We start from the raw sequence: 71,519 nt of genomic DNA, 5'->3' as shown, positions 1-71,519 counted from the left end.
CATAGATGTAGCGACAGATTATGATGGGATAGCGCCGTGATTATGGGATATCCTTATTTTCTCTCGGTCTTCTTCGGTCCGACCGAGCGGACCGGGCTTTAACCGGACCGGACCGAACATTTTTCGGTCCATATTTCGCACACCGGACCGGCTATTTTTTTGAACGGGCCAGGACCGAGCGGGCCACGAGCGGGCCAAAAATCCCGCTCGTGTCGTCCACCCGTCAGTGAAGGAGGAGCAGTGTGAGACGCCGATGGTGTGCGCGCCGGAGAGCACTACCAGGTCGTCCTCGTTCATGTTCTTGGCCTTGAAGCTGTCGACGAGCTGCGTGAGGTTGAAGAAGGGCGGGGGGAGGAACTGGAGCGACTCACTCTCGAGCGACACGCTCCCGTCGAACCGCCCCGCCGGCATCTTGTAGTCGATCTTGTAGCCGCTGAGGAAGTAGGCGGAGTCGCGTGCGGCGAAGGCGATGACGTCGGCGCAGGAGACGACTCCAGGGCAGACCCTTTCAAGGACCGCCTTGGCCGCGTCGATCACCTCGAAGCCGCGCAGGCTGGGGAAGTTGGGCGGGCCGAGCTTCTCCGGCCGCGGGTTCGCCGGCGTCGGGTCCAGCAGCACCGACGCCTCACAGCCCTGCATGCGCGCGCACCCCAATGTTAACCAGGTGCTGGTCGCTTTACATGCATATAAAGAAAGACAGTTAGGCACCACGCACCTGGACGAAGCAGTCGTGGAAGGCCATGCGAATGATGCCGGCGCCGAGGCCAGGGTTCCGGGAGACGGCCTTGCCGACGACGGCCCTGACGATGATCTCCGCGGCGGGGCACTTCCGGTTGTAGTAGCCGACCCTCACCCTATGCCCCGGCGCCCCCTGCCCTGGCATGTCGACACCAGGAGCAGGACACACGAGATCCAGATTGCAACCCTACCCATCCTTGAGCTAGATCGGTCCGCTACAAGTAGCACCAAGTGTGTGTAGAATCCAGGAGACTGGAAGTGGAAGCTGCAGTTCATGTGGTTGAGGTGTGTGGAGACGCTGGCACGCTGCTCCTTCGCACGTCCATTTATACGCGCGGGACTGAAGGAGAATTGGCAGCGGCTGGTCCTGTCTGCGTTTCTTAATCGGGCAGAGCATGTTCCCTACTCCCTAGACGCCGCAGCGAACATGCGAGCACAACTCAGCATACATCCGATCGAGCTCCGGAGCGCTGACTTGAAGGAAACCCGGGCCGCCGGGTTGATAAATAATCTAGTCGTGAATGTTGATGTAGGCATGTGCAGATCCGTGAATCGTGAATGGTTTGCAGCTCAAATGCTTGCAAGGCAGCGTCGATAGATAGGTTTTTCTTTCCCGGCTGAGGTTAAATTAGCACACATTCAGTCTGAATTTGATGTCTCCAGTGTGTATTCTTCGCTGGCGACATGTTTTAGTTTCAAATTCAGTGTGTATTCTCCGCTGGCGCCAGTGAGCTCAAAAGTCCACACACAAGGATGATCGTCATGTCTGAATTTGATGTCTCCAGTGTGTATTCTTTGCTGTCGCCAGTGAGCTCAAAAGTCCACACACAAGGATGATCGTCGGGTATCGCGCGACCCTTCTGCCATGCCCTGTAATCGTGCAAACCGACGCCTCATAATTTTTTCATGGGAAAAGAAAGGAATTCAATCATGTGTAGTCAATTGAATCTTGTGTAGTGAGGAGTATGCATTTGTCTGATTATTTTTGCATGATGTCTATTTGTTGTAGGACGTTTTTTTACAAAAAGATGTGTAGTCAATGGACCACATAGCTTATATGTGGCTTCGCCACTGGATCCATGCATGGATGATGGATTGATCGTGGACCAGCTTGAATGATATTGCTTAAATTGTCGATGGGCTAGATCTGGGTGCTACATCTCACTGCATCGCGTACCAACCGTTAGTTCGATCACTACTTCACGAGTTACAGACGTGATGGAAGCGCTTTAAATAGGTGGCGGCCTATTCAAGGTTTGTTTTATAACACAGTACAAGCACAAACACTCATACGTACGTACATAAACTCATCTTTATAAATGCACGCACGGATCATATCTGTCTATGAGCACCTCCGAGAAACTGAACCGATACATCGTTTTGAGATTGACGAATCATCACACATGTCTTCGTAGTCGACAGGGCGTCTTCTATCACTGAACGCACATCCTCGAAAGGCCTGAAATAAATTTAGGAAATTCGACTATCAATAACGTCTAAGTCTAAGACTTGAATCCTAGTGGGTTGGTTCCACCACAAGGCTCGCACACGTCATGCGGCAGGCAGATCTTGGGCCACGACCATGTCGATGACGGTGGAGGAGAGGGACCCATGCGCTTGGTGATGTCGTGATTCCAGCGGGCCGGAGTTGCCAAAGAGAGGGAAGGGAGGCGGCGGCGCTGCTCGAGGAGGCTGGACACGGATGGGGTGGGGGAGCGGAGCTGTCCCCGGTGCAACGCTGCTTGAGGATGCGGGGCGTGAAGCGGGAGAGCAGCAGCGGAGCCGGCGCCGATGCGTTCCACAAGGGCGGCACTCCCTGCAGCCGCATGTTTGGGGTGGGCGCGACAGCTCGGGCTCAAGGACGGACGCGACGCCCCCTACCATGAATAATAATATAAATTGCTATACATTGACTGAGATGACACAAATTGGAGTGTTTTCTTTAGCGTGTAGTTTGTTTTTTAGCAGCTTAGAGATGGCAAAAAAATTAGCACCTTTGTGTCATCATTTCATCAATGAGGTGACCACCATGTATGTGTCAAACTTTGTTGTCCCCCTTTTTTAAAATATATTTTTAGATCAGCTGCATTTTGATGATCTGTCCTCCTTTTTTCAATATACATGAATTTTTTGATCAGTTGCATTTTCATGATCTATATAATGGACATGACAACTTTTGTATTTTTGTAGGTGGCAGTTCTTAATTTTGAAAATCATAGCAATTTTGTGTGGTCATGAATTTTGTTTCATCATATATGCATGTTGCCGCCATTTAGTTTGCTTAATGTTTGACATGCAAACTTAGATATGTGTTGCCATGAAAAATAATAAATTCCTATAAAAGACTACAAAAGTGATATTATAATAGTATGGAACAATAAAAAATTATAAATACGTTTGAGATGTATCAGTTGCCTTGCTGCCCCAAACCAAACTCAAAAACCTAAAAAAAACACCCATACCACTGCACGACAGGCCCGGGTCGGATTTCAAGCTCGCTGCCGTCCAGGACCACGCGCCGACTGCCACTTCTCTGGTGACCTAGCTAGGGTGAGTCGTTGTTTAAGATCGCCGTACTAGATTACTAACGCCGCCGTCGAGCACCGCCTGACGAATACCGCTACTGGAGCACACATATCCTTCACCAACCTACGGCAGCCCTCCAACTCCTCCACAAGCAGCCTGCCCCGATCAGGACAGAATTCTTGGGCATCTACACGATTGCCATGCAAGCTGCTGGAGGAAGAGATGAAAAGATCCTCGCCAACTACTTCCCATTGGTACTTAAGCCCAATGTGAGGTCTTGGTTGATGAATTTGCCGGAAAACTCTATCTCCTCATGGTCAGATCTCTTCAACGAGTTTTTTGGTGCCTTCACCGGGGCCATAAGGGCCCTGGACGGCCCATCGACTTACAAACGATCCCACAGAGGGAAGGAGAAAATCTGCACAGATATATTCAGAGATTCAGCCGTGTGCACCGCAGCATACCAGATGTACACCCCGCAGCTGTGATTGCCGCGTTCCACCACGAAAAAGAAATGCCGGAAGCACAACAGAAAGTGCAAAGGCAAGGCAGTTATGGCTGTGGAGGGCTCCGGTAACTCCGGTCCCGCCAAGAAAACTAAAACGGAGTGCTCCGGCAAATAAGTTGATGCATGCGCTGATTGCTAGGTAGCTGCGGCGGGCGAGAAGACTGGCAAGTCCGACGGGCCATACTGCAAGATCCACAACACAAAGGGCCATGACCTCCAGGAGTGCTGGCAAGTTGAGGAACTCGCCGAAAAACAGAAAGCTGATTACGAGAAGTGTTGGGGAACGTAGTAATTTCAAAAAAATTCCTACGCACACGCAAGATCATGGTGATGCATAGCAACGAGAGGGGAGAGTGTTGTCCACGTACCCTCGTAGACCGAAAGCGGAAGCGTTAGCACAACACGGTTGATGTAGTCGTACGTCTTCACGATCCGACCGATCAAGTACCGAACGCATGGCACCTCCGAGTTCAGCACACATTCAGCCCAATGACGTCCCTCGAACTCCGATCCAGCCGAGTGTTGAGGGAGAGTTTTGTCAGCACGACGGTGTGGTGACGATGATGATGTTCTACCGACACAGGGCTTCGCCTAAGCACCGCTACAGTATTATCGAGGTGGACTATGGTGGAAGGGGGCACCGCACACGGCTAAAAGATCAAACGATCAATTGTTGTGTCTCTAGGGTGCCCCCTGCCCCCGTATATAAAGGAGCAAGGGGGGAGGTGCGGTCGGCCAGGAGGGGGCGCGCCAGGAGTCCTACTCCCACCGGGAGTAGGACTCCCTCACTTTTCCTTGTTGGATTAGGAGTGGAGGGGGAAAGAGGAGGGAGAGAGGAAGGAAAGGGGGGCGCCGCCCCCTTCTCCTTGTCCTCTTCGGACTAGGGGGGAGGGGCGCGCAGCCTGCCCTGGCCGCCTCTCCTCTTTTCCACAAAGGCCCACTATGGCCCATTAAGCCCCCGGGGGGTTCCGGTAACCCCTCGGTACCCCGGTAAAATCCCGATTTCACCCGGAACACTTCCGATATCCAAATATAGGCTTCCAATATATCAATCTTCATTTCTCAACCATTTCGAGACTCCTCGTCATGTCCGTGATCACATCCGGGACTCCGAACAACCTTCGGTACATCAAAACTCATAAACTCATAATATAACTGTCATCGAAACTTTAAGCGTGCGGACCCTATGGGTTCGAGAACTATGTAGACATGACCGAGACATGTCTCCGGTCAATAACCAACAGCGGAACCTGGATGCTCATATTGGCTCCCACATATTCTACGAAGATCTTTATCGGTCAGACCGCATAACAACATACGTTGTTCCCTTTGTCATCGGTATGTTACTTGCCCGAGATTCGATCGTCGGTATCTCAATACCTAGTTCAATCTCGTTACCGGCAAGTCTCTTTACTCGTTCTGTAATACATCATCCCGCAACTAACTCATTAGATGCAATGCTTGCAAGGCTTAAGTGATGTGAATTACCGAGTGGGCTCAGAGATACCTCTCCGACAATCGGAGTGACAAATCCTAATCTCGAAATACGCCAACCCGACAAGTACCTTCGGACACACCTGTAGAGCACCTTTATAATCACCCAGTTACGTTGTGACGTTTGGTAGCACACAAAGTGTTCCTCCGGTAAACGGGAGTTGCATAATCTCATAGTCATAGGAACATGTATAAGTCATGAAGAAAGCAATAGCAACATACTAAACGATCGAGTGCTAAGCTAACGGAATGGGTCAAGTCAATCACATCATTCTCCTAATGATGTGATCCCGTTAATCAAATGACAACCCATGTCTATGGCTAGGAAACATAACCATCTTTGATCAACGAGCTAGTCAAGTAGAGGCATACTAGTGACACTCTGTTTGTCTATGTATTCACACAAGTATTATGTTTCCGGTTAATACAATTCTAGCAGGAATAATAAACATTTATCATGATATAAGGAAATAAATAATAACTTTATTATTGCCTCTAGGGCATATTTCCTTCAGTCTCCCACTTGCACTAGAGTCAATAATATAGATTACACAGTAATGATTCTAACACCCATGGAGTCTTGGTGCTGATCATGTTTTGCTCGTGGAAGAGGCTTAGTCAACGGGTCTGCAACATTCAGATCCGTATGTATCTTGCAAATTTCTATGTCTCCCACCTGGACTAGATCCCGAATGGAATTGAAGCGTCTCTTGATGTGCTTGGTTCTCTTGTGGAATCTGGATTCCTTCGCCAAGGCAATTGCTCCAGTATTGTCACAAAAGATTTTCATTGGACCCGATGCACTAGGTATGACACCTAGATCGGATATGAACTCCTTCATCCAGACTCCTTCATTTGCTGCTTCCGAAGTAGCTATGTACTCTGCTTCACACGTAGATCCCGCCACGACGCTTTGTTTATAACTGCACCAACTGACAGCTCCATCGTTCAATGTAAACACGTATCCGGTTTGCGATTTAGAATCGCCCGGATCAGTGTCAAAGCTTGCATCAACATAACCATTTACAATGAGCTCTTTGTCACCTCCATAAACGAGAAACATATCCTTAGTCCTTTTCAGGTATTTCAGGATGTTCTTGACCGCTGTCCAGTGATCCTCTCCTGGGTTACTTTGGTACCTCCCTGCTAGACTTATAGCAAGGCAGACATCAGGTCTGGTACACAGCATTGCATACATGATAGAGCCTATGGCTGAAGCATAGGGAACATCTTTCATCTTCTCTCTATCTTCTGCAGTGGTCGGGCATTGAGTCTTACTCAACTTCACACCTTGTAACACAGGCAAGAACCCTTTCTTTGCTTGATCCATTTTGAACTTCTTCAAAACTTTGTCAAGGTATGTGCTTTGTGAAAGTCCAATTAAGCGTTTTTGATCTATCTCTATAGATCTTGATGCCCAATATATAAGCAGCTTCACCGAGGTCCTTCATTGAAAAACTCTTATTCAAGTATCCCTTTATGCTATCCAGAAATTCTATATCATTTCCAATCATCAATATGTCATCCACATATAATATTAGAAATGCTACAGAGCTCCCACTCACTTTCTTGTAAATACAGGCTTCTCCAAAAGTCTGTATAAAACCAAATGCTTTGATCACACTATCAAAGCGTTTATTCCAACTCCGAGAGGCTTGCACCAGTCCATAAATGGATCGCTGGAGCTTGCACACTTTGTTAGCTCCCTTTGGATCGACAAAACCTTCTGGTTGCATCATATACAACCCTTCTTCCAGAAATCCATTCAGAAATGCAGTTTTGACATCCATTTGCCAAATTTCATAATCATAAAATGCGGCAATTGCTAACATGATTCGGACAGACTTAAGCATCGCTACGGGTGAGAAAGTCTCATCGTAGTCAATCCCTTGAACTTGTCGAAAACCTTTCGCAACAAGTCGAGCTTTATAGACAGTAACATTACCGTCAGCGTCAGTCTTCTTCTTGAAGATCCATTTATTCTCAATGGCTTGCCGATCATCGGGCAAGTCAACCAAAGTCCATACTTTGTTCTCATACATGGATCTCATCTCAGATTTCATGGCCTCAAGCCATTTTGCGGAATCTGGGCTCACCATCGCTTCTTCATAGTTCGTAGGTTCGTCATGGTCTAGTAACATAACCTCCAGAACAGGATTACCGTACCACTCTGGTGCGGATCTTACTCTGGTTGACCTACGAGGTTCAGTAAGAACTTGATCTGAAGTTCCATGATCATCATCATTAACTTCCTCACTATTGGTGTAGGCGTCACAGGAAGCGGTTTCTGTGATGAACTAATTTCCAATAAGGGAGCACATACAGTTACCTCATCAAGTTCTACTTTCCTCCCACTCACTTCTTTTGAGAGAAACTCCTTCTCTAAAAAGGATCCATTCTTAGCAACGAATGTCTTGCCTTTCGGATCTGTGATAGAAGGTGTACCCAACAGTCTCCTTTGGGTATCCTATGAAGACACATTTCTCCGATTTGGGTTCGAGCTTATCAGGTTGAAGTTTTTTCACATAAGCATTGCAGCCCCAAACTTTAAGAAACGACAACTTTGGTTTCTTGCCAAACCACAGTTCATAAGGCGTCGTCTCAACGGATTTCGATGGTGCCTATTTAACGTGAATGCAACCATCTCTAAAGCATAACCCCAAAACGATAGCGGTAAATCAGTAAGAGACATCCTAGATCGCACTATATCTAGTAAAGTACGATTACAATGTTCAGACACACCATTACGTTGTGGTGGCGTGAGTTGCGAAACTATTCCGCATTGTTTCAAATGTAGACCAAACTTGTAACTCAAATATTCTCCTCCACGATCTGATCGTAGAAACTTTATTTTCTTGTTACGATGATTTTCAACTTCACTCTGAAATTCTTTGAACTTTTCAAATGTTTCAGACTTATGTTTCATTAAGTAGATATACCCATATCTGCTCAAATCATCTGTGAAGGTGAGAAAATAACGATATCCGCTACGAGCCTCAATATTCATCGGACCACATACATCTGTATGTATGATTTCCAACAAATCTGTTGCTCTCTCCATAGTTCCGGAGAACGGCGTTTTAGCCATCTTGCTCATGAGGCACGGTTCGCAAGTACCAAGTGATTCATAATCAAGTGGTTCCAAAAGTCCATCAGTATGGAGTTTCTTCATGCGCTTTATACCGATATGACCTAAACGGCAGTGCCACAAATAAGTTGCACTATCATTATCAACTCTGCATCTTTTGGCTTCAACATTATGAATATGTGTATCACTACTATCGAGATTCATCAAAAATAGACCAGTCTTTAAGGGTGCATGACCATAAAAGATATTACTCATATAAATAGAACAACCATTATTCTCTGATTTAAATGAATAACCGTCTCGCATCAAACACGATCCAGATATAATGTTCATGCTCAACGCTCGCACCAAATAACAATTATTTAGGTCTAATACTAATCCCGAAGGTAGATGTAGAGGTAGCGTGCCGACGGCGATCACATCGACTTTGGAACCGTTTCCCACGCGCATCGTCACCTCGTCCTTGGTCAGTGTTCGCTTAATCCGTAGTCCCTGTTTCGAGTTGCAAATATTAGCAACAGAACCAGTATCAAATACCCAGGTTGTTACCCTGTGAATTGGCGTTGGCCACAAATTCCATACTGCCATCAGCCTTACGCTTGTTACCTCCTTGGTTCGCCGGGTTATGCTGGGGGCCCTTGCCATTGCCATTCCGTTTTCCCTTCCCTGTCCTTTCATCATCCGACGCGGGATCCTTGGTACTATGAGAGTCGGCGTACTTGACCAGAGCCGCCATCAGCGTACCCATATCATTGCAATCGCGCTTGAGCCGCCCGAGCTTCATCTTCAGGGGCGCAAAACGACAATTCTGCTCCAACATTAAGACTGCAGAGCCGGCATCCATCTTATCAGATGAATGTATTATCTCTTTGACCCGGCGAACCCAATGGGTTGTAGACTCACCCTCCTGCTGCTTGCAGTTGGTCAGATCCACAATTGACATAGATTGCCTACATGTATCTTTGAAGTTTTGGATGAACCGGGCTTTTAGCTCCGCCCACGACCCGATAGAGTTAGGCGGCAGTCCTTTCAACCAAGTGCGGGCAGTCCCATCTAACATCATGGTGAAGTACTTGGCCATTGCCGCTTCACTGACTTCCAGCAACTCCATAGCCATCTCGTAACTCTCGATCCATGCTCCGGGTTGTAAATCAGCCGTGTAATTAGGTACCTTCCTAGGCCCTTTGAAGTCCTTGGGCAGACGTTCATTACGGAGAGCCGGCACCAGACAAGGAACACCTCCAGTCCTCGTAGGTATACCCGCGTCGATAGAAGCCGTCGGATAAGCGGGAGTGGCTGGTAAGTCGTCAACTGAGCCGCCCGCTCCGCCTCTTGTCATGCTCTGTCATGGTCTACCATGTTAACGGCTTCATTATGCGCCGGACCGTGGCCAGCTGGTAAGTTGCGGCGCCGGACGTTGCTTGAGCCGGTTGCTGATTCCATGTGCCTGCTATAACTTGGGCTCTGGTTTGGATGAGGGGTTGAATGAATCCTGTCCCGGCTATATGAGTATGCCTCTTGCTGCGCCAGAGCCGTCTGAAGAAGTTCTCTGACCTGGCGGGTTTCGACCGCCGTTGGAGAGTCGCCCTCGATTGGGAGAGCCACCAGTCGCGCCGCCGCGGTGACCATGTTTTCCAACGGGTTGGCATAATGACCCGGTGGTATCGGCACGTACTGAGGCGGGGTGGTGTTCACCCGGGGAGGACCCATCACTTGGGGCTGAATTGGCATTCCAGCCCCGGGCGCCGTGATCTCTGGCGGGTTATTGGGCCCTGCACCAGGCGTGTTGAAGAGGTTTCGAGGATCGTAAACCGGAGGGAGTCGAGATTGAGCCTTTTGATGCCTCCTTCTCATGATCTCATTGGACGCGTTCTAATCCATCGTGAGCCGAAAAGACTGCGCCTGAATCAGCTGAGTCTGGGCGTCGAGAGCCGCCCTCTCTGCAGCCATCCTGATCCCTTCCGCCGCCAGATCCTCCTTGGCTTTTGCTAGATCCAGCTTTAACTGTGCCACCTCCGCGTCATGCTGAGCCTGATCCGCTGGGGCGGCCGTAGCGGTTAACAGGGCCGCCATCTTGTCTGTGAGATCCATCAGCACCTGAGCCGGCGAGTGCACAGGGCCTCCTGCCCCAGTGGCGGAGTTTTGAACAGGTTGTGCGCCGGCCATGAAGATTCCAACCCGGCTCGGCGGCTCAAAGGGGTCCGGAATACTGTCGCCATCGGAACAACCCCTGAGCCTGCCATCTTGAAGTTGGTATAACGAGTCGGTCTCCTCTGTGGATGACTCGCCGTCAGAGCGAGCGGCCGTCTCATCGCCAGATCCAGATCCTTCAGAGAGTCCTCCATGGACGCATCCCACGAAAGCACGCTTCAAGGCAGGTAGAGTCCGGGCGGGTCGTGCACGCTGAGCCGTCTCGATGAGATCGGCGCAGAGGTCCGGCTCAGGGCCCGGCTCACCAATCTTGCCAATGAAGACATGGATTCCGCCGAAGGGGACCCGGTACTCGTATTCGATTGAGCCGGTGTCGGGGCCCCAGTTTGCATCGTCGATGTAGAGCTTGCCGCGACGACTCTTGGTCATCCGGCCCACAGCGTATCCCTTGAGCCCTTCGAATTGAAGCTGCCCTTCAAGAACTCAAATCCACCGTGCGCTGGCCCCACGGTGGGCGCCAACTGTCGTGGAATTGTCACGGCAGATGTCCTCGTGCTAGGACTTAGTCGTGGAGCCATCGCAGCTAGGAGGCTTAAAGGGGTTAAACGGGACAAGGGACATGAGGATTATACTGGTTCGGCCCTTTACGGTGAAGGTAAAAGCCTACGTCCAGTTGATATGGTATTACTTAGGGTTTCGATGACCAGGGAGCTTAATCGCTATGCCTGGCTATCGATCTGTTGTCTCTCTCTCTCTCAACCGCCGCCGGGTCGTCCCTTTATATAGAGAGGTTGACGCCCAGCGGCTCTCAGAGTCCCAGCCGGCTTATAACAGTGTCCGGCTCGGACTCTTAACTATTCTTGTCTTACACTACAAGTCTTGCCATAACGGCGGTTTATCACTACGGGCCTTAAGCCGCCTCCGGGTCTTAAGCCCATTATTGAACCGCCGTTGTCAAGCTTGGTACTGGGCTTCACGTGATGATCATTATGAGTAACCCGGCCCCTCCTGGGCGGGTGACTCTAATAGTTATATCCTCAACACAGGTGCTACTGCGAGCTCTAGTAAGGTACACATCAATAACATGTATATCACATATACCTTTGTTCACCTTGCCATCCTTCTTATCCGCCAAATACTTGGGGCAGTTCCGCTTCCAGTGACTAGTCTGCTTGCAGTAGAAGCACTCAGTCTCAGGCTTAGGTCCAGACTTGGGTTTCTTATCTTGAGCAGCAACTTGCTTGCTGTTTTTCTTGAAGTTCCCCTTCTTCTTCCCTTGGCCCTTTTTCTTGAAACTGGTGGTCTTATTGACCATCAACACTTGATGCTCCTTCTTGATTTCTACCTCCGCAGCCTTTAGCATTGCGAAGAGCTCGGGAATCGTCTTATCCATCCCTTGCATGTTATAGTTCATCACGAAGCTCTTGTAGCTTGGTGGCAGTGATTGAAGAATTCTGTCAATGACGCTATCATCCGGAAGATTAACTCCCAGTTGAATCAAGTGATTGTTATACCCGGACATTTTGAGTATATGCTCACTGACAGAACTATTCTCCTCCATCTTGCAGCTGTAGAACTTATTAGAGACTTCATATCTCTCAATCCGGGCATTTGCTTGAAATATTAACTTTAACTCCTGGGACATCTCATATGCTCCATGACGTTCAAAACGTCGTTGAAGTCCCGGTTCTAAGCCGTAAAGCATGGCACACTGAACTATCGAGTAGTCATCAGCTTTGCTCTGCCAGACGTTCATAACATCTGGTGTTGCTCCTACAGCAGGTTTGGCACCTAGCGGTGCTTCCAGGACGTAATTCTTCTGTGCAGCAATGAGGATAATCCTCAAGTTACGGACCCAGTCCGTGTAATTGCTACCATCATCTTTCAATTTTGCTTTCTCAAGGAACGCATTAAAATTCAACGGAACAACAGCACGGGCCATCTATCTACAATCAACATAGACAAGCAAGATACTATCAGGTACTAAGTTCATAATAAATTTAAGTTCAATTAATCATATTACTTAAGAACTCCCACTTAGATAGACATCCCTCTAATCCTCTAAGTGATCACGTGATCCAAATCAACTAAACCATAACCGATCATCACGTGAAATTGAGTAGCTTTCAATGGTGAACATCACTATGTTGATCATATCTACTATATGATTCACGCTCGACCTTTCGGTCTCAGTGTTCCGAGGCCATATCTGCATATGCTAGGCTCGTCAAGTTTAACCTGAGTATTCTGCGTGTGCAAAACTGGCTTGCACCCGTTGTAGATGGACGTAGAGCTTATCACACCCGATCATCACATGGTGTTTGGGCACGACGAACTTTGGCAACTATGCATACTCAGGGAGAACACTTTTATCTTGAAATTTAGTGAGAGATCATCTTATAATGCTACCGTCAATCAAAGCAAGATAAGATGCATAAAAGATAAACATCACATGCAATCAATATAAGTGATATGATATGGCCATCATCATCTTGTGCTTGTGATCACCATCTCCGAAGCACCGTCATGATCACCATCGTCACCGGTGCGACACCTTGATCTCCATCGTAGCATCGTTGTCGTCTCGCCAATCTTATGCTTCTACGACTATCGCTACCGCTTAGTGATAAAGTAAAGCATTATAGGGCGATTGCATTGCATACAATAAAGCGACAACCATATGGCTCCTGCCAGTTGCCGATAACTCGGTTACAAAACATGATCATCTCATACAATAAAATTTAGCATCATGTCTTGCCATATCACATCACAACATGCCCTGCAAAAACAAGTTAGACGTCATCTACTTTGTTGTTGCAAGTTTTACGTGGATGCTACTAGGCTTAGCAAGAACCGTTCTTACCTACGCATCAAAACCACAACGATAGTTTGTCAAGTTGGTACTATTTTAACCTTCGCAAGGACCAGGCGTAGCCACACTCGGTTCAACTAAAGTTGGAGAAACTGACACCCGCCAGCCACCTGTGTGCAAAGCACGTCGGTAGAACCAGTCTCGCGTAAGCGTAAGCGTACGCGTAATGTCGGTCCGGGCCGCTTCATCCAACAATACCGCCGAACCAAAGTATGACATGCTGGTAAGCAGTATGACTTGTATCGCCCACAACTCACTTCTGTTCTACTCGTGCATATGATATCTACGCATAAAACCAGGCTCTGATACCACTGTTGGGGAACGTAGTAATTTCAAAAAAACTCCTACGCACACGCAAGATCATGGTGATGCATAGTAACGAGAGGGGAGAGTGTTGTCCACGTACCCTCGTAGACCGAAAGCGGAAGCGTTAGCACAACGCGGTTGATGTAGTCGTACATCTTCACGATCCGATCGATCAAGTACCGAACGCACGGCACCTCCGAGTTCACCACACGTTTAGCCCGATGACGTCCCTCGAACTCCGATCCAGCCGAGTGTTGAGGGAGAGTTTTGTCAGCACGACGGCGTGGTGACGATGATGATGTTCTACCGACGCAGGGCTTCGCCTAAGCACCGCTACAGTATTATCGAGGTGGACTATGGTGGAGGGGGGCACCGCACACGGCTAAAAGATCAAACGATCAATTGTTGTGTCTCTAGGGTGCCCCCTACCCCCGTATATAAAGGAGCAAGGGGGGAGGTGAGGCCGGCCAGGAGGGGGCGCGCCAGGAGGAGTCCTAGTCCCACCGGGAGTAGGACTCCCTCCCTTTTCCTTGTTGGATTAGGAGTGGAGGGGGAAAGAGGAGGGAGAGAGGAAGGAAGGGGGGGCGCCCCCTTCTCCTTGTCCTATTCGGACTAGGGGGAGGGGCGCGCGGCCTGCCCTGGCCGCCTCTCCTCTTTTCCACAAAGGCGCACTATGGCCAATTAAGCCCCCAGGGGGTTCCGGTAACCCCTCGGTACTCCGGTAAAATCCCGATTTCACCCGGAACACTTCCGATATCCAAATATAGGCTTCCAATATATCAATCTTCATGTCTCGACCATTTCGAGACTCCTCAACATGTCCGTGATCACATCCAGGACTCCGAACAACCTTCGGTACATCAAAACTCATAAACTCATAATACAACTGTCATCGAAACTTTAAGTGTGCGGACCCTACGGGTTCGAGAACTATGTAGACATGACCGAGACACGTCTCCGGTCAATAACCAATAGCGGAACCTAGATGCTCATATTGGCTCCCACATATTCTACGAAGATCTTTATCGGTCAGACCGCATAACAACATACGTTGTTCCCTTTGTCATCGGTATGTTACTTGCCCGAGATTCGATCGTTGGTATCTCAATACCTAGTTCAATCTCGTTACCGGCAAGTCTCTTTACTCGTTCCGTAATACATCATCCCGCAACTAACTCATTAGTTGCAATGCTTGCAAGGCTTAAGTGATGTGAATTACCGAGTGGGCCCAGAGATACCTCTCCGACAATCGGAGTGACAAATCCTAATCTCGAAATACGCCAACCCAACAAGTACCTTCGGAGACACCTGTAGAGCACCTTTATAATCACCCAGTTACGTTGTGACGTTTGGTAGCACACAAAGTGTTCCTCCGGTAAACGGGAGTTGCATAATCTCATAGTCATAGGAACATGTATAAGTCATGAAGAAAGCAATAGCAACATACTAAACGATCCAGTGCTAAGCTAACGGAATGGGTCAAGTCAATCACATCATTCTCCTAATGATGTGATCCCGTTAATCAAATGACAACCCATGTCTATGGCTAGGAAACATAACCATCTTTGATCAACGAGCTAGTCAAGTAGAGGCATACTAGTGACACTCTGTTTGTCTATGTATTCACACAAGTATTATGTTTCCGGTCAATACAATTCTAGCATGAATAATAAACATTTATCATGATATAAGGAAATAAATAATAACTTTATTATTGCCTCTAGGGCATATTTCCTTCAAGAAGCACGACAAGGAGAATGGTCAGGATGGTGCAGGTAAGAAGAGTCGTGGTGGCCGTGGAGGGCGCTGCGGCAAGGCCAATCAGCAGATCGAAGGAAAAACCTGCTAGAGGTCGTGAAAAGAAAGAAGAGAACAATGAGAGTGAAGAGGAAGATGGAGATGAATCCAGTGAGCATGATTTCCAGAAGGCAACATAGGCCATGTGCATTGACGAGGGTGCGTCTTTGCATTCCTCTCACCGCCAGTTTAAGCAGTGGGTGCGTGAGGTCAACGCAGCAGAACCGACAGCAGACGCACTGAAATCCCCTCAAGTGGTCACACATGCTTATCATTTTCTGTGTCCAGGACCACCCTCATCGCACAACTGCGGTCGGGTGCTTGCCGTTGTTGGTTTCACCAACAATCCGCAACCTCAAGGTTACGAAAATATTAGTTAACGGTGAGGCTGGCTTGAACTTGATTTCTCCAGGAGTAATCGAGAGGCTACAAATTCCCGACGAGGCTAGATGGGGGCTCGAATCTGGGTAAACCCCTGCGCTCTCTGTTGATTCTACTCTTTGCGTTTTGTTCAACTCCCTAGCCGAACCACAAGGGGCTAGATGGCCCCATAGATGGTCGTTCCACCACGACATTCGGAAGATGACTTGTATGTACTAACGGGCACATCCGCACATGTGCACTAGGTCCTTATTCCACCCATCATGAAGCCATCAAAAATTTCTACACAATATGGAAACATTAACACAATATGCATGTGCCATGTACACAATTTCTAGCCGATAAGTCAAACTTGGACCCCTAAATAAGGAACTTGAAAAAAAGACTAAGTTCAGAAAACATTGCTCATTTCGTATTTAGTACTCCCTCCATCCTAAAATAGTGTCAAAAACGATATTATATTTTGGGACGGAGGGAGTATTTCACAACTGAATTTGTATTATTAACAGCTGAATTTTTCTTTTAAACGCACGGAATCATATTTGGAATGACTATTAAATCTTTTGAACATGCACGTAAAGAAAGTAGATGACTGGATAAGTAGGAAATGAATATTTTATTCAGGCATCTGTCACCTATATATTGTGAAAACAACCATGTTAATAGAATTACAACCTGATGAGCTGAATGAAGCAAAAGAAACGAAAGAAACAGGCTTCCAAGTAAACTAACAAAATGCAATGAATGCAGCAAAAGAACAACATACATGCACATTCGAATGTTAAATACTAAAAATAGCGAGCAACCCTAGTACTTGTTGACGACCCTGCAGTTCCTCCTGATCTCGCCGTTGGCAGCGGTCTTGAGCTCGATGGCAGCCATCTTGACCATCGCCTTGGCAAACTTCTTCTCCCAGCTCCCGGGTTTGAAAGCGTTCTCCATCACCTTCAGCGCCGTCTTCCCCGACGTGAGCAACGCCGCATCCGAGGTGAAGAGCACGTTGCGCTTGAGCAGATTCGTGTAGTACTTGTTGTCCATCCGGTTGGGGGTGACGATGTCCTGCACCACTGTGGGGTCGTTGGTGAAGTTGGGGCTGACGGGGCACTTGCTCTGCAGCAGCCTGGTGAGGCCTGGGTTCATGTCGGAGGGGTTCGCGGGCAGACGGTCGGTGAAGGAGGAGCAGTGCGAGACGCCGATGGTGTGCGCGCCGGAGAGCACCACAAGGTCGTCCTCGTTCATGTTCTTGGCCTTGAAGCTGTCAACGAGCTGCGTGAGGTTGAAGAAGGGCGGGGGGAGGAACTGCAGCGACTCGCTCTCGAGCGACACGCTCCCGTCGAACCGCCCCGCCGGCATCTTGTAGTCGATCTTGTAGCCGCTGAGGAAGTAGGCGGAGTCGCGTGCGGCGAAGGCGATGACGTCGGCGCAGGAGACGACTCCAGGGCAGACCCTCTCGAGAACCGCCTTGGCCGCGTCGATCACCTCGAAGCCGCGCAGGCTGGGGAAGTTGGGCGGGCCGAGCTTCTCCGGCCGCGGGTTCGCCGGCGTCGGGTCCAGCAGCACCGACGCGTCACAGCCCTGCACAAGCCGAATGTTAATCACGTGATCGACGCTCTACGCGCATGAAAATGCAAGCAGTTAACAGTACGCGGCCACGTACCTGGACGAAGCAGTCGTGGAAGGCCATGCGGATGATGCCGGCGCCGAGGCCGGGGTTCCGGGAGACGGCCTTGCCGACGACGGACCTGACGATGATCTCCGCCGCGGGGCACTTGCGGTTGTAGTAGCCAACCCTCACCCTGTGCCCCGGTGCCCCCTTCCCCTGGCATGTCGCCGCCAGGAGCAGCACGCACGCGATCCAGATCGGAACCCTACCCATATCCTTGAACGACGAGTGTGTGTGTGGGTGGCAGGAGTCTGGAAGCGGAAGCTGCAGTGTGTGTGGTTGAGGTGTGGAGTCGCTGCTCCTCGGCACGTCCATTTATATGCGCGGGAGTGGAGAAGAATTGGCAGGGGTTTGTCTTGCCGGCAGAGCATGTTCCGTGTCTCTAGGGAACATGCGAGCACAACTCAGCATGCATCCAATTGAGCTCAGGAACGCTGACTTCAAGGAAACCGGGTTGGTAATCTAGTCTTGAATGGCGATGTAGGCATGTGCAGATCTGGCTGGGACGAGTGGGTTTGCAGCTCCATGACAGCGTGGATGGATCATGCATGGATAGGCTTTTCTTTCCCGACTGAGGTTAAGTTAGCACATTCCATTCTGAGCAATAATTCATGTCGCTCCTGTATATATTATTGTGAACCTGATCAGTGGTAACTCCGGTACATCAACTTGTCTCAAGACTCAAGTACGTGTTTACTCTTCGCCGGCGAGCTGTTTATTTACTCCACAGCGCATGGTAAAGACATCTCGATTATTTCAAGAGGGCTTGTCGGCCACTGGCGGATTTGCTGGACGCTGGACGGTGGTGTACGCAATGACAAAAATGCTGCATATACATATACAGATATACCGCTGGAGCTCAAAAGTCCACAACGAAGAAGCATAACTCGTCTGACTGAACAAATCATCGATCTGGGAGCGCGCAACTCCTCTTTGCATGCCCTATAATCGTGCAAACCGACGCCTCATAGTCAATTGAATCTTGTATAGTCAAGAGTATGCATTTGTATGGGTTTTTTGCATGATGTATATTTGTTGCAGGACGTTTTTTTTGCAGAAAGATGTGTAGTCAATGCACTACATAGTTCATCAGTGGCTTCGCCACTGGATCCATGCATGGATGATGGATTGATCGTGCACCAACTCGAATGATATAATGCTTAAATTGTCGATGGGCTAGATCTGGGTGCTACATCTCTGGCCGCATCGCGCCTACCAACCGTTAGAGCATCTCCAGCCGCGCCCCCAACAAGGCCCCCTACGCGATTTTTTGGCCGCCGGCGTCAAAAAATCAGTCCAGTCGCACCCCCAGAGGCACTTTTTTCGCCGGCTCGGGCTGAAATTGGCGCCGCGGACCCAACCCGAACCCGGCGCGCTAGGGGGCGCTCGGGGGCGCCGGGCGAATCGTTTTTGGCGTGAAAGCGCCGCGGGCCAGCCGCGTCAGCGACACCGCCCGCCTCGTCTTCTCCCGACGCCTCGGTTTCTCGCGGGGAATCAATGGCAAGGCTGCCGTCGGTCAGCTTTGCCATTGATTCCTCACGGGCGGCGCGTTCACGGGGCGGCGCGCCGACGCCTCCCCTCCCTCGGACGCGTACACACGGACGCGGCGCGGCTATATATGGCCTCGCTCGCCTGTGATGAGTGCCACCTCTCCACCTCTCCCGAGCGCCGCCGCCGAGCTCTTCTCCCCCAACCACTCCATCTCCCCGATGGCCGAGCGTTTCCCCGGAGACGAGGCGGCGGCCAACGGCTTCAGCCGCCGTTCGATCCGTGAACAGGAGTCCTGGCTCCTGTTCCAGGCGAACATCCCGGCGCCGCCGGACATGCGCGCCGGGCCGACGGGCTGGAGGCTCAGCAATGGGGGAGTGCCGATTCCCCCGTTGCCCGACGCCGTGGCCAAACCATCCTACTTCGCCGATGAGGTCGAGATCGTGTGCGCCTCCCTCACCGACGCCGAGCTCTCCCTCCCCCAGTACGCCGCCGACAACCACGCGGCTTGGGCGGCGTACTTCGAGCGCCGCCAGCAGCAGCGGCTGGCGTCCACCAATGGGGCGCCGGTGGTCGGCGGCGTGAAGAACAGCGAGGGGCGCCCCCGGCAGCACACTTGAGGGCGTGCTGACGCACCTCAAGGGCGGCAACAACCCGCCGTTGGCGTACCCCCCGGCGAGGGCAGCCGCCCCGGCGCAACGCCGACGCGACGGGCAATGGGTGCCAAGGAGGTTCGGCGCGTCCTCCTCCTCTTCCTCCTCCCGCTCCTCCTCCCACTCCTCCGGCACTCCGACGCTGCTCGGCGTCAAGGCCGAGCCCGCGGCGGAGACGCCGCTCGGTCGGCGCTCTCGCAGCGCCGGCATCGTCATCAATGAGGGCGGCCGGCGCGCCTCCTCGTCGGCTCCTCCTCCGCGCTTCGTCAAGCCAAAGACGGAGCCGGGGCTCGCGCCGGTGAAGACGGAGCACGGCGAGGTCGAGCTCGACGACGACGCGGCCCTTGAATGGGCACGCCAGGACTCCATCAAGATGGCGACGGAGCGCCAGCACGCCGCCCTGCGGCGCTTCGAGCAGCGCCGCCGAGGCCGCGACGAAGGAGGAGTCGTCATCATCGACGACAGGGACGACGACGACGACGCGCCGCCGCCGCCACCAGCCGGGGAGGGGTCCAGCAGGGGCGCCCGAGTCAAGGAGGAGAAGGCCGACGATGGCGGCGACTTCTCGGCCTTCAGCAAGTTTTCTTTATTAGTTTTTATGTAATGGCGACTACTCGACTTAAATCCGCGAATATAAGCCGAACTTTGCGTAAATTTGCTACATAATTTTTTTCCCCGCGCCTGGGGGCGGCGGCTGGGGGCCAACTCGCCCAGGCCCATTTTTTTCGCCGGGTCACCCCCAGGCGGCGATTTTAGGCGCCCCCTGGAGGGCCAACGGCTGAAGATGCTCTTAGTTCGATCACTACTTCACCAGTTACAGACGTGATAGAAGAGATGAAAAATTTAAAATGGGTGGCGGCGCTTCATGATTTTTTTTATAACACAGTATAAGCACAGACACTCGTACATATGCATATAGACTAGCATTATGAACACACACACGTAGATCCTATCTGTGTATGAGCCCTCACGACTTTGTAGTCGACGAAAACGTCTTCTTCAACTAAACACATATCGCCGGAAGGCCTGGAATAAATTCAGAAAAAATAAACCGACCATCAATGTCAAGTCTAGGACTTGAACCCTGTTGGATTGGTTCCACCACAAGAAATCTAACCATCTAAGTGTAACACCCCGCATGTAATTTTCCATATTTGTAACTCCAACTCTTGCCATTTTCGGCTATGTGCTATGGTATTCCCTCCGTGGTCGGGTTTTGTTTTTCTTTTCGTTTTGCATTTTGTTCATGTCATGCATTTCTTATCATATCATCATGTGCATTGCATTTGCATACGTGTTCGTCTCATGCATCTGAGCATTTTCTCCGTTGTCCGTTTTGCAATCCGGCGCTCCTATCTCCTCCGGTGCACTCCTCGTGTTTTTTTTCGTGAGCGGGTGTCAAACTTTCTCGAAATGGACCGAGGCTTGTCAAGTAGTCTTAGTATACCACCGGTAGGCCACCGGTCAACTTTCGTTCCATTTGGAGGTCGTTTGGTACTCCAACGGTTAACCGAGCATCCGCAAAGTCCATTTGTGTGTTGCAGCAAAACCCCCTCAAAACCAGCCCAAAACCCACCAAACTCTCTTCCATGCTGTATGTCGTTCGATCACGATCGTGTGGGCGAAACCGCACCTCATTTGGACTCTCCTAGCTCCCTCTACCTATTTATATGTGAGCCCTCCCGAAAACAATCACAGTCAAAACCCTAACCCGCTCCTCGCGCCGCGCCGGACGTGTCCGCCGCCGGCCAGACAACTCGCGCTGCCGCCCCAGACCAGTGACGCGCTGCCACGTGGCAGCCCGTACACCGCCGCCACCGAAGCCCGCCGGCCCGTCCGCGGCCCTCCCAGCCCGCACCGCCGCCGCCCGAGGCGCCTGCCCCCGAGCCCGACCGCGCCGCTCCCGCGCGCCGGCCGCCGGCCGGCTCCCTCCGCCGCCGCTCCCACGCCGGCCAGTCCCGCCATCGCCCCGCCGGCCGCCCGTCGCCAGGCCGCCGCCCGCGAGCCGCCGCCTCCGCCGCCGCGCCTCCCTCCTCCGCCGGTCGCCGCCCCGCCATCTCCCTCCTCCACTTCGCCCTTCTCCTCCCCTCCGGCCTCCTCTCCGGCGAGCCGCGCCGCCGCTCCGGCGAGCTCCCTCGGCCAGGCCCCGATCGGATCTGCTAACTGGCATGCGTTGACTTTTCCCCGAGACCCCCAAATTTCTTGTCATTTTTTCTCTCAGCATATACCCTTGTTCATCATAGAATAACTCTCCGTATGTAGCTCCATTTCGCGCGTGTAATATGTCAAATTGTTCACCTCGTGATGCTCTACATTTTGTTCAATTGCACCATGTTCATTAGAGTCCATCTTGATGCCCAAATCTCTGTTGCAAGAGTGCTAGTTGCTGTTATCTGCTGGTTCTTATCAGAACTTGGAGATTTGTCATTTTTGTATCATTTAATCTGTGCATCTTATGGGCATGAGCTCTACATGTGTTTTGTTGTATGCCATGCCGCCTTTCCAGTGGTGTATGCCATGTATTTTTGTGATCTCTGTGGTGACTATCATAAGCATGCAAACTAGGCTCCGTAATGTTTCTGATTTCAGGGACTTAGTGAATTCTGTCTTTGTCTACTGTTATTTTGTTGCCATGTAAACTTGATGCTACAGAGAGATCCATGCATATTTTGGAGATGTTCAGTAAGGATGTTTCGTATATATAGTTGTAGTTGATCCATTCCTGTACTTGTTTGCAATTATGGAGTGTCATAGCATGATTCAATCTTGCTCTACTTTTGCTATAAAATATTTCTGGCAGATTCTTAACATGGTATTCATTTTTGCCAAGCTTGTTGTAGTTGATCGATACATTCTATGCTTTTGTTCTTGCCATGGATAGCTTCATAAACATGCCGTCTTGCTGTAGGCATGCTTGTTTTGTCATGCATTGCCTTGTGGTGAGTGCATCAAGCTCACCAACATGCCTTCATATTGTTGTTTCTGCCATGCTCTGTTTTCTGCCAAGTCTGAAACCTGTTAACGAAACTTGCTATGTTTACATGCTTGCCATCATATCTTCAGGTCCTTTTTGGCTTATGGTCAGTAAGGGACTTTTGTCATATGCATTTAGTAGAACGCTGCCGTGCCTTGCTTTGCTATGTTAAGTTTCTGTAGCATGTTGATTTCATGCTCTGAACATTGCTACCTGATGCTGTTTTCTGCCATGTCCAGTAATTTCAGTAAGTCTGTGAACCTGATATCTTTTGCACTTTTGCCATGCTTGTTTGAGCTTGTTATGTTGTGATCTAGCCGTAGCTTAGTGTTCATCTTTTGTCAAGCATCTCCTGTAGATTACTGCCATATGCTTTGTTGCTATGTTGGAGTGCTGTAGCATTGTTGCTAGTTGCATTTTAAGTGCTATCATGCTGTTAATCGCAGATTCGTGTCATTCTTGTTTTGCTTATTTGCAAACCGTGCATCCGTTTCCGGTGATCTTTATATCGATTTCGACCGAAATCATCTCATCTTTCCAGTGGCATGCTTGGTTTGCCAAGTTACTTCCTTGTTCATCATTTTCCCTCCGGAGCACGCATATGCATCGCATATCATATCTTGCATATCATACATGTTTTGCATCATGTTGCTTGTGCATTTCTCGTGATTGATTGTGGTTCCGTTTGCTTGTGTTCTTGTCTTGGGTAGAGCCGGGAGACGAGCTCGTGAACGAGGAACCTGTTGAGTACGCTTACGAGGATCAAACTTTCGACAACTCTGAGAACCTTGCAGGCAAGATGACCACCCCTCGAAATCACTTCTATCTTTGCTTTGCTAGTTGTTCGCTCTATTGTCATGCTGCGCTACCTATCACTTGCTATTTCATGCCTCCCATATTGCCATGTCAGCCTCTAACCATCTTTTCCTAGCAAACCGTTGTTTGGCTATGTTACTGCTTTTGCTCAGCCCTTCTTATAGCGTTGCTAGTTGCAGGTGAAGTTGAAGTTGGTTCCATGTTGGAACATGGATATGTTGGGATATCACAATATCTCTTATTTAATTAATGCATCTATATATTTTGGTAAAGGGTGGAAGGCTCGGCCTTATGCCTGGTGTTTTGTTCCACTCTTGCCGCCGTAGTTTCTGTCATACCGGGATTATGTTCCTTGAGTTTGCGTTCCTTACGCGGTTGGGTGATTTATGGGACCCCCTTGACAGTTCGCCTTGAATAAAACTCCTCCAGCAAGGCCCAACCTTGGTTTTACCATTTGCCACCTAAGCCTTTTCCCCCGGGTTTTCGCGAGCCCGAGGGTCATCTTTATTTAAACCCCCGAGCCAGTGTTCCTCTGAGTGCTGGTCCAAACTAGAGCCACTTGCAGCGCCACCTTGGGGAAACTCGAGGATTGGTTTAGCTGTACGTAGTGTTCATCCGGTGTGCCCTGAGAACGAGATATGTGCAGCTCCTATCGGGATTTGTCGGCACATTCGGGCGGCTTTGCTGGTCTTGTTTTACCATTGTCGAGATGTCTTGTAAACCGGGATTCCGAGACTGATCGGGTCTTTCCGGGAGAAGGTTTATCCTTCGTTGACCGTGAGAGCTTATGATGGGCTAAGTTGGGACACCCCTGCAGGGTATTATCTTTCGAAAGCCGTGCCCGCGGTTATGAGGCAGATGGGAATTTGTTAATGTCCGGTTGTAGAGAACTTGTCACTTGACCGAGTTAAAATACATCAACTGTGTGCGTAGCCGTGATGGTCTCTTCTCGGCGGAGACCGGGAAGTGAACACGGTCTGAGTTATGAATGACGTAAGTAGGAGTTCAGGATCACTTCTTGGTCATTGCTAGGTGATGACCGTTCCGTTGCTTCTCTTCTCGCTCTCATTTGCGCAAGTTAGCCACCATATATGCTTATTGCCTGCTGCAGCTCCACCTCATTACACCATCCTTTCCTATAAGCTTAAATAATCTTGATCTCGCGGGTGTGAGATTGCTGAGTCCTCGTGACTCACAGATTTTACCAAAACAGTTGCAGGTGCCGACGATGCCAGTGCAGATGATGGGGTCGATCTCAAGTGGGAGTTCGACGAGGAACGTGGTCGTTACATGTGTCTTTTCCTGGTGATCAGTAGTGGAGCCCAGTTGGGACGATCGGGGATCTAGCATTTGGGGTTATCTTATTTTCATTTGGATCTTGACCGTAGTCGGTCTATGTGTGTATTTTGGATGTTGTATGAATTATATTTATGTATTGTGTGAAGTGGCGATTGTAAGCCAACTCTTTATCCCATTCTTGTTCATTACATGGGATTGTGTGACGATGACCCTTCTTGCGACAAAACCACTATGCGGTTATGCCTCTAAGTCGTGGCTCGACACGTGGGAGATATAGCCGCATCGTGGGCGTTACACTAAGCAACTTGCTATTCAATATCTTCTCTTTTCAGAATCGATAAAAATAATACGTTGGACATTTTGGATTTGAGAGTGAACATCTCCTGTGCCGTTGATTCCAAGTATGAATCTTAGGGCAAGGGAAACTAGCCACACCAGATTTGTATTTCGTTCGGTATAAAGGACCATCACCGGGAATGCCTCCCCTCTCCCCTCACTCCTCTGTCTTCCCTTCCTTGTTCCCCACTCCTACCCCATTTCATTCTCCCACACGGCCGCTCCATCGCCGATTCCTTCCTTATTCCCTTTCGTTCTCTTCGGCGACGGTAATGATTGTTCCCAACAGTGGAGTAGTGGCACGCCGCGGATGCGGAGGCTCCCGCACGTCATGCGGCAGGCAGATCTCGGGCCGCGACCATGTCGATGACGGTGGAGAAAAGGGAGCCACGCGCGTGGTGATGTTGTGATTCCAGCGGTTCAGAGTTGCCGTAGAGAGGGAAGGGAGGCGGTGGCGCTGCTCGAGGAGGCTGGACCCGGAATGGGGGGGGAGCGGAGCTGTCCCCGATGCAACGCTGCTTGAGAATGCGGGGTGTGAAGCAGGAGAGTAGCGGCGGAGCCGACGCCGATATGTTCCATAAGGGCGGCGCTCCCTGCAGCCACATGTTTGGGGGGGGGGGGGGCTAACAGCTAAGCTCGAGGACGGATAATATAAATTGCTATGCATTGACTGAGATGACACAAATTGGGGTGTTTTCTTGAGTGTGTAGTTTTTTTTGCAGCTTACAAAATTAGCACCTTTGTGTCATCATTTCATGAATGAAATAATCACCACGTATGTGTCAAACTTTTTTGTCCTCCTTTTTTAGTATACATGAGTTTTTAGATCAGTTGCATTTTCATGATCTATATAATGGACATTGCAACTTTTGTATCTTCATAGGTGGCAGTTCTTAATTTTGAATATCATAGCAATTTTGTGTGGTCATGAATTTTGTTTCATCATATATGCATGTTGCCGCCATTTAGTTTGCTTAATGTTTGACATGCAAACTTAAAGCATCTCTAGCAGACCCCGTATAATGCTGACCCACAAAACGCGTATACAGTTCGCGGAAAACGGCTTTGCGGGCCAGCGCGGGCGGCGGCAGAGCCAGACGCCGTAAAATGGACCCGTAAAAAAGATATTCTGCATTTCAATTTCCGGCGTGAAAACACATTTCTTTGCTTCTTTATTCTCTTCAAGGGAATTGGATACATAATAATTCACCAAATTTTTGCTAGAACAGCAAGACAAAAGAAAACAAGAACCGCAATTAGGCATTTTAGAAGATATCCAACTTCCATAACTGCTTCCACTAGTTGGAACAACATCTTCTCCATGCATTCGTCGTTGATCTGCGGATTCTTGATCTTGCATTCTTCATTCTTTTTCTTTGGTTCTAAAGAAGTAGATGTTGCTTCCCCTCTAGTTTCTTCTCTAATTGCACATGCAGCCGCATCATTAGCCTCAATTTTACTAAGGAGTGCACGAACATCTATTAAGTTTCTTTCTATCAATAAATCAATGTATTCTCCTTCCCAAAACCAAAATGAGCATCCATGTTCCTACACACTTGACAATCTCCATAAGCTATCGAAATTGAACCGAATAAGTTGACAAAGCCGAATGGAAACAACAACATGCCCCGTTGTTTCCGCATTTTAAGAATATCCATCCGGGGTGGTTCGGTGTGCTAGAAGTTAGCTGCAGCATTGTCCGTGTGCAGTCGTCACACTGTATGAGCGGCATCGGCGAGCCGGCGAGCCGCTGCGTGAGCGCGGAGCCTGGGCGACGGCCAGCCGAATCCTTGCCGGCAAACCGACGATGGCGGCTAGAGGATGATCCAGTACCTGCATGCGGCTCTAGGGCTTTGTCGGGGTTGCGTTGGGTGCTCCCCGACCAATCCATGGCTTGGCGTAGCCACCGATGGCCGAAAATGCCAAATCCAGCGGCCGCGACAAACAACCGTGGATCTGCAGCTTGGAGGCGGCGACTGAGGTAGGAGGAAGTGGTGGACGACAATCTGGGGCGTGTGGCGCCCGCCGGCGTGATCCCAACGGTTGGGTATGGCCGGAATCGTAGGCGGCGGTCCGGCGACACTGGGTGGAGAAAAGCGTGGGCTGAAATCCCCCCCCCCCCTGCCAACCGCTACAGCTATACACATGGCACCGACGGGGCGAGGGGGAGAACCCGCATTTTTGCGGGTTAGGGTGGGAATTTTGCCGCGCCCCGCAAAAACATTTAGGCCTCCTTTGGTTTAGAGGAATCTTGTAGGAATTTCATAGGATAGGATTTCTATAGGAAAAAAACCATTAGAGCCATTTGGTTTGTAGGAATGGAATACTATTCCTATGGAGGAATTCTTCCTATCCTTCACATTTCATAGGAAAATAAACATTAGGCTAGACTCAATGGAAAAAATCCTATGATGTGAATCAAAGGGCATCTTCATCCCTATTCCTACTCATAGGACTTGAGATACATGTCATCTCATTTTCTATGACTTTCTTATTCCTATAATTTACCTACCCTATGAACCAAAGAAGACCTTATGGGTTGGACGCGTTTGCGGAGTCTGATCAGGCAGCATTTTCCGCGCGAACCCGTTTTTGACGGTTATTTTGCAGGTCAGGGCATTATACGGGGTTTGCTAGAGATGCTCTTAGATATGTGTTGCCATGAAAATAATAAATTCCTATAAAAGACCACAAAAGTGATATTATAATAGTATGAAACAATAAAAAATTATAAATACGTTTGAGATGTATCAGCCGCCTTGCTGCCCCATACCGAACTCGAATACTTCCTAAAAACCTAAAAACAACACCCATACCATTGCACGACAGGCCCGGGTCGGATTTCAAGCTCACTGCCGTCCAGGACCACGTGCCCACTGCCACTTCTCTGGTGACCTAGCCAGGATGAGTCGTTGTTTAAGATCGCCGCACTAGATTACCAACACCGCCGTCGAGCACCGCCTGACCAATACTGCTACCGGAGCACACATGTCCTTCACCAACCTACGGCAGCCATCCAACTCCTCCACAAGCAGCCCGCCCGGATCAGGACATTCCAGCCAACGCCGGCGCCCTGGCGGTGGCTAGAGGGGTGTATGCGGTTTGGCGGCTAGGGTTTCGGTCGACCGGCTGGTCCGCTATCGTATTTGCCAAAAGAAGTTGCAGACTAAAATCCTTGTAAGTTTAAGTGTAGAATTATTGGTAGCAAAACTCCATTTTAATCGCTAGCATCACGCCCGTGACTGGTGAAGTAGTGATCGAACTACCGGTTGGTACGCGACGCAGCGAGATGTTGAACCCAGATCTAGCCCATCGACAATTATAAGGCATTATCCATCAAACTGGTGCACGATCGATCCATGCGTAGATCACACTGGCTTTGTTCTTTCCTTTTCTTTTTCCCGTGAACAAATTATGAGGCGTCGGTTTGCACGATTACAGGGCATGGAAGAAGGGTCGCGCGCTATCCAACGATCTACTATATATCTATCTATGATCATCCTTCTGTGTGGACTTTTGAGCTCGCTGGTTGTATGCAGTACTTTTGTCATAACGTACACCGTCGTCTAATGTCCAGCAAATTCGCCGTGACCGACAGGCCCTCTTGAAACGATCGAATGTCGTTTACCATGTGCTGTGTGGAGTAAACAAACATGTCGCCAGCGAAGAATACACACTGGAGACATCAAATTCGGACTGAATGTGTGCTAATTTAACCTCAGCTAGCCGGGAAAGAAAAACCTATCCATCCACGCTGCCTTGCAAGCATTTGAGCTGCAAACCATTCACGATTCACGGATCTGCACATGCCTACATCAACATTCACGACTAGATTATTTATCAACCCGGCGGCCCGGGTTTCCTTCAAGTCAGCGCTCCGGAGCACGATGGGATGTATGCTGAGTTGTGCTCGCATGTTCGCTGCGGCGTCTAGGGAGGGAACATGCTCTGCCCGATTAAGAAACGCAGACAGGACCAATCCCCTTCAGCCCCGCGCGTATAAATGGACGTGCGGAGGAGCAGCGATTCCACACCTCAACCACACGACTGTAGCTTCCACTTCCAGTCTCCTGCCACCCAACATACACTCGGCTCTAGTGGGTCGATCGAGCTCAACGATGGGTAGGGTTGCGATCTGGATCTCGTGCGTGCTGCTCCTGGCGGCGACATGCCAGGGCAAGGGGGCGCCGGGGCATAGGGTGAGGGTCGGCTACTACAACCGGAAGTGCCCCGCGGCGGAGATCATCGTCAGGTCCGTCGTCGGCAAGGCCGTCTCCCGGAACCCCGGCCTCGGCGCCGGCATCATCCGCATGGCCTTCCACGACTGCTTCGTCCAGGTACGTGGCGTACTATCAACTGTTTTCTATATGCATGTAAAGCAACGTACGAGCACGTGGTTAACATTGGCTTGTGCAGGGCTGTGACGCGTCGGTGCTGCTGGACCCTACGCCGGCGAACCCGCGGCCGGAGAAGCTCGGCCCGCCCAACTTCCCCAGCCTGCGCGGCTTCGAGGTGATCGACGCGGCCAAGGCGGTCCTTGAGAGGGTCTGCCCTGGAGTCGTCTCCTGCGCCGACGTCATCGCCTTCGCCGCACGCGACTCCGCCTACTTCCTCAGCGGCTACAAGATCGACTACAAGATGCCGGCGGGCCGGTTCGACGGGAGCGTGTCGCTCGAGAGCGAGTCGCTGCAGTTCCTTCCCCCGCCCTTCTTCAACCTCACGCAGCTCGTCGACAGCTTCAAGGCCAAGAACATGAACGAGGACGACCTTGTGGTGCTCTCCGGCGCGCACACCATCGGCGTGTCGCACTGCTCCTCCTTCACCGACCGCCTGCCCCCGAACCCCTCCGACATGAACCCCGGCCTCACCAGGCTGCTGCAGAGCAAGTGCCCCGTCAGCCCCAACTTCACCAACGACCCCACGGTGGTGCAGGACATCGTCACCCCCAACCGGATGGACAACAAGTACTACACCAACCTGCTCAAGCGCAACGTGCTCTTCACCTCCGACGCGGCTTTGCTGACGTCGGGGAAGACGGCGCTGAAGGTGATGGAGAACGCTTTCAAACCCGGGAGCTGGGAGAAGAAGTTTGCCAAGGCGATGGTCAAGATGGCTGCCATCGAGCTCAAGACCGCTGCCAACGGCGAGATCAGGAGGAACTGCAGGGTCGTCAACAAATAGGGTTGCTGGCTATTTGTAGTATTTAACATTGGAACGTGCATGTATGTTGTTCTTTTGCTGCATTTTGTTTCTTTTGTTTCTTTTGCTGCACTCAGCTGACCAGGTTGTAATTTGATTAACAGGGTTTTATTCACGATAGGTGATAGATGCCTGAATAAAATTTTCATTTCCGGCTTATTATCCAGTCATCTACTTTTTTTGTGAATGCATTAATTTATGTGGGCGACTTGCACCGAAGGTTTTAGGTGCGCTATTGCATTAGATCTCGGGTTCATCATTCAACAGGTTTAGAAAGAGCCAATACAGATTGAGCGCTGCTACACACACGATAAACTTTAGACAATCTGCGAACAATACAGCACATCAGCCGTTCATGTATGGAGCAGAACTTGATAGCACCGTCCAAACCTTCCATCGTCCAAAGTTCGTGCGGGCTACTGACGTTCATGCAGTACTTTCGATACAAATTTGATTTCGGATATTTAGAGGACAAATTTATCGCTGTTAATAATACAAATTTAGTTGTGAAATACTCCCTCTGTACATTAATATAATGCGTTTTTGTGGTTCCATGTAGTTTTTGCAGTTTAAGTGAAACTGCAAAAATGTCTTATATATATTAGTGTACAGAGGTAGTACCAAATACGTAATGAGCAATGCTTTCATAAGCTTTGTATCTTATTTTCAAGTACTCTATTTATGGGTCCAAGTTTGACTAATCGACTACTCCCTTCGTTCCTAAATATTTGCCTTTCTAGAGATTTCACCAAGTGACTACATACGAAGCAAAATGAGTGAATCTACACTCTAAAATATGTCTATATACATCCGTATATGATAGTCCATTTGAAATCTCTAAAAAGACAAATATTTAGGAACGGAGGGAGTAGAAATTTTATGCATGGCACATGCACATTGTGTGAATGGTGTGAAATTGTTTAGAACCTTTTGATGGCTTGCTGATTGGTGCATAGCCCGTTGGTGCATACAAGTCATCTTCATCCCCCCCCCCCCCCCCTCGTGTGTGTGTGTGAGAGAGAGAGAGAGAGAGAAGACATAGAGCCCTGCTATATAAATAAAGCCAAACCGGTGAGTCATCCAACAAATGACAAAAAGTATTAGGCAAGTAACCGGCACACAAGGCAAGTGCAAACCATGACGGTCGGGCAAACAAGCCATGCAGACCACCCAAAGGAACAACAAAATCATGATGAAGCTATGTCCTTGGAGAAGCAGGCGCTGAACAAAGGTCAGTATTAGAGGCATGGATCTTGGCGTCATAGAGATGGTGTCAGTGTCCATGGCTTTAGCGAGAGGCTTCCATTGTTGTAACAGGGCAACCATTTTGAAAAGACAGATATCCTTATGTTTAGGAAAAACATGTCTGGTAGTAAACTTCTTCTGAGTTATCCAGAAGGACCAAATGAATGCAGCGAAAGCAAGCCAAAATACACAACAGACTGGCCTGGAAAATTCAAGAGACAAGTAAAGAGATCATCAAACCATTTCGGGTTCCAGTTAAGGTTCAACCATGATCGGACACAGCTCCAGTACATGTCGGCAAGATCACAATTAAACAGAATGTGTTCTGTGTTTTCATTCTCTCGACAAAGAAAACGGCCAGCAGCTGCAGGTGCACTTCTTTTCATGATTTGATCAACCAGCAAACGAAGTCTCGCCGCCTGTCAAAGAAAGATTTTGATTTTAAGAGGAATATGTGCCCACCATATCGCCTTGAAGCGATGGTCATGCCATCCTTGAACAAGTTCCAGATAGAGAGATTTAACCGAGAATCCGTCCGAGGACGAATGCGGCCAAACGAGTTGACCTGGAGTCTCCGAAAGCACGGGAAAAGGGCAGTGAGCTCCGAAGTGGAGATGGACTAGTTGGAAATGTACGAAGACAAAACAGGAAATGAGTGGCGGAGGGGGGAACTTGTTGTAGGCAACGAAAAACCTACATTGTTTTGGAAAGATACCGGGCTTGATGATTCCCCGTTGGGAGTACAATGCCTAAACCTGTACAACATCGTGCAAGGGAAAAATGTGTATGTTGCATTGGTTCTTGGGGTGATCCCGTTGAATATTCAATTTCGACGAACGCTAGATGGAATAAATGGACGGATGGATTTGTTTGGTTCTGAGGTTGATGTTGGTCAACCTATCTGATGAGGATGGCTCATTTTGGTGGAAGCTTGAAAATTCAAGTGGATTTTCTTTTAATTCCATGATGCATATGTTATTAACAATTATCAAGTCTTTCGAAACAAATACATGTGGAAATTAAAGGTTCCATTGAAAATAAAGATTTTTATGTGGTTTTTACACAAAGGTGTAATTCTAGACCAAAAATAACATGGTCAGGTGTCGTTGGAAGGAATGCAAAAAGTGTGGTTTCTGTGTGATCAGGAGGAAAACATTTATCATTTTTTCATATTTTGCTTGTTTGTGACATTTTTCCGGTGGATTGTGCATGTAAGGTATAATCTACCACCCCTAGCTACCATGGGGAATATGTTCGATAATTGGTTGAGGGCAATTCCCTCCTCTCTAAAGGCGTAAATACAAGTCGGCGTTTGTGCTTTAGTTTGAGCATTATGGAAATGTCGTAATGGCCTCTTTTTAACAAATTTAAATTTCCTAACTTTTTGCAGGTTATCTATATAGCCCCCAGCTTAATCCGACTTGGTATACCCTACTTCATGTGGAGGACAAAGGATCCGCAAACTTTGAGTGCGACTGACTCGAGATGCTCGCACGATGTTTCTTCAACTGGGCCAGACGATGATCCAATGATAGGATATGTGACACTCCCCATTATGTCTTGTTGGGGCCTGGTTGTTTTGAGATTTGAGCTCTTTTTCATTTTAATTTTTGTACTACACTCTAGATGCTCAGTCCTTAGTACTCAATGGTATATGGTTGTGTGCACCATTTGATGCTTAGGCTCGGTGGACCCTCTTTTTAAGAGAAAATTAGTCAACATACAAGGCATTTTTATCGTAAATACAAGCTCTATATCAAAATGTAAGGCATTTTCAGGTTTTGTATAGGGCGTAAAAATATCTTACATTTTGTTTATGGGGAGTATGTCTTAGTTTATGCCCACAAGAGGTCGTTCTCCTATTGTAATGTCTCCTATACGCCTGTTAATCACTTGGAGTTTAAAGCTTAATACATGTCAAGGAAAAAAAATTGAAACACAAGAAAGATGTGGACGCTCATACATATGCACATACATCACCCTTATGAACGCATGCACGCATACCCTTACCCCTACGAGCACCTCCGAAAAACTAAGCCGGTACATCATCTTGAGATTGACGAAGTCGTCAAAGGTGCTTTGTAGCCGACGGGAACATCTTCTATCATTGAAAGCACATTGCTGGAACGACTGAAATAAATTCAGAAAAATATGAGCATCATTGTCAAATCCAGGACTACATGTCAAGCTATTAACGGACTTGTTTCCGTAACAAATTCTAAACAACAACCGGTTGTTGTCCATTCTCCCACTAAGAGAATCATCGATCGGCACCGTAACATGTTCAGAACATGTCCATCGTGCATCACGCCGCAGCATGATGTACAGCACAGTTGGAATCCTGGTTGCACACATGCATGGAATTATTGTTCCAAAAAAGTCTTCGCCTTCCACTGGAACCAATCGACATTACTGTGTTGTTAAAAACTTGTCTTTCTACGCTACCTATACCCTCCCCCTGAAACATTCCTCAACAACTCACAAGCTCCGTCCGCGCAGAAGCGATATACATGACAAATCAATCAACCCCGGATCGATGAGTTGTTCATGTTCATCCATGTGCCCAGTTGACATTGATCTACAACATATATACAAATTAAAGAAGCTGTACACATGTATAGCGGTCGAAACAACAATTCGTTCCTGGTACATCCCTCGAACTACCCCACGGAGCTGATCTATAAGTAGACGAGCGCAACAGCGTCAGGAGGCACGGTGGCTGAAGCGCAGCCTGTTTCAACTTTCAAGCACCGAACCTGCAGACATGGCAAACCTTGCCGTTGCAATCTTGTTTGCATCGCTCGGCGCCGTGGCTACTGCTCAAAAAGCCTCCGCGCCGGCAGCGGAAATGCCAGCCTACCAAGGTTCATATCCAAGCTACGCTAGTCCGCCGGTAGCCGAAATGCCAGCCTACCAAGGTTCCTATCCAAGCTACGCTAGTCCGCCGGTACCCGAAATGCCAGCCTATCAAGGTTCCTATCCAGGCCACATTAGCTCCCCAGCTGCTAGCCCGAGCTACACTTTCCCTGCTGCCACCCCGGCACCAAGCCAGCCAAGCATGGCTGCACCTACTGCTAGTCCACCGAGCCCAACCCCTTCTCCGTCCCCAGGACGACGACGGAGACTGCGAGTCGGCTTCTACAGGCGCTCGTGCCCACGGGCGCAAAAGATCGTCAGGGAGGCCGTGAGGAACGCCACGTCCAAGAACCCCGGCCTCGGTGCTGGGATTATTCGGATGCACTTCCACGACTGCTTCGTCCAGGTACAGTTGTAATTATGAAAATCCACTCATGCATGTAGTAATAATACTCCACGATATCTGCCATGTGCATGTGAGCAGTACGCGCGCAAGGCATAAAACCTCGTGAATGTTTTCTTAAAGAAATGTTCATGGTGATTGCTACAATCGTACTGTGGATAGAAAATACTGCTAGTGGGTACGTAAGCATGATCCGATTAATTCAGATGTCAGATAAATATTTTAATTACTTCGTCTTGGTCCGTACAGACATGTTTCTATTGCGTCGGTGTGATGCCAGGTGTTCATTAACATGTGTGTGCGCGCGCGCGACGTTTTCTTACAGGGTTGCGATGCTTCCGTCCTGCTCGACCCGACAGCGGCCAACCCGCAGCCGGAGAAGCTCAGCCCACCCAACTTCCCAAGCCTGCGTGGCTTCGAAGTGATTGACGCAGCCAAGGAGGCGCTCGAGAAGGTTTGCCCCGGGAGGGTCTCCTGCGCTGACATCATCGCCTTCGCCGCCAGAGACGCGTCCTTCTTCCTCAGCCGGGCCAGGATCAACTTCAGGATGCCGGCAGGGCGCTTAGACGGACGCGTGTCCCTCTCCAGTGAGGCGCTCGATTTCCTTCCGCCGCCGTTCTTCAACCTCTCGCAGCTCGTCGACAATTTCAAGGCCAAGAACCTCGACGAGGATGACCTTGTGGTGCTCTCCGGCGCGCACACCATCGGCGTGTCCCACTGCTCATCCTTCACCGACCGGCTCCCGCCAAACCCCTCCGACATGAACCCGGCGTTCGCCACCCTCTTGCAGAGCAAGTGCCCGGTGAGCCCCAACTTCACGAACGACCCAACAGTGGTGCAGGACATTGTGACGCCCAACCGGTTGGACACCCGGTACTACACCAATGTGCTCAAGCGCAACGTGCTCTTCACCTCCGACGCGGCACTCTTGTCGTCCTGGCGGACAGCCAGGAAGGTGGTGGAGAACGCACTTATCCCAAGGAGGTGGGAGAGCAAGTTCGCCAGGGCGATGGTGAAGATGGCGGCCATCGAGCTCAAGACCGCCGCAAATGGGGAGATCAGGAAGATGTGCAGGGTCGTCAACAACTAGGATTGCCGGCCACTTGTAGTTAAAACCAAGCGTGCACACTGTTTAGGTTTTCCCATCAGTTTATTTTGGAGCATCTGTCCTTGTTGATTCCATGCATTTTGGTTCCTTGGTTAAGTTATAAGTAGAAGCATGTTATTGTTCCATTCTTTGGTTAAATTAAATTAAATAGCTGGCTCAATTGTACTTGATCATATTACTTCTCAAATGAAGTTTGTTTTTTAGCTCATCATGTTACCGATTTTGCTCCGTGTTTTCATGGTCACTCATGAATCTTGACCATGCGAATTTCACTCCACGCCGAGACCTATACTGCTTTCCACACAATCTCTCTTGTCTCCCACGCAAAAACCAATATGCTCTACACTCAATGCATAATCCGGTTGTAAAGAGTAAATTGCAAGAAAAAACCACTACTTTAAAGACTAGGTTAGCAAAAAACACTATTATGTTTTTTGGCAGAAAACATCATAAACGCGCTCAATCAGCCCTAATCTGCCAACCAGTGTTATTTGCCAAAAGATTACGCTAGCTAGACATGTTGTTTTCTGCCAAAAAATGTATAGTTGTGTTTTCTACTAACCTAGTCTTTAAAGCGGTGGTTTCTTGCAATTTACTCGGCTGTAAACTATTCGCAAGTGTATCACCTTGATGTGACGTCTTGAAACTCAAAAAAGTACCAACTCACCTTGATGCGACGTCTTGAAAGTTGTCATAAAAAACTTTCTATTTGCCATGAGCAAAGTTCGAACGTTTGGGACTTATCAGGGTCATTTCTTTATTACTTCTGCATATTTTTAATTTTTAATAGTTCAGCAGTACATGGTGATCTTTTTTTCAATATATAGTGAACATTTTTTCAAATACACACTGAAATTTTTTAGTATGCAGTGAATATGTTTGAAACACATACTGAACACTTTATTAATATATGATGAACATTTTTGATAAATTGAAAAATTATTAATATACGATGAACTTTTTTAATAATATGATTAATATCTTTTAATACACATTTAATATTTTTAATATACACTGAACTTTTTGTAATATATACTAACTTTTCCATAACACATACTAAACAATTTTCTATTAGTTTTAATAGGGTTTTAAAATATCTAGCTCCTAAAAGACAACAACCTTGTTTGGTGAAAACCCGAATAAAAAACCAAAGAGAAAAATATATATAACTGCTCACAGGGCAAAGTGGGCTTCAGCGAGGCCACCCGTCCATCAAAAACCAGAGACCAAAGCAAGGCTCGACAAAAACAGAAAGTGTCATGGTAGTTGACGCACGCAGGCGAGAGCTCCTATTTGCCGCCCGTGGGCAGCAAATTGTCGAGCCTTTGCTGAACGCATATGTAAATGGGCCCGCCCATTTGGAGCTAACAAAACCGAGGCGTACATTTTTTTAAACAAAGTACTTTGCACGCGAGAGCTCGAACTCGCGACTCTCGCGCTAGTTATTACATGATCCTTACCAGTAGACATGATGAGTTCTAATGCTTGATCCGCAGCCCCTGACTTTAAGAACCATTGCAGATGCAGAACCGAGTTTCTTTTTAATTTTTCCAAACAATTCATGCAATTTTTTCACAAATATCGGAAATAATGTTTGAAAATGGTGAACAAATTTAGAATTTGAACAAACTTTTAAATTTGATCAATGTTTGGAAAAGTGAACAAAAAATTAGAAAATATGAACAAAAATTAGAAATTCTGAACATTTGTTTAATTTTTTTATATACGGTGAACAATTTTAAAGTATATATTGAAAAATTTTATAATATATGCTGAACAATTCTTAAAATACACGAATAAAGAAAGAAAAATCAGACAGAAAAGAAATAGAAACAGAAACAAAAAAAGAAAAAAGAAACAGAAAATAGAAGAATCAGCTCGCGACCGTGTGCCGGCCCAAAATGCGGCGTCGGGTGGCCGAGCTTCATTGAACCCAGGTCGTTTTGACGCTCGCGAGTGTGAAATAGCATCTGCGCACGCAGGCGTTAATCCGAAGGTCTCTTTTGGCATTTAGGGTATCGGTGCCTGGATGTTGTTCGGCGGCCACAGCCCCATACAATCCACCACTGTGCGTGCAAAAGGCCCAATATAGAAATTTCTTGGCATTCCTATTAAGAAACGTAAGTTTGGAGCAAAATGTTTCATTTGGATTTGAACAATGGCACGCCCCAATTGGATATGTGAAACATCTAGCACTGCAATGTTGTGGCAAATACCACATACAAATCAAACAACAAAGATATACTGCGACATTTTCTGGGAAAGGCAGTGCATGCCAGACAACAGATATACAGCAGGCAGGAGAAAAATAATCAACAAATAAAGCAGCATCTTCCCTTCAAAAAAGCAACACGAGCAAAGAAAACACCACAGATGTTCTTTACAACCAATTGAAAACGGGATCAAATAGTAGTAGTTTTTGCGTATGTGCATTGCCAGCTAGTTGACGAAGCGGCAGTTCTTCCTGACCTCGCCGACGCCGCTGCCCTTGATTTCGATGTTGGCCATCTTCACCATCGCTTTGGCGAACTTCTTCTCCCACGACGCCGGGAACCTGGCGTTGGCGCGCACCATCCTCCCCGTGTCCTGCGAAGAGAGCAGCGCGGCGTCGGACGTGAAGAGCACCCTGCGCGCGAGCACGTTCTTGTAGAACTGGTTGTCGAGCTTCCTGGGCGTCACGAAGTCCTGCACCACCGTGGGGTCGTTGGCGGTGGTCGGGCTGGCCGGGCACCGGCGGCGCAGGAGGCTAGCGAGCGGCGCGCCGATGTCGGACTGGGTGGCCAGGCGGTCGGGGACGAAGGAGGAGCAGTGGGACCGGCCGATGGAGTGCGCCCCGGAGAGCACCACCATGTCCTCGGCGGAGAGGCCCTTGGCGGCGAAGCCGGAGACGAGGGTGCTGAGGTTGGAGGTCGGGCCAGGCAGGAAGAGGAGCGTGTCGTTGGCGAGGGACCTGCGGCCGTCGAGGCGGCCGGCGGGGACGTGGAAGCTCACCCTGGCGTGGCTGAGGAGGTAGGACGCGTCGCGGGCGGCGAAGGCGACGATGTCGGCGCAGGAGACGACGCCCGGGCAGGCGCGCTCGAGGGCGCCCTTGGCGGCGTCGATCACCTCGAAGCCCCGGAGGCTGGGGTTGTTGGGCGCCCCCAGCTTCTCGGGCTGCGGGTTGGCCGGCGTGGGGTCCAGCAGCACGGAGGCATCGCAGCCCTCGACGAAGCAGTCGTGGAAGAGCATGCGGATGATGCCGGCGCCGGAGCCGGCGTCGGCGCGCACGGCCTTCTTCACCTCGGCGCGCACGAGCGCCTCGGCTCTGGGGCACGTGCTTCTGTAGTAGCCCACCTCGAGGCCATGGCACGCCGCGTCTAGGAGCATGGCGCATGAGATCAGAATGGCAAGCTTAGCCGCCATGGCTCCTAGTTATAGCTGGTGGACGTGTGAGTGTAGGGGGAGATGGATCTCGAGAAGTGGCTGTGTGGACTGCTCATATGTGCAGATCCTATTTATAGGTGGGAAAAGTGAGCGAGGAAGAGATATTCCATACGTAGAACATGGTTCCATGCCACCTCATAGATAAACCACTTGAGAGGGATCAAATGATTTTGTTAGTTGAGGGATTAAGTTGTTCGGTTTTAGGTGATTTTGCTTGTTTAATTTTCTTTCATGCATTGCCCTAGGAAAGCAATAGGCTGCTCATGAACTTGCTAAAGAAGGCTGTGGGGAACCACCGAACGATAATGTTATCTGGTGGGATGATCTCCAACCTTGTTAGAGCAAGTACAATAAGATGACATAAGCAGGCTATAAGGATTAAAATATTATATCGTTGCTTAGTTGGAAGAGAGAGAAGAGAAGCGGATTCTTCACTAGTAGCCAGCTGCAACACAAGGCCCAAGACTCTTTGCGAGGTTGTAAGGTGGGCCAACTATTAATAAAGTAGTACACGTTTAAATTTACTATTATACATGCCGGCTATTAGGTTAACTCTAGATGACATGGCAACTCCTTATAGCTGATTGTTGGTTGTATTATTAACCAATGTTGAGGATATCACTTATCGTGAACTTATCGGTCGGCCCATGATAAGGGGTAAATCAGCCAGTTTATCGGCATATCGGCCGATTTATCGCCACATCGGCTGATTTATCGGCCAATTTATCTTATCGGCCAGACGACGATAAGCGATAAATCATGCTCTTAATTGCTACCCTTGTGGATAACTATTTTTACCGATTAATACACACCGACATTATGGCTTTCCCCAAGAAAAGGTTGTTCGGTTTTAGAACTGAGTGACCAAATATGATCAGCGGGTAAATTAAGGGAGAGAAATGTTTAATTTCGCTTAAATTAAAGGTCAAACATACTACCAACTAACTCATGAGATAATCAGTAAACAGATGAATGGTCTATCCTTGATTGCAAAAATGCAAAAGATGCAAAGCCTTTTCTGTTCTAGTTACTTTTACCTAGAGTTGTATTTACTTAATCGCAATAGCTACATTTAAGTCACATGAATTTACAATTTGGGTCAGTCGATTTTCGAGTGAAGAAGCAACAGTCATTGGAGGGAAGGAAGGAGCAGCCACGGGCGATCTATCTTAGAGGTTTGGACGGGGGGGGGGGGGGGGGGGTGTTCGAAAAAAAGAGGTGTGGGGGGAGCAGAAAAATCTGCTCATGGTCGAGGTTAGAGGGGTGGTTGGGGGCGGGGGCAACACGGCGGTGGGCGGTGGTTGGGGGGGGGGGGGGCGAGGATGCCGCGGGAGGTTGGGCCGGTGGTGGCTGGGCGGTTCAAGGTGGAAGACGCGTGGTCTGAAGATTGAAGACGGCACCCGATTATTTTCCATCGGATGGATAGAAACCAATCGACTGACCCCAAGTAAAATTTTCAGTCGACTGGTCTCTAGCCAGTCCCTTGCTTTTTTCATTGTTTTTGAGATAGCTCACCATCCATGCCAAATGGTAGTCCCTTACTTAATAGTTCACCCCTCAAGACCATTGATGAATGTGAATATTTGGTGCGGTACAGTATTTCTAACATCCGTAGTATTTCCAGAGTACATGTCCATTTCAACACGATGGGGGTTCTTCAGTAATGCTACACTTTTACGGTTTGGATGTTAGAGACCGATGTGGCATAAACTGGTTGAAAATCAATGGGGGACACCGTGAAATTAGGGGTATTAGTGGGTTGTTAGTGAAAATAATGCATGTAAGTTTTATTCCATAAGCCATGGTCGTATGTTTAACATTTTTGGTGGTTCTCCTGCCCTTTCAAGGTTTGGTGACGAACTAATTAATATAAATCAATAGGGACATGAAAACCTATTGTAGCACATATATTTGTATCTAATTCGTTACACATGGAGAAACATGTCATCAATGTGTTTGCTCCAATGGGAAATGACAAGATAATCCGAATGTGCATCTCGGTTATCTCCTATATTAACTAAAAATGTATCTTTATAAAAGTATACATATGTTTAGTTTGAATGATACGCATGCTTGATGATATTGTGGGCTCCAAAATTGTTTTCTTAACATCTTTTATATGACATCTTCTATCTTATTCTGAATTCTTTACACATGGAGAAATCAGTGTTTTTCTTCAATGGGTAATGACAAGTTATTTTCTTTCACTAATTTGGGTATGTTTAAAAAAAATGGGTTCTGTGAATGTGATCTTCCTTTTTTGCCAGGAAGGGACCTATCTTTTATATTATAACTACTAATATACCATCTCCTTTTCATAAAATATAAATATTTTCAGTTTGAATGAGACATGTGCTTGATTATATCGTGGCCTCAGTAAACAGTTCTTTTCTAGATCTTGTATCTGACAACTTCGATCTTACTCTGAAGAGAGGTACCTAAATAAGCACTCCAGTAGTCATCGACACTTGGTAGCTAGCAGTACCAAACATTAATTATGGCTGCTTTCGCATAATGACAATGCTTCCCATGCATCCTCTTAACAAAGCATTTCTTTTTCGCATGAAAACAACAACAATATACTACTGGTACTCAGCTTTATCCATGCCAGGGGGGCTAATGAGCAACACGACGGTCCAGCACAGCTGCATCCATGCACATGTTGGCCTGTGTTGTATAACAACTCTATCCCTTTAATTTATCTAAGCAGTATTCCGCTCTCTTTTCGCAGCTCATGAAGTATGTTGTGGTTGCGCTCTCGCGGGAAGGCGAATAAAGCCTACGCTTTCGTATTTTTTGTGGTTGCCGCGTGATGGGAAGGATTAGAGATCTCGAGTGGTAGGTTGGCTTGAACATGTGCACAATGCTCCAACTATGAGAAAGCAAGCTAGGGTTGTTGGGTGCATAATTTTATGCTCTGGAGAGAGGCGGAGAGGAGATGGCTGCCACCTACTCTCTCCCACGTCTCAGATCTTGTCGGTTTGGCTAGGCAGTCCCTTCGAAATTTGCTGAATATTGGCAAAGCGTGGACGGTTTGCTTGTAATATATTCTGGGTGCGGCGCTTGTGTTGCGATAAAAGTGATGTATGACCATGGTCCTCCGTCTGGTACAGCTCATGATGACTTACTTTTTCTTCGAGGGGAAGCTCATGAGATGACTAATATTAGATTTTCGGTGGAAGCACACGTGAAGCTGATGGCTCGAGGCAAATACCTTAGCTCACTGCTGCAGAAAATACATCACCAAGAGCATCTCTAACCTTTTTTATAGAGGATGATATGGCCGAATATCCTTTAGCAAAGGATATTTGCTCCTCTGTAAAAGTGTCATTTCTAGCCGATCCCCTTACTTAACTCCCTAATTTTTTCTGCCAAATTTCTTTAATTTGGGGTCACCGAGTTAAACTTCACTACTCAATTATTGTGTTAAACGACACTTAATCACATACTTCACCAGTTCTTCGCTAAGAGAACCGATCCAAAGAAAACTACAAGAAAAAATGCATACTATAATGGAAACACCACTTCCCTAACTGCTCCAACTAGTACGGTCAAAGCTTTCTCTATCTCTTCGTTGCCTACATTATTGCGTTTCTCTATTGGCTTCTCGAGCTTTTACACTTTTTTTAATCCGTCTCCTCAAACTTGACACTGTGCCCTATCTAGTCTTAGACTTCGACACTGCGTCCTATCTAGTCTCAAACTTCGATATTGTGTCCTCTCTAGTCTTATCTTTAGCAACTAGTGCACCAACATCTAGCAATTTTTTTGCTAGATCAATGTACTCTTTTTTCCAATACCAAAACTTGCAGCCTTCCTACATACAATTTTGAGGAAACAACACGTTTCAAATTGTGACGAATCAGAAGGACAACATTACAAAATGGCACCCACTCCATCCTTTTCACACTTGTAGAAAATCCATCCGGGATTTTCGGCGTGCTCAAAATGAGGTGCAGCACTAGCCGCCAGCAGTAACCACACTTGATGACTGGTAGAGGCACGAGAACGAGCTATTGGGCGAGGGTTGAGCCCGGCTGACGAGGGGATGAGGCGGTGCCGGTGGTCGGTTGACGGTTGAGATGCGAGCGCCGAGAGGAGGGGGACATACGCGGAGCGGTCGAAGTGGCCTCGGAGTAAAAAATATGCTCCACTAACAAGGATAGGTATTCGGTTAGGTGCTGGTTAGAGGAGGAAAACCGAATTTATCATCCTCTAATGCCTTATTGGGGATCAGTTAGAGATGCTCTAATGTTCGCAAAATGATTTAGACCTCCTTCCCAGGGCTCGAGGAGTCCCCACTCCCCAGTGCCAGCACTGATGTGAACGGGCTACGTGACCCAATAGCACTCGCCTCGCTAGGTTCGTGATTCCCTGGTGCTTGGTCGCTAGGTAGCCACATAAACACCATGGGTTCATGAAAATAATACATTCTATTTTTTCTATAGATAAAAACAAAATATGCATTAAACAATACTAGAAAAACGGCTATAGCTAATATGGATATTAATGGCACACCATGTATGTGGTGCGCCACTGCTATATAACAGTGACGCACCAGATATAGGTACGCTATTATTGGCCATATTACTAATGGCGCACCTGGTGTGTGGTGCGTCATTACTAATTTTGAAAAAAAATGTTAGCAGTGGCGCACTTTATATAGGTGCGTCATTACTAAGTTGACATAGTAATGGCGCACCTTTACAAAGTGCGCCATAACTATGTGTATGACTGGGTCAAACCTTGGTCAAACTTACTAATGACGCACTTTGCATAGGTGCGCCATTACTATGTCAAACTTAGTAATGGCGCACTTTGTATAGGTGCGCCATTACTAACTTTGACCAAGGTTTGACCAAGTCATACACATAGTAATGGCGCACTTGCTGAAGGTGCGCCATTACTAAATGCACCTAACAGACTTTTTCTAGTAGTGAAAAAATGTTCAAGGATTTTTTTAAACTGTGAATTTGAGAAAAGTTCATGAATTTTTTAAAATGCTTGCAAATTCAAAAAATGTTTATGTATTTTAAAAACATCGCTAATTTGTTTTAAAAGGCATCTATTTTGAAATCAGGGAAATTCTGGGTCATCACGCTCCAGCCCAGAAGATTTATTTTCATGTTAGTCCTTATAATCAGGGAAATCTAGTCCAGCCCAGAAGCTCGCCCCTAGCTCATTGCCTCTCCTAAAGTTGTGGCCTAAACTCCGCCACCGCATTGACCGATCAGAAAATAGAATGTAATTTCGAGGCAAAAAATTGGTGCTTTAAGTTGGATGATTCGCTCTCAAGTGGTGACTATGTAAAGCTCATGGTGACGTTATGGGAAATTTGGAAGGAGCGCAGGGATGTGATTTATGAGCATATATTTCAATCACCGTTTGCTACTAGTAAGTTCATCGTGATCTTTATCGGGGAGTGTGAGGCGGACATCGTAAGGACCGGTCACTAAACAGTTCGGCCGTCAACTCAAGGTGGTGCGTGGATCCCTCCGACAACGGGTGGTGTAAAAGGCAATGTTGATGGAGCTCTATCGGTGGGACTAGGGAGCAGCTCGGCTGCAGCAATATTTCGCAAGGAAGACGGGAAGTTTTTGGGAGCATCAATTTTGATCATGGCTGAGCGTTCGTTCCCTCGATTGTTGAAGCGATAGAATGCCAAGAGGCCTTGTGTCTTGCTCAAGATGAAGGTTTCAGACTCGTGACAATTGTGTTGGATTAAATGGGGGTTGTCTGAGGCATACAAGAAGGGGAGTGCCTAGAACTCATCTAGATGAGATATAATTTGATCTCATTCACCTGGAAAACAAAAACAGATACAAAGGAATACCAACTCATGTTAGCACACACATCTTATAGCATCACATTCAATGGCTATAATAGTGAATGAGACATAACTAGAACTCAGCTAGATGAGTTCTAGCAAAACTGTACAAGAAGGCTCTCTGGGAGAGAATGCGATGATTATCAGAGAGATTCAGGACATCAAATCATACATGGACAGGTTTTGTTCAAGCATGAAAGTGGAATGTTTAATGGGATGCCCATAAGATTGCTGGGAATTCTTTTTCTCTGCTGCCAGCGCGCTATCTTTGGCTCCTGGAGCCCACGGGCTATGTAAAAGAAACTCTAGTTGATTAATAAAGCTCAGTGGTATTTCATAAAAAAAATGTAATTTTGAGGCAAATCCTACAGCCAAACATGCCATGTCATTAGCAGAAGCGCTATTTGTAGCTGCTTGAGCCTCATGGTCCTGTAACTACCCATGTAAACTTGCATTTTGAGCAATAAAGTTGAGCATGCCTTAAAAAACACTATTTTAAGTGGTATCCCTTGCAAAGATCGGACACCCCTGTTAGAATAATCTGAGGCCACCATTGATCTACCGAAGACCAAGCAATCACACAAGTACGACACCGAGATTTGTTAACGAGGTTCACCGATATGGCTACATCCCCGGGGCATAACTATGGGCGCTCCTCCCCATGACACCGCTACAATACCGCACCTCCGGCCGCCCGGGCGCCGGCACACACCGCCAGCTCCCCCGTGTGCCTATGCTATTATGTTGGCATAGGTTACATCATGTGTCTACCCCTTTATATATGAGAGGCCTAGGATACAGGTGTCCTATTAGGACACAACTCCTACCCTGTCTACACACAGTCCAAAACCAAGTCCAACTATAACCTACCTTGTACAATAATGTTCGACACAATTCTAACAAACTCCACCTTGGCGAATATTCTTCATCACCTTGAATTCATCCATGCGTCGAACCTCCGTGTACATTGGACTTGAGATACGCCATGAGCACCGCTGCTACTCCCAGACTCCATGTGACTCCACCTGCAACTTGTAGTCCCTCCTTTTCTTGACCACATCAGTCAACACTCGAGCAAAATTAAGTTCCTTGTTACTCTAGTCCGTGCTCCCAACTTTCAGAGAATCCGTTCAACGCCATCACACACCGACCAATGTCTGCGTGAAAGTGAACAACTCACGTATTGAATGCCACATATAAGAGTTACCTGAACTCAACGTCACCGCTCTTTCTTGACCATCTCTCTGAAACTTGAAGGAATTTCACCGTCGCCCTGTGTCACCCTGAGTCAAATTCACAGTTGTCTCATCCTTTTTTCCGGATAGTCTCTGACATGTCCCACCGCTATAGCACTCCGCCTCCTTTTGTACTTCTCATCCGCACTTTGCCATGTGCATCGTACACCACAGAATATACGGCCATGTACTCTCTCAGCTTTTGACAATTTCAGACTTTCCGCCACTTTCTCAGATTCTCCATGGTCAACTCATGTCCATCAACCGGCACCGATAGACCCAGTCACCAACTTGAATCCGGTACTCGTCAACACTGCTTCAGCACCCCCTGCACAACATGTCTGACCACCAGTGCCTTGGCCTGTTGCTGTGTCTCGTGCTTACCGCACGCCTCGCCGCTATCACCGCGTCGAGCCTCTGCTGTCCTGGTCGAGCCTCCCGGATAGCTAGCCCCCACTGCCTCAACCCCCACTGCAGAGAACCACCGATCATCACCGACTGATGCCGAGTATCATGTCTCCTTCAGACCACTGGTACCCAGTCTGAATCACGTGTCTCTTGCCTTCCCGCTGAAATAGGCTACGATTCTCCGGATCCTTACGCCGTAGCCCCTCCATCAGCACAGAGTGAAGTCGTCCATCAGACTCCAGCTCGACCTTCAACATGACTCCATGTAGCTGGCCATGCTACCCTCGCGCCCTGTCGACTTCAAGCTCTCCTGTGTGCACCGTCTTGAATCAACCCTGTGCCATAGTCTGTCAAAGCCGCACAAGCCCTCAGGCCTGCACCACGTGTTTCCATGCCCCAGAAGTCATCCACCATCAACATCACGCTCCTATGTGTCATCGCTGAAATCACCACCGTCTTCTGCTTTGACCGACATCCCCGTCGATCCGTCAGACAGTCCAGTCCGACACAGCCGAAATTATCCGACTGCAACCATGCTCCACCCTGCGTCGTGTCCGTCCGCACATGTTCGTGTCTTGCTTTGACGCCCTATGTTTGCATGATCTTGCCACGTCGCACTCTAGGCTCCTCCAAGCCTTATGTGCGTGTTGGGGTCCTTGCTGCACACGCTCCAAATACTTCCAGCAAACTTGACACCAGAAAAAACAAACCTCATGCAATCTTGACCATAGTGGTCCTCCGCACAAATTATTTTTCTTGCCTTGGTTTGCTCACAGCTTCTACGTGTATGCGTGGACCCTTTTCTTCAGAACTTTTCCCTTTTCCTAGTAACCTTCCGTGTATGTTTAGCACACAAGAACAAATAACTTTGATCCACAACGTGATGCTCATGGACATAGGTCTACACATTGGGACTTGCTCCAAACCTTTTTTCTTCTCAACAAATCCTCGTTGCATGGCTTCCATCGGTTCTGTACGCTCCTGCTAACCACGATCCGCGATCGCTAGCGCACGCCTCAGCCTGCCAAACTGCCTTACCTGGGCCCTGGGAGGCTGGGCCCCTGCAGCCGCTTGCTTGCTTTCACACGGCCTCCTGCGGGTTTGGCTCAGGTGCAGGGGTCACAGCACGGATTAATATGCGGGGCCAATAATCAAGTGACAGATGTCCCGGTGGGACCAACTAATGAAGCCTTCTTATTTCTCTCTATACCTGATTCTTAATCTTCTTCGTTCTTCTTCTAGACTAGAGACCATGAATCCGATCGAGGCCAAGGTGGCGGCGGCGCAAGGCTGAGGTGATGGTGTGGGCGGCCAAGGCGGGGCCGCGGAGGACGACATCACAAAGCTGAGGGGCACGCAGCGATTAGACTTCAGTCAAAAAAACGCAGCGATTGGACCATGGTTCCTTAGGTAGTGGAGATAGCAGCACCCATAGCGTTGAATTCACAGTCCTCATGCACGGAGGTGAGTTGGAGCGGCGGAGCACATCCTCCGTCTTGGCCGCCTTCACGCAGCACGGGGAGCTTCATTTGTGTGGCGGCCGGCGGCCGGCGGCGACGGCGTCGTCGTCGTCAATGGGATGACAGCTAGCTACTCTCTCGAGGAAGCACCCTAGTATTACAAACGTTGATTTCATAGGACGTGAAGGTTCGTGGTCTCTACCCTTGATTAATGGTGGAGTAGAAGATTGAGAACAAGGAAACTGGTAGAATAAAAAGAGAGAAGTAAAAAGGCTTTATTAGTTGGTCCCACCGGGACATGTGTCACTTGATTATTGGCCCTGCATATTAATCCGTGCTGTGACCTCTGCACCTGAGCCAAACCCGCCTCCTGCACCACCTACGGGCTGATGACCCACAAGTATAGGGGATCTATCATAGTCCTTTCGATAAATAAGAGTGTCGAACCCAACGAGGAGCAGAAGGAAATGATAAGCGGTTTCAGCAAGGTATTCTCTGCAAGCACTGAAATTATAGGTGACATATAGTTTTGTGATAAGATAATTTGTAACGAGCAACAAGTAACAAAAATAACTAAAGTGCAGCAAGGTGTCCCAATCCTTTTTGTAGCAAAGGACAAGCCTGGACAAACTCTTATATAAAGGAAAGCGCTCCCGAGGACACATGAGAATTATCGTCAAGCTAGTTTTCATCACGTTCATATGATTCGCGTTCGGTACTTTGATAATTTGATATGTGGGTGGACCGGTGCTTGGGTGTTGTCCTTACTTGGACAAGCATCCCACTTATGATTAACCCCTATTGCAAGCATCCGCAACTACAAAAGAAGTTTTAAGGTAAACCTAACCATAGCATGAAACATATGGATCCAAATCAGCCCCTTACGAAGCAACGCATAAACTAGGGTTTAAGCTTCTGTCACTCTAGCAACCCATCATCTACTTATTACTTCCCAATGCCTTCCTTTAGGCCCAAACAAGGGTGAAGTGTCATGTAGTCGACGTTCACATAACACCACTAGAGGAGATACAACATACATCTCATCAAAATATCGAACGAATACCAAATTCACATGACTACTAATAGCAAGACTTCTCCCATGTCCTCAGGAACAAACGTAACTACTCACAAAGCATATTCATGTTCATAATCAGAGGAGTATTAATATGCATAGAGGATCTGAACATATGATCTTCCACCAAATAAACCAATTATCATCAACTATAAGGAGTAATCAACACTACTAGCAACCTAGAAGTACCAATCCCAGACTTAGAGACAAGAATTGGATACAAGAGATGAACTAGGGTTTGAGAGGAGATGGTGCTGGTGAAGATGTTGATGGAGTTTGACCCCCTCCCGATGAGAGGATCGTTGGTGATGACGATGGACATGATTTCCCCCTCCCGAAGGGAAGTGTCCCCGACAGAACAGCTCTGCCGGAGCCCTAGATTGGTTCCGCCTCGTGGCGGCGGAGTCTCATCCCGAAAGCTTGCTTATTATTTTTCTTCGGACGAAAGACTTCATATAGCAGAAGATGGGCATCGGAGGGCCACCAGGGGACCCACGAGGCAGGGGGCGCGCCCAGGGGGGTAGGGCGCGCCCCCCACCATCGTGGCCAGGGTGTGGGCCCCCTCTGATATTTCCTTCGCTCAGTATTTTTTATTATTTCCAAAAACAACTTCCGTGGAGTTCCAGGACTTTTGGAGTTGTGCAGAATAGGTCTCTAATATTTGCTCCTTTTCCAGCCCATAATTCCAGCTGCCGGCATTCTCCCTCCTTATGTAAACCTTGTAAAATAAGAGAGAATAGACATAAGTATTGTGACATAACCTCCAACCGAGAAGAACCGGCATAACCTCCAACATCGAAAACATCATAGAAGATGCGAGTGAACTCCGTTTTCGATGAACTCGAGCTTGTCATCAAGATGACCATAAGCTCCAAAACTCACAAAGAGAAGAACCAAACAAGAACCAATAAAGATGATGCAAGGATGCAATGGTTTGAGCTCTCTATGAACGATACGATCAAGCTACTCATCGAGAGCCCCCCTTGATAGTATGGCAATCGATCCTATAACCCGGTCTCCCAACTACCATCATGAGACCGGTAAAATAGAAAACCTATCAAGAGCAAACCTTTGCCTTGCACATGGTCCACTTGAGCTAGATGATGACGATCTTGACTCCCTCAAGATGGACCACCTTTCTTGATTGCGTTGGCTCGATGAAGACTAGTTGATTGCTCCCCCATACTCCACTATGGGTGAGCCACCCTTCCGCACATCTTCACAAGTCCATTGTCACCACAATGGCTTCAAGCATTTGATCTCTTCGTGATGCTTTCTTGAACTTGCACACCGCAACCTAACCCCACAAAGAACTCTCACGAAGATCATGGGTTAGTACACAAAGCGTAATTGACAATGCTTACCATACCATAGGATCGCTTGATCCCGCTCGGTACATCTTCTACGCTTTGTGTGTTGATCAACTTGATTCACTCTTTTACTTAGTCTTGATCAACCTCTCACAAGACCAATCTTTAGGTAATTCCTTGAATAGCACCTTGGTCATCAAAAACTCTCCTTGAAACCAACAAATGTACTCCAAGAAAAGCCTATGGACAAAACCTTCAAATATAACTCAAGGCAACCATTAGTCCATAGAGATTGTCATCAATTACCAAAACCAAACATGGGGGCACCGCATGTTCTTTCACAAGCCATGCAGGCCACCCAAAGGAACAACAAAATCATGATGAAGCTACGTCCTTGGAGGAGCAGGCGCTGAACAAAGGTCAGTATTAGAGGCATGGATCTTGGCGTCATAGAGACGTTGTCAGTGTCCATGGCTTTAGCGAGAGGCTTCCATTGTTGTAACACGGCAACCATTTTGAAAAGACAGACATCCTTATGTTTAGGAAAAACATGTCTGGTAGTAAACTTCTTCTGAGTCATCCAGAAGGACCAAACGAATGCAGCGAAAGCAAGCCAAAATACACAACAGACTGGCCTGGAAAATTCAAGAGACAAGTAAAGAGATCATCAAACCATTTCGGGTTCCAGTTAAGGTTCAACCATGATCGAACACAGCTCCAGCACATGTCAGCAAGATCATAATTAAACATAATGTGTTCTGTGTTTTTGTTCTCTCGACAAAGAGAACGGCCAGCAGCTGCAGGTGCACTTCTTTTCATGATTTGATCAGCCAGCAAACGAAGTCTCGCCGCCTGTCAAAGAAAGATTTTGATTTTAAGAGGAATATGTGCCCACCATATCGCCTTGAAGCGATGGTCATGCCATCCTTAAACAAGTTCCAGATAGAGAGATTTAACCGAGAATCCGTCCGAGGACGAATGCGGCCAAACGAGTTGACCCGGAGTCTCTGAAAGCACGGGAAAAGGGCAGTGAGCTCCGAAGTGGAGATGGACTAGTTGGAAATGTACGAAGACAAAACAGGAAATGAGTGGCGGAGGGGGGAACTTGTTGTAGGCAACGAAAAACCTACATTGTTTTGGAAAGATACCGGGCTTGATGATTCCCCGTTGGGAGTACAATGCCTAAACCTGTACAACATCGTGCAAGGGAAAAATGTGTATGTTGCATTGGTTCTTGGGGTGATCCCGTTGAATATTCAATTTCGACGAACGCTAGATGGATTAAATGGACGGATGGATTTGTTTGGTTCTCAGGTTGAGTTGGTCAACATATCTGATGAGGATGGCTCATTTTGGTGGAAGCTTGAAAATTCAAGTGGTTTTTCTTTTAATTCCATGATGCATATGTTATTAACAATTATCAGGTCTTTCGAAACAAATACATGTGGAAATTAAAGGTTCCATTGAAAATAAAGATTTTTATGTGGTTTTTACACAAAGGTGTAATTCTAGACCAAAAATAACATGGTCAGGTGTCGTTGGAAGGAATGCAAAAAGTGTGGTTTCTGTGTGATCAGGAGGAAAACATTTATCATTTTTTTCATATCTTGCTTGTTTGCGACATTGTTCCGGTGGATTGTGCATGTAAGGTATAATCTACCACCCCCAGCTACCATGGTGAATATGTTCGATAATTGGTTGAGGGCAATTTCCTCCTCTCTAAAGGCGTAAATACAAGTCGGCGTTTGTGCTTTAGTTTGAGCATTATGGAAATGTCGTAATGGCCTCTTTTTAACAAATTTAAATTTCCTAACTTTTTGCAGGTTATCTATATAGCCCCCAGCTTAATCCGCTTGGTATACCCTACTTCATGTGGAGGACAAAGGTCCGCAAACTTTGAGTGCGACTGACTCGAGATGCTCGCACGATGTTTCTTCAACTGGGCCAGACGATGTTTCAGATATAAGTATTGTGACATACTGTGTAATAACAGCCCATAATGCTAAATATCGATATAAAAGCATGATGCAAAATGGACGTATCAACTCCCCCAAGCTTAGACCTCGCTTGTCCTCAAGCGGAAGCCGATAACGATAAATATGTCCACATGTTTAGAGGTAGAGGTGTCGATAAAATAAAATACGGACATGAGGGCATCATGATCATTCTTATAACAGCAACATATATGGATATTGTCATATGATTTCTTATGCTCAAGTAATAATCTATTCACAAAGTCAAGTATGAATCAGAAACTTTATTGAGAACTAACAAACTATAATCTCAGTCATTGAAGCAATTGCAATTTATCATAACATCAGAAAGAGTCTATGTCAGAGCTTTTCAGCAAGTCCACATACTCAGCTATCATTTAGTCTTTCACAATTGCTAACAGTCACGCAATACTTGTGGTTACAGAGTTTTAATCGGACACAGAGAAAGGTAGGGGCTTATAGTTTCGCCTCCCAACCTTTTACCTCAAGGGTAATGTCAACACTAATAACTCATGCTAACTTACATCCAATTATATATATATATATATATATATATATATATATATATATATATCAGGATCCTTCCAACACACTGTGCTTGCCAAAGGATAAAATGTGAAAAGGAAAGGTGAAGATCACCATGACTCTTGCATAAGGTAAAAGATAATGATAAAAGATAGGCCCTTCGCAGAGGGAAGCAGATGTTGCCATGCGCTTTCAGGGTTGGATGCACAAAATCTTAATGCGAAAGAACGTCACTTTATATTGCCACATGTGATATGGACCTTTATTATGCAGTCCGTCGCTTTTATTTCTTCCACATCACAAGATCGTATAAAGCTTATTTCCTCCACACTAATCAATCATACATATTTAGAGAGCAATTTTTATTGCTTGCACCGATGATAACTTACTTGAAGGATCTTACTCAATCCATAGGTAGGTATGGTGGACTCTCATGGCAAAACTGGGTTTAAGGATATTTGGAAGCACAAGTAGTATCTCTACTTGGTGCAAAGAATTTGGCTAGCATGAGGGGGAAAGGCAAGCTCAACATGTTGGATGATCCATGACAATATACTTTATTTAAAATATAAGAAAACATAACCCATTACGTTGTCTTCCTTGTCCAACATCAACTCTTTAGCATGTTATATTTTAATGAGTGCTCACAATCATAAAAGATGTCCAAGATAGTATATTTATATGTGTGACCTCTCTTTCTTTATTACTTCCTCTTAATTGCAACGATGACCAAAACTAAATTTGTCAACTCTCAACAACTTTTAATCATCACACTTTTTCTATGTGAAGTCATTACTCTCCATAAGATCAATATGATCTATTTTTATTTCTTTTTATTCTTTCTTTTTCTTTTATTCACTCAAGTAGCAATATAATCAAGCCCTTGACTCAAAACTAATCTTTATTATATAGCTCACAGACTCGATTACATAGAGGGATCATAAAGCAAAACTCAAAACTAGATCATACCAAAAACTTTATTCTACTAGATCAAGATATTACTAAAAGGGTCGAACTAAGAAAAATGGTAAAGATAGAGATGTGATGGTGATACGATACCGGGGCACCTCCCCCAAGCTTGGCAGTTGCCAAGGGGAGTGCCCATACCCAAGTGATTATGTCTCCTTCTTCGGGGGTGGTGATGTTGGAGTTGTTGATGATGACAGTTGTGTCTTTAGCTTCTTCATACTGTAATTGAGAAGGGCAATTTCCTCCTTTAAATCATCGACCTCCTATTCCAGCTTCAAGATCTTGTCACATAAATCTCCTTTGCTTTTCTGCCGAAAACGAGAAGGAATAGATCGGTTGTTTGATAGTTTAGCTCTCTTAGGGAGACTAGATTTCTTGAGGTTGAGGTAGAGGGACGTCCTCCTCCTCCGAGCTTGAAACATTGATCCTCATCAAATGAGCATCCTCTTCCTCATCCGGAGTTCGACCACAAGGAGATAGATCCCCATAGGTCTTTGGGTCAGCAATGAGGTGTGAGACATAGCTCTCTCCATCGGAATCCTGAGATGACATCTTGCTCCAAATCTGCTACAGAAATAGCTCGAAACAAAAACAGAGGATAATTGTGTGATACGGTGGCCAAAACCTTCGGGAGATTATATAATGAATTTTTACCGACCGAAAGAAGTATCGTGCAAGAAAACGGAGTCCGGAGAGCGCACGAGGTGCCCACGAGGTAGGGGGGCACGCCCTCCACCCTCGTGGAGCCCTCGTGTCCTTCCCGGACTGCTTCTTATTTTTCTATTTTTCTAAATATTCCAGAAGAAAAATTGCCATTAGAACTGTTTTTGAGTCGGTTTACTTACCGTACCACGTACCTATTCCTTTTCGGAGTCTGAAACGTTCTGGAAAGTGTCCCTTATGTATTCCTCCGGGGTTACGGTTTCAATAACATTAGTTTCAACATTTATAGGATTACCTGAGATATAATGTTTGATTCTTTGACCGTTCACAACCTTAGGATTTGTGCCTTCGAAGTTGTTGATTTTTATGGCACCGGAACGATAGACCTCCTCGATAACGTAAGGACCTTCCCATTTAGAGAGAAGTTTTCCTGCAAAAAATCTTAAACGAGAGTTGTATAATAATACATAATCACCTACATTAAACTCACGCTTTTGTATTCTTTTGTCATGCCATCTTTTAACTTTTTCTTTAAACAATTTGGCATTCTCATAGGCTTGGGTTCTCCATTCATCAAGTGAGCTAATGTCAAATAACCTCTTCTCATCGGCAAGTTTGAAATCATAGTTGAGCTCTTTAATGGCCCAATATGCCTTATGTTCTAGTTCGAGAGGTAAGTGACATGCTTTTCCATAAACCATTTTATACGGAGACATTCCCATAGGATTTTTATATGCAGTTCTATAGGCCCATAATGCATCATCAAGTTTCTTGGACCAATTCTTTCTAGACATATTAACAGTCTTTTGCAAAATTAATTTAAGCTCTCTATTGCTCAATTCTACTTGACCACTAGACTGTGGGTGATAAGGAGATGCAATTCTATGATTAACATCATACTTAGCAAGCATTTTACGAAAAGCACCATGAATAAAATGCGAACCACCATCAGTCATTAAATATCTAGGGACTCCAAACCTCGGAAAAATAACTTCTTTAAGCATCTTAATAGAAGTGTTATGATCAGCACTACTAGTTGGAATAGCTTCTACCGACTTAGTAACGTAATCAACAGCAACTAAAATATGAGTATATCCATTAGAGGCAGGAAACGGTCCCATATAATCAAAGCCCCAAACATCAAATGGTTCAATAACAAGTGAATAATTCATAGGCATTTCTTGACGTCTACTAATATTGCCAATTATTTGACATTCATCACAAGATAAGACAAACTTACGAGCATGCTTGAAGAGAGTAGGCCAATAAAAACCAGATTGCAATACCTTATGTGCAGTTCTGTCTCCAGCGTGCACTACAAAAAAAAGACACATCCGTGACATTTTGGGCCGAACGAAAAAAATTCTGTCATACATATGACACTTCTATGACGATAATTGTGACAAAACCCGGTATCATCATAGCTGTGGTGGGCTCCTACTTCTATGACAAAAAATCATGACAGAAAATGGGCTTTTCGTCCTGGGCGGGCCGGAGACACAGCTACATGACATTCTTTAGGCCGTCCATGACGGAAAAAACCGTGGTAGAAGCGAGGGCGAGGAAAATTTTGGGGAGTTCCCGGTTACGGTGGGAGGTCGGGGGCCGAGCGATGCGCGTTTCTCTCGTACACGTACGCGCATGTGTGCGAGGCGTTGGCTCTAATTGAACCCGAGCGAGGCGTTGGGCTCTAACTGAACCCGAGTGATTGCACTGCAGGCTACGCGTTACTGAACCCGAGCGATCGATCGATGGCTGTTAACTGAACCCGATCGAGCGATTCCTTCGCTACTGCTGCTAACTGAAGCCGATCGATGCTACCTCTGGATGAACAGTGAGCGTTGCTGGGGGGTTTGGATGAACAGTTCCCGGTGGGGGTGGATGAACAGGACCCCGTGGTGTTGCCTCTGGATGAACAGGACCCCGATCGATCGAGCCGGTTGGGGCTGGATGAACAGGACCCCGTGGAGGGCAGGATGAACAGGACCACCCCGTGGAGGGCAGAATGAACAGTAGATGGTGGAGGGCTGGATGAACAGTAGCCCGTGGAGGGGTGGTTGAACAGGAGCCCGTGGAGAGGGCTGGTTGAACAGTAGCCGATGGAGTAGCGCGTGGTGGAGGCTGGATGAACAGGAGCACGTGGATGAACAGTCGCAGGTGGAGGCTGGAGGAGGTCGACGGTGGATGAACAGTAGCCCGTGGAGGCTGGAGGGGGTCGATGGTGGAGATGAACAGTGTCCCGTGGAGTCCCGTTTTGCGGTAAGCCACACCCCTCCCGATGAACAGGACCCCCGTTTCGACCGTAGTGCTCCAACACAAGTCCGTTTCCTCCGTTTTGCGGTACGCCACACCCCTCCCGATCAACAGGACCCCCGTTTCGACCGTAGGAGGTCCGTTTCCTCCGTTTTGCGGTACGCCAGACCCCTCTCGATGAACAGGATCCCATTTCAAACGTGGCCGGTCGAACACAAGGCCGTTTCCTCCGTTCTGCGGTACGCCAGGCCTTGTTTCCATCGGCTGTTCTGTCCAAGCCCTCCCGATGAACACGACGACGCTTTCCGTTCCGACCCAGCCGGTTGGCTCCCCATGAACACGACGACGTTGTTTCTCCGTTCCGACCCAGCCATGTACACGAGCCCTGGCCGTACGTATGCGCGAGTAGGCGTTCGAGACCCTGCCCGTATGTACGTACGTGGCCGTATTTTCTTTTTTGCACACTGGCTGCTGGACGTACGTGTACATGCTACGTGCGCGCCTCTACTACGACACGTGCGCGCCTCTACATCGACCAGTATGTACGTACACGTTCGCGACCAGAATGACAATGCTACGTACGCTTCGACCAGGTGGGTCCCGACTGTCAGGCACTTCCTTGCCTGCGAAGATGTAGCTGGTGGGTCCCAGCAGTCAGGGGGGTGAATCGTTTTTTTTGCCCGGACGCACTTCCTTGCGTGCAAAGATGTAGTTGGTGGGTCCCCGCAGTCAGGGGGAAACGTTTTTTTCGCGAAATACGGTGGCCCGTCCGGTGGGTCCCCGCTGTCAGGTGTAGGAATAATTATTTTCCGCGTAATAAGGAGGCACTTCCTTGCTGCGGCTGTGGACCCAGCTGTCAGCCTCTCCATGTACAGTCCACGTCCGATGGAACCCGTTCCTTGACCATGTTGACCACGCCGCGCCGAGAGCACCAGGGTGGTGGACGACAGCGAGGCCTAGGAAGGGGATGACGCAGAGCCGGGGAAGACGCGACAGTGGAAGCCCGCGCGGAGAGGAGTACGAGGGTTCACTGGTTCGGCTGCGGTGTGAGGCTGCCGTCACCGCAGGGCCTGGCCAGCGGTGGGAATAGTAGGGGGCGGTGAGTTCTCTGCGGCAGCACAGCCGGCCACGGGAGGGAGGAGCATGTGGCACGACCGGCGCTGCTTTGGGCGGCTGGAGCAACAAGACCAGAGGTTGAAGAAGCACTACGGCCATTGGATGGACATCATACGGTCACTGGAGCTAGAATTGGGTCCCAGCTAGCAGGGGGAGTATTAATTTTTGTGTGCGTAATAAGGACGCACTTCCTTGCGCGCGAAGATATAGCTGGTGGGTCTGAGCTGTCAGCGGCGGTAACGTTTTTTTTGTGAAATACAGAGGCCCTTTTGGTGGGTCCCAGATGTCAGGTGGAGAATCATTATTTTGCGCGTAATAAGGAGGCATTTCCTTGCGTGCGGCCGTGGACCCAGCTGTCAGCCTCTCCACGTACAATCCACTTCAGATGCATGTCGGTCGTTGACCACGTTGACTAGGCCGCGCCGGGAGCACCAGGGCGGTGGACGATGGCGAGGCCTAGGAAGGGAACGACACGGAGGCAGGGAAGACTTGGCAGTTGTTTCCCACGCGGAGGGGAGTACGACTATACGAGGGTTTACTGGTTCGTCTGCCATCGCCGGAGAATAACAACAGGTGTGGGTGAGTAGAGGGATGGCTAGGCTAGCAATGGGAGTACGGTGGGGCGGTGAAGCCTGCGCAGCAGCACAGCCGGCCGCGGGGAGGAGGGAGCAGGCAGTCCCGCCGGCGCTCGTTTGAGCGGCTGGAGCAGGAAGAGCAGAGATTGAAGAAGCATGAGGGCCGTTGGATGGACATCCAACAATCACTCCTTGTGCGTCAACCTTTTTTTTAGGAAAGCCTCAACTCTGTGGAAAACAGCATACAACCCATCTGCCATTATTTCTAATAATTTACAGCCCAATTGCTAATTCTGAAGGTTTTTTTTTGGAGCTCATATTCTTTTTATTAGCATTACAGCCCATATTGAAAGGACCCACGTATCTAGGGGCAAGCTTCCCTTTGATACCAAATCGACGAGTGCCTTTCATTGGAGAGACGCGGAGGTAGACATGGTCTCCGATCTCGAAAGCCAAATCACGATGCTTACTATCATAGTAACTCTTCTGGCGCGATTGTGCGGCTTTGAGATTATCACGGATGACTTTACACATTTCTTCAGCTTCTGTGATTAAGTCATTGCCAAGAAGTTGGCGTTCACCAGTCTCTGACCAATTGAGAGGAGTACGGCACTTTCTGCCATAGAGAATCTCGAATGGGGCCTTGCCTGAACTTGCTTGGAAGCTGTTGTTGTAGGAGAATTCAGCATATGGAAGACAATCTTCCCATTTCATGCCAAAGGAAATGACACAAGCCCTGAGCATATCTTCAAGAATTTGATTGACTCGCTCGACTTGGCCACTAGTTTGAGGATGGAAGGCTGTGCTGAAGCGAATGTTTGTGCCCATGGCCTTCTGGAAAGAGTCCCAGAACTTAGAGGTGAAGATGCTTCCACGATCTGAAGAAATCAATTGTGGAATGCCATGCAAGGAGACAATTCTGGAGGTGTATAGCTCTGCCAACTGAGCTGCTGTGATGGATTCTTTGATTGGAAGGAAATGAGCCACTTTAGAAAGCTTGTCAATGACAACGAAGATAGCATCATTTCTGCGCTTGGACTTTGGAAAGCCAGTCACGAAGTCCATTTCGATATGATCAAACTTCCATTCTGGGATAGCAAGAGGTTGGAGGAGACCAGCTGGTTGTTGGTGTTCCGCTTTCACTCTTCGACAGACATCACATTCATTCACGAATTGAGCGATCTCTCGCTTCATTCGAGTCCACCAATACGACTGCTTGAGGTCATGATACATCTTCGTACTTCCAGGATGAATGGAAAGTAGAGAATTGTGCGCTTCGTTCATTATGACTTTCCTTAGATCACCTTTAGGAACCACAATCCGGTCCTCGAAGAATAAAGTGTCTCTGTCATCAATGCGATAGCACTTGTATTTGGAAAGACCCTTGTCGATACCACGTTTCACCTTCTTCACCATGGCATCAAGGAGTTGTGCCTCACGAATTTGATCTTCCAAAGTAGGAGAGACTATGAGGTTGGCAAGAAAGCCTTGAGGAACAACTTGGAGATTCAGCTTGCGGAAAGCTTCACAAAGATCCGCTTGGAAAGGCTTGAGAATTAAGCTGTTGCAATAAGCCTTCCTGCTTAAAGCATCTGCAATGACATTTGCTTTGCCTGGAGTATATTCGATACTCAGATTGTACTCTTGAATCATTTCGACCCATCGAGTCTGCCTGAGGTTGAGGTTGGGCTGAGTGAAGATATACTTGAGACTCTTGTGATCGATGAAAATGTCCACTTGTCTTCCCAACAACAGATGTCTCCACGTTATTAATGCATGGACAACTGCCGCCAACTCAAGATCATGAGTGGGGTAGTTCTTCTCGTTGGGCTTCAACTGACGAGAGGTATAGGCCACAACTTTCTTCTCTTGCATTAACACAGCACCGAGACCTTGAAGAGAAGCATCACAGAAAACTTCAAACGGCTTGGATTCATCAGGAGGAGTCAAGACAGGAGCTGTGACAAGTTTCTCTTTGAGAGTGTTGAAAGCAACGTCACACTCAGGAGACCAGACATACTTCACATGCTTCTGGAGGAGGTTGGAAAGAGGCTTTGCAATCTTGGAGAAATTCTCAACGAATCTTTGGCAATAGCTTGCAAGACCAAGAAAACTGCGGAGCTGCTTGACATTTTGAGGAGGTTCCCAATTCACAATTGCGGACACCTTCTCGGGGTTAATAGCGATGCCCTTGGCCGAGATGATGTGACCAAGGAAAAGAACTTCATCAAGCCAGAACTCACATTTGGAGAACTTCGCATAGAATTGATACTCTCTAGGCTTGTCGAGCACCAATCGCAAATGTTTGGCATGGTCCTTCTTATTCTTGGAGAAGACCAAGATATCATCGAGATACACCAGAACGAATTCATTGGTATAGGGGTTGAAGATGAAATTCATCATCCGAGAGAAAACTGGGACATCATCGTGCACGACCCGCGATGGCTCCACGACTAAGTCCTAGCTCGAGGACATCAGCGTGCACGAACCGCCCGGGCCCGGCCTGCCTTAAGGCGCGCGTTTGTGGGATGTATCCATGGAGGGCCCTCTGACCTGTCTGGTCCGGTGATGAGGCGGCCGCCGGCTCTGACAGCGAGTCGGCCACCGATGAGTCAAACTCGTTGTATCAACTTCAAGATGGCAGGCTCATGGGTTGTTCCGATGGTGACAATATTCCGGACCCGTTTGAGCCGCCAAGTCAGGTTGGAGTCTTTATGGCTGGCGCACAGCCTGTTCAGAACCCCGCTGCTGGAGCGGGAAACCCTGTGCCTTCTCCGGCTCAGGTACTGATGGATCTCACGGACAAGATGACGGCCCTGTTAACCGCCACGGTTGACCCGGCGGATCAAGCTCAGCATGATGCGGAGGTGGCATAGTTAAAATTGGATCTAGTGAAAGCTAAGGAGGAGCTTGCAGCGGAAGGGATCAGGATGGCTGCGGAGAGGGCGGCTCTCGAGGCCCAAACTCAGTTGATCCAGGCGCGGTCCTTCCAACTCACGATGGATCAAAACGCGTCCAATGAGGTCATGAGAAGGAGGCATCAAAAGACCCAATCTCGACTCCCTCCGGTTTACGATCCACGCAATCTCTTCAACACGCCAGGTGCAGGGTCTAGTAACCCGCCAGGGGTCATAGTGCCCGGGTCTGGAACCCCTATTCAGCCAATGGTGATGGGGCCTCCCCAGGTGCCCCCTGCCCCGCCTCAGTACGTGCTAATACCCCTGGGTCATTATAATAACCCACTGGAGAACATGGTCGCTGCGGCAGCCCGGCTGGCGGCTCTCCCAGCCGACGGCGACTCTCCGACGGCTATTGAAACCCGCTGGGTCAGGGAACTCCTTCAGACAGCACTGGCGCAGCAAGAGGCGTACTCCTACAGCCGGGACAGGATCCACTCGACCCCCCGGCCAGGCCAGAGCCCGAGTTACAGCCGGCACATGGTCTCAGCAACCGGCTTAAGTAACGTCCGACGCCATGACCCGCCCCCTGGCCACGGCCCGGTTCATAATGGAGCCTTTCACGCAGTAGACCAGGACAGAGCACGGCAAGAGGCGGAGCAAGTGCCTCAATTGACGGCTTACCAGACCCCCCCCCCCCCGGCTTATCCGACGACTTCCGTCGACGTGGGTATCCCCACCAGGACTGGGGGCGTCCCTTGTTTAGTACCAGCCATCCGCAATAAGCGTCTACCCAAGGACTTCAAAGGCCCTAGGAAGGTGCCTAATTACATAGCTGACTTACAACCCGCAGCCTGGATCGAGAGTTATGAGATGGCTATGGAACTGCTGGAGGTCAGTGAGGCGGCCATGGCCAAGTATTTCACCATGATGTTAGATGGGACTGCCCGCACTTGGTTGAAAGGGCTACCACCGAATTCCATTGGGTCTTGGGCTGAGCTGAAAGCCCGGTTCATCCAAAACTTCAAAGATACCAATAGGCAGTCTATGTCAATTGTGGATTTGACTAACTGTAAGCAGCAGGAGGGTGAGTCTACGACACATTGGGTTCGCCGGGTTAAGGAGATCATACACTCGTCAGACAAGATGGATGCCGGCTCAGCGGTTTTAATGCTGGAGTAGAATTGTCGTTTTGTGCCCCTGAAGATGAAACTCGGGCGGCTTAAGCGCAACTGTAGTGATATGGGTACACTAATGGCGGCTCTTGTCAAGTACGCCGATTCTGATGGTACCAAGGATCCCCCTTCAGATGATGAAAGGACAGGGAAGGGAAAGAAGAACGGCAATGGCAAGGGTCCTCAGTTTAACCCGGGGAACCAAGGAGGAGGCAAGCGCAAGGCCGATGGCAGCCTAGAGTTTGTAGCCAACGCCAACTCCCAAGGTAATAACCAGCGACGCAAAGGGAGGCCCCGTCCCCGAGGCGGCGGGTCAGGTCCGACGCTGGAGCAGCTGTTGAATGAACCTTGTCCAAGGCATGGCTCTAGAGAGAAGCCAGCGACTCATCTGTGGAAGGATTGTGCAATCATGAAGGCCTTTAAGAATTACAATGGCCCGGGCGGCGGCTCAGGCGCCGGCGGCTTTCATGGCCCGGGCGGCGGCTCAAATTCCGGTCCTCAGAACGGTCAAGGGGGCTTTAATCAGCAGTCTGGCCAGGGTCATCAACAGCAGCAGGGGGGTTATCAGACCAATCCAAAGCAGCTTAGCGGTGGACAGTATCATGTGTTTACCACAAGTCTGTGTGAGCGAGATCAGAAGCTTCATAAGAGGGCAGTGAATGCTGTTGAGCCGGCGGTCCCACGCTACTTGCGGTGGTCTGAGCAGCCTATAGTGTGGAGTAGGGAGGATCACCCTCCCCGGGTGGATAACCCGGGCCACTTGGCCTTAGTGGTGGCTCCTCAAGTGGGAGGATATAAGTTCACAAAGGTGCTCATGGATGGAGGCAGCAGCATCAACATCCTCTATTATGAGACCTTTCGCCGTATGGGGTTGGTTGATAAAAACCTCAGCCAGTCAAACACTATCTTCCATGGTGTGGTTCCTGGTAAATCGGCTTATCCAGTCGGCAAGATCGAATTGGAAGTGGCCTTTGGTGATGAGAACAACTACAGGGTGGAGAAATTGACCTTTGAGGTGGTCAAGATAAGAAGTCCATACCATGCTATATTTGGACGGCCGGCTTACGCCAAGTTCATGGCACGGCCGTGTTATGTGTACTTGCAGCTCAAGATGCCGGGTCACAATGGGACCATTACAGTTCAAGGCAGTCGGAAAGTGGCTCTGGAGTGTGAGGAAGGCGATGCGGCTTATGCAGAATCTGTGTGTGCTACAGAGGAGTTGAAGTTTTACAAAGACAATGTTGACCCAACAGATATGACCTCTCTGAAAAAGCCAACTGCAGAACAAGAGCCGGCAATGAAATTTAAATCGGCTGATGAAACTAAACTTGTTGATTTTGTTCCAGGTGACTCATCTCAGCAGTTTAGCATCAGTGCAAATCTGGATCCAAAATAGGAAAGCGCGCTCATCGAGTTCATCCGTGAGAATAGGGACATCTTCGCATGGAAACCTTCTGACATGCCAGGTGTACCTAGAGAACTCGCTGAGCATACTCTCAATGTTGATCCGAAATTTAAGCCGGTCAGGCAGTTTCTTCGGCGGTTTAATGAAGAGAGGCGGAAAGCTATTGGTGAAGAGGTGGCCCGGCTCTTGGCGGCCGGGTTTATCGTTGAAGTCTTTCACCCAGAGTGGTTGGCTAACCCGGTGCTCGTACTCAAGAAGAACGGCACTTGGCGGATGTGTGTGGACTACACGGACTTAAACAAGGCGTGTCCGGCTGATCCTTTTGCCCCCCCCCCCCGTGTTGATCAAATCATTGATGCTACGGCAGGTTGTGCACGCTTAAGTTTCTTGGATGCTTATTCCGGATATCATCAGATTAAGATGGCAGTTAAGGACCAGGAGAGGACGGCGTTCATCACTCCCTTTGGAGCCTTCTGCTATGTGTCTATGCCTTTTGGACTCAAGTGTGCACAGGCGACTTACCAGCGTTGTGTACAGAACAGTCTTCATAAACAGATTGGGCGCAATGTTCACGCTTATGTGGACGATATTGTGGTTAAGTCCATAAAAGAGGAAACCCTGATAGATGATTTAAGGGAAACCTTTGATAATCTCCGGGTCTATAAGATGATGCTTAACCCAGCCAAGTGTGTCTTTGGTGTTCCTGCAGGCAAACTCTTGGGTTTTTTGGTTTCTGACAGAGGCATTGAAGCTAACCCGGAGAAGATCAAGGCCATCACCTCCCTGTCTAAGCCGGCGTGTATAAATGACGTTCAGCGTTTGGCGGGTCGCATCGCTGCTTTAAGCCGGTTTATAAGCCGTTTGGGTGAGAAGGCTATGTCATTATATCAGTTGATGAAGAAAACTGATAACTTTGTCTGGAATGATGCAGCTAATACCGCTTTTGAGGATTTGAAGAAGCAGCTGGCAGAGCCCCCAGTCCTTGCTGCTCCGGTTGATAAGGAGCCCTTATTACTGTATGTGGCGGCAAACACACGAGCCGTCAGTGTGGCTATTGTGGTGGAGCGCAAGGAGGAGGGTAAGGAACATCCGGTTCAACGGCCGGTTTATTATGTCAGCGAAGTGCTCATTGAGTCCAAGCAGCGGTACCCGCATTGGCAGAAGCTTGTGTATGGTGTGTTCATGGCGAGCCGGAAACTTAAGCATTATTTTCAGGGTCACCCCATCACTGTGGTCAGTTCTGCCCCTCTTGGTGATATCATTCAAAATAGAGAGGCCACAGGGAGAATTGCTAAGTGGGCTATAGAGCTTGGACCTCATGGTCTCAAATATGTGCCACGCACTGCTGTTAAGTCTCAGGCCTTGGTGGATTTCATCAATGATTGGACAGAGTCACAAGTGCCCGAGCAAAACCGGATAACACGTATTGGACTATTCACTTCGATGGGTCCGGACAGTTGGAGGGCTCGGGGGCTGGCGTTGTATTGGCTTCCCCTAAAGGTGACAAGTTCCATTATGTGCTACAGTTGATGTTTCCTTGCACTAACAATGCGGCTGAGTACGAGGCCTTGCTCCACGGTCTTCGGATGGCTAAGGAGATGAGCTTGAGCCGGGTAAGGTGCTTCGGTGACTCAGACTTGGTGGCTCAACAAGTATCAGGAAAATGGGATTCTAAGGACCCTCTCATGGCGGCTTATCGCCGCGAAGTTGATGCGATTGGTGGGCACTTTCAGGGCTACCAAGTAGAGCACATTGATCGCAGGAAGAACGAGGCGGCTGATGCTCTAAGCCGGCTAGGCTCTCAGCGAAAGCCGGTGCCGCCTAACACTTTCCTGGACGTCCTGTATAGCCCTTCGGTTACTTTGCCTACGGAGGAAGACTTGGTTGTCCCTGACCCGGAGGCACGACTGGTGGCGGCTCTCCATATTATACCAGACTGGACAATGCCATATCTGGCTTACATGACCCGGGGCGAGTTGCCTGAGGATGAAACTTTGGCCAGGCAAATAACCCAGCGGGCTAAGTCAATGATTGTTATCGATGGCGAGTTGCATCATCGCAGTGTTACAGGAGCATTTCAGCGTTGTGTCTCCCCTGAGGAAGGCCAAGAGATCTTGCGTGAGATCCATGAAGGGGATTGTGGCCATCACGCCGGCTCAAAGTCCCTTATGGCCAAGGCTTTTCGTCATGGTTTTTATTGGTTGACAGCTCATGCTGATGCGGAGGACTTGGTCAGTAAATGTGATGGTTGCCAGAGGTTCTCACGACGGGCTCATGTGCCGGCTCAGGAGCTGAGGATGATCCCAATCACTTGGCCCTTTGCGGTCTGGGGGCTTGATATGGTTGGGCCTTTTAAAAGGTCCAAGGATAAGAAGACCCACCTCTTGGTGGCAGTTGACAAATTCACAAAGTGGGTGGAAGCTGAGCCAGTTAGCAAGTGCGATGCAGCCACGGCGGTTCAATTTATGAAAAAAGGTGATTTTCTGCTTTGGCTTCCCGCACAGCATTATAACTGACAATGGCACCAATCTCTCCAAAGGCGCCATGGAAGAGTTTTGTCAACGCGAGCATATCCGACTTGATGTTTCCTCAGTGGCTCATCCTCAATCCAACGGTCAAGCTGAGAGAGCTAATCAGGAGATTCTGAAAGGTATCTAGCCCCGGCTTTTGGTCCCTTTGCAACGGACGCCGGGTTGTTGGGTGGAGGAGTTGCCCTCTGTGTTATGGAGCATCAACACTACTCCTAACAGGTCTACAGGCTTCACGCCTTTCTTCATGGTTTATGGAGCAGAAGCAGTCCTCCCCAGTGACATCCGTCATGACTCACCTCGAGTGGCGGCTTACGTTGAGGCGGATAATGAACAAGCGTGCCAAGATGCTCTTAACTTGTTGGACGAACAGCGTGATGTGGCAGCAGCTCGTTCACCGATTTACCAACAAGACCTGCGTCGTTACCATAGCCGCCGGGTTAAATCCCGGGTCTTCCAGGAAGGCGATCTCGTGCTCCGGCTCATCCAGGATCAAACAGATGCACACAAGTTATCCCCGCCTTGGGAAGGGCCCTTTGTGGTCAGCAAGAACTTGCACAACGGGCCATATTACCTCATTGACATTCGGGAGCACAAAGATTCACGTAAGTCGGAGGAGGAGACCCATCGGCCGTGGAACATAGCTCAGCTTCGGCCTTACTACACTTGAGCCACCGGCTCTCGTGGTGTACATATTTCTCTCGGCCATGTATATATTATGATAAGCAATAAAGCAGGACCTCTGTCCTTTTTTCTCCTCCAAATATGCACGTGTTGTTCTTATTGCAAGATTACATGGTGACTTAAAGGAGGATCCGGTTTATGATCGTATTCGAATCTAGCCGTAAGCAGTAAAGTCACTTGGGGGCTTCCTGTTCAAACATGGGTCGTATTCGAACCAAAGAGAACATAGCTGTCGATACCCATTTGATTGGCAAAGTGCCGAGCTCATTAGGAGGTTACCTTTGGTCATATTTGAATCATAGTTTAACCCCTCTCAGAACCGACGTGGATCGTATTCGAATCAGCGTCATTAAACAATTCTTAAAATCACTTGGGGGCTTCCTGTTCAAACATGGGTCGTATTCGAACCAAAGAGAACATAGCTGTCGATACCCTCTTGATTGGCATCGCCACACCCACTGGGGGCTATATGATCGTATCCGAATCTTAGCTTAACCCCTTTGGGCCGGGTCTCTGGTCGTATTCGAACCGGAAGCCCCTAAGTTCTTCTTCTTTATCACAAGTTTACTCTCATTATGTCAAGATGTGTACGGCCGGGTCTCACTTTGCCGGCTTAACTTTGGGTTACTGTGTTAGTTGAACACCATGGGTGTTATTAAGACAAGTAAATCGGAGTTAAGATACCAACCTTGTTACCCGGGTTATCTAAACCGGAAGTATGCTTACAGGCCGCTAAGTGTGTTATTACGGCTGTGTTAAGGATATAATTGAGGACCAGTCTTTTTTGATTCATATTCCGGATTATCTATCCAAAACACCTGATTCTCAGGGCGGTAAGCCGCCTCGAGACTTGTGATTTGCCTTTCTATGCAGGTTACCTAAAGGCACCTCCTTGAGGTTGAGAAAAACAAAGGGATGATTATGACCCGGAGAAACATCAAAGAGACAACTTCAAAAGACCTTGGCATTCAATACGTGCACGATGGCACGGCAGAGATAAACTGTTGCACCTACTCTATTACAAAACTCATCAAGTCTAAAAAGGGTGGAGCATTGTTTGGTAAACCGCCAGCCGAGTTACGATGCCCGCTGACTTGAAGTCTCCGGCTCGTTCCTATCCTCTCCTCCGGCTGATCCCAAGACCTGGAAGGTTGATGACTTCCAGTCGATGCCGCGGAGAGCTTCGAATTGGGCTTCCTCGTCAATTAACCCGGCCGGGTCAATCTCTGGGGCGAAAGTATGCTGACGAGCCGGCGGGATCAAGTTGAGAGCTTCATAGCGAGGGGTTGGAATCCTCTGATTCTCCGCATCATAACCCGGCTGGTACTTGGTCAAATCTGTGTCGTTCCCGATAAGGGTGGCCACCGGGCGTACCGCCTTCACGCAAGCCGCGAAGTCCTTCTGATCGAAAGCTGAGCCATCTTCCTTCAGGCTTGGATTGTTGGAAATATGCCCTAGAGGCAATAATAAATGGTTATTATTATATTTCTTTGTTCATGATAATAGTCTATTGTTCATGCTATAATTGTATTGTCCGGAAATCGTAATACATGTGTGAATACATAGACCACAATATGTCCCTAGTAAGCCCCTAGTTGACTAGCTCGTTGATCAACAGATAGTCATGGTTTCCTGACTATGGACATTGGATGTCATTGATAATGGGATCACATCATTAGGAGAATGATGTGATGGACAAGACCCAATCCTAAGCATAGCATAAAAGATCGTATAGTTTCGTTTGCTAGAGCTTTTCCAATGTCAAGTATCTTTTCCTTAGACCATGAGATCGTGCAACTCCCGGATACCGTGGGAGTGCTTTGGGTGTGCCAAACGTCACAACGTAACTGGGTGACTATAAAGGTGCACTACGGGTATCTCCGAAAGTGTCTGTTGGGTTGGCACGGATCGAGACTGGGATTTGTCACTCCGTGTGACGGAGAGGTATCTCTGGGCCCACTCGGTAATGCATCATCATAATGAGCTCAATGTGACTAAGGCGTTAGTCACGGGATCATGCATTGCGGTACGAGTAAAGAGACTTGCCGGTAACGAGATTGAACAAGGTATTGGGATACCGACGATCGAATCTCGGGCAAGTAACATACCGATTGACAAAGGGAATTGCATACGGATTGATTGAATCCTCGACACCGTGGTTCATCCGATGAGATCATCGTGGAACATGTGGGAGCCAACATGGGTATCCAGATCCCGCTGTTGGTTATTGACCGGAGAGGCGTCTCGGTCATGTCTGCATGTCTCCCGAACCCGTAGGGTCTACACACTTAAGGTTCGGTGACGCTAGGGTTGTAGAGATATATGTATGTGGAAATCCAAAAGTTGTTCGGAGTCCCGGATGAGATCCCGGACGTCACGAGAGGTTCCGGAATGGTCCGGAGGTGAAGAATTATATATAGGAAGTCAAGTTTCGGCCATCGGGAAAGTTTCGGGGGTTACCGGTATTGTACCGGGACCACTGGAAGGGTCCCGGGGGTCCACCAGGTGGGGCCACCTATCCCGGAGGGCCCCGTGGGCTGAAAGTGGAAGGGAACCAGCCCTTAGTGGGCTGGGGCGCCCCCCTTGGGCCTCCCCCCATGCGCCTAGGGTTGGGAACCCTAAGGGGGGGAGCTTCCCCCTTGCCTTGGGGGGCAAGGCAACCCCTTCCCCCCCTTTGGCCGCCAGCCCCCCTTGGAGATCCCATCTCCTTGGGCCGGCGCCCCCCAGGGGGCCTATATAAAGGGGGGGAGGGAGGGCAGCAACACACAGCCTTGGGCGCCTCCCTCCTCCCCTGCAACACCTCTCTCTCTCTCGCAGAAGCTCGGCAAAGCCCTGCCAGAGACCCGCTACATCCACCACCACGCCGTCGTGCTGCTGGATCTCCATCAACCTCTCCTTCCCCCTTGCTGGATCAAGAAGGAGGAGACGTCGCTGCACCGTACGTGTGTTGAACGCGGAGGTGCCGTCCGTTCGGCACTCGGTCATCGGTGATTTGGATCACGGCGAGTACGACTCCGTCATCCACGTTCATTGGAACGCTTCCGCTCGCGATCTACAAGGGTATGTAGATGCACTCCCTTCCCTTCGTTGCTAGTAGACTCCATAGATGCATCTTGGTGAGCGTAGAAAAATTTTAAATTATGCTACGATTCCCAACAGTGGCATCATGAGCCAGGCCTATGCGTAGTTACTATGCACGAGTAGAACACAAAGCAGTTGTGGGCGTTGAGTTAGCCAATTCTTCTTGCCGCTACTAGTCGTTTCTTGTTTCGGCGGCATTGTAGGATGAAGCGGCCCGGACCGACCTTACACGTACGCTTACATGAGACAGGTTCCACCGATTGACATGCACTAGTTGCATAAGGTGGCTAGCGGGTGTCTGTCTCTCCTACTTTAGTCGGAATGGATACGATGAAAAGGGTCCTTATGAAGGGTAAATAGAAATTGGCAAATCACGTTGTGGTCATACGTAGGTAAGAAAACATTCTTGCTAGAAACCTACAAACCACGTAAAAACTTGCAACAACAATTAGAGGACGTCTAACTTGTTTTTGCAGCAAGTGCTATGTGATGTGATATGGCCAGAAATGTGATGAATGATATATGTGATGTATGAGATTGATCATATTCTTGTAATAGGAATCACGACTTGCATGTCGATGAGTATGACAACCGGCAGGAGCCATAGGAGTTGTCTTTATTATTTTGTATGACCTGCGTGTCATTGAATAACGCCATGTAATTTACTTTACTTTGTTGCTAAACGCGTTAGCCATAGAAGTAGAAGTAATCGTTGGCTTGACGACTTCATGAAGACACAATGATGGAGATCATGGTGTCATGCCGGTGACGAAGATGATCATGGTGCCCCGAAGATGGAGATCAAAGGAGCATAATGATATTGGCCATATCATGTCACTATTTGATTGCATGTGATGTTTATCATGTTTTTGCATCTTATTTGCTTAGAACGACGGTAGTAAGTAAGATGATCCCTTATAATAATTTCAAGAAAGTGTTCACCCTAACTGTGCACCGTTGCGAAGGTTCGTTGTTTCGAAGCACCACGTGATGATCGGGTGTGATAGATTCTAACGTT

General features: G+C 48.3%; 4 protein-coding genes and 1 pseudogene across 4 annotated transcripts; 2 read left to right on the top strand and 3 right to left on the bottom strand.

Annotated features, from left to right (window-relative positions):
* Window positions 1-933, bottom strand: part of LOC123048915 (peroxidase 2-like) — a 2,248-nt pseudogene extending 1,315 nt beyond the window's left edge.
* Window positions 934-16,458: 15,525 nt separating this feature from the next.
* Window positions 16,459-17,794, bottom strand: LOC123048914 (peroxidase 2). Its single transcript, XM_044471930.1, has 2 exons — window positions 17,519-17,794; window positions 16,459-17,436 (listed from the first exon to the last, which is right to left on the bottom strand). Exons 1-2 carry the CDS (start codon window positions 17,735-17,737, stop codon window positions 16,669-16,671), a joined length of 987 nt encoding a protein of 328 aa, XP_044327865.1. The 5' UTR covers window positions 17,738-17,794; the 3' UTR covers window positions 16,459-16,668.
* Window positions 17,795-29,138: 11,344 nt separating this feature from the next.
* Window positions 29,139-30,448, top strand: LOC123048913 (peroxidase 2). The gene is made up of 2 exons (XM_044471927.1): window positions 29,139-29,427; window positions 29,507-30,448. The coding sequence occupies exons 1-2, from the start codon at window positions 29,209-29,211 to the stop codon at window positions 30,269-30,271; spliced, it is 984 nt and encodes a 327-aa protein (XP_044327862.1). The 5' UTR covers window positions 29,139-29,208; the 3' UTR covers window positions 30,272-30,448.
* A 3,813-nt stretch (window positions 30,449-34,261) lies between these two features.
* LOC123048912 (peroxidase 2) lies at window positions 34,262-36,104 on the top strand. The gene is made up of 2 exons (XM_044471926.1): window positions 34,262-34,796; window positions 35,119-36,104. Exons 1-2 carry the CDS (start codon window positions 34,299-34,301, stop codon window positions 35,881-35,883), a joined length of 1,263 nt encoding a protein of 420 aa, XP_044327861.1. The 5' UTR covers window positions 34,262-34,298; the 3' UTR covers window positions 35,884-36,104.
* Window positions 36,105-38,073: 1,969 nt separating this feature from the next.
* On the bottom strand, window positions 38,074-39,351 carry LOC123048911 (peroxidase 2). The gene has a single exon (XM_044471925.1). The coding sequence runs from the start codon at window positions 39,301-39,303 to the stop codon at window positions 38,341-38,343; it is 963 nt and encodes a 320-aa protein (XP_044327860.1). The 5' UTR covers window positions 39,304-39,351; the 3' UTR covers window positions 38,074-38,340.
* Between the last annotated feature and the right edge of the window lie 32,168 nt (window positions 39,352-71,519).

This window comes from Triticum aestivum, chromosome 2D (genome assembly GCF_018294505.1).
Source record: "Triticum aestivum cultivar Chinese Spring chromosome 2D, IWGSC CS RefSeq v2.1, whole genome shotgun sequence".
Classification (NCBI taxonomy): domain Eukaryota; kingdom Viridiplantae; phylum Streptophyta; class Magnoliopsida; order Poales; family Poaceae; genus Triticum; species Triticum aestivum.
The sequence above is the reverse complement of the archived record's forward strand: the minus strand, read 5'-3'. Positions and strand labels throughout refer to the sequence as shown.

Excerpts from the sequence above, each read along its gene's own strand:
- LOC123048914 (XM_044471930.1), bottom strand. The coding sequence starts at position 17,737 with ATGGGTAGGGTTCCGATCTGGATCGCGTGCGTGCTGCTCCTGGCGGCG. Across the intron at positions 17,437-17,518 it reads TCCACGACTGCTTCGTCCAG|GGCTGTGACGCGTCGGTGCT; the intron begins GTACGTGGCCGC and ends CGGCTTGTGCAG.
- LOC123048913 (XM_044471927.1), top strand. The coding sequence starts at position 29,209 with ATGGGTAGGGTTGCGATCTGGATCTCGTGCGTGCTGCTCCTGGCGGCG. Across the intron at positions 29,428-29,506 it reads TCCACGACTGCTTCGTCCAG|GGCTGTGACGCGTCGGTGCT; the intron begins GTACGTGGCGTA and ends TGGCTTGTGCAG.
- LOC123048912 (XM_044471926.1), top strand. The coding sequence starts at position 34,299 with ATGGCAAACCTTGCCGTTGCAATCTTGTTTGCATCGCTCGGCGCCGTG. Across the intron at positions 34,797-35,118 it reads TCCACGACTGCTTCGTCCAG|GGTTGCGATGCTTCCGTCCT; the intron begins GTACAGTTGTAA and ends GTTTTCTTACAG.
- LOC123048911 (XM_044471925.1), bottom strand. The coding sequence starts at position 39,303 with ATGGCGGCTAAGCTTGCCATTCTGATCTCATGCGCCATGCTCCTAGAC.